Consider the following 72089-nt stretch of genomic DNA (forward strand, 5'->3'; position numbering starts at 1 on the left):
AGCAATCTCCCACATGTACTAAATGATTAACAAAATAACCTGCTTTGGTGGTGTTAGTTGATGCGAGAATATTGGCCAGGATACCTCAGATTTTGTTCAAATAGTGAAATGAGATCTTTTCCAACTTCCTGAGCAGGCAGAAGGTGCCTTGGTTTGATACCTCATCTTAAAAGCAGGACATTTGACAATGCAACACTCCCTCAGTAGTGCAATGTCTTCCAACATAGAGTGTAGGATGAAGACTGTGGGCAGAATATTATGGGGGTTGGTGGGGGTTGGTTGTGGATGGATCGCCACTGGTCCCCCTCAATCCCAGAAGTAAAGTTGGCATGAGACAACTTACTCCACATCAGGCTCCCCTGCAGCTATGAATCATTGTGGACAGGCTAAATTGGGCCATTGTGGAACTTCTTCCTTCACTGCGGAGGAAGTCCCTCCCTCAGGAGCTCCCGGCCAATCTGATTGGCTGGCAGCTCCATCAGTCCGAGCAGCACCAAAACAGTATTAGTGGATGCTGCCAGGACTGCAACCAGGAACAAGAAGAAGGCCCATGGATCCTGGTGCCAGGTAAGTCCGGGGTCTTGGGTTGGGAGAGTTTAGGTAGTTTATGGAGGGTGTTGGGGGCTGCTAGTGGAGGCAGTGTGTTTAATACAGCAGGTTTAGGAAGAAAGGAGGTTCTATATTACGTGGGCTACCCCCCAATCCACAAAGGGCACTCGCCTGAAGATGGTACTCCCCTTCCTTCCTGCCTCTCAAAAAATCTTTTCAAAAAGCCCACTCCAGGCCAACTGCCCGTGCAAATTGCTTTATGGTGTGGACAGCATTTTATCGGAGTCAATTGGCTTGTAACAAGCCCAATTGACCCTTGATAATTTATTTAAATATGGCAGGTGGTCTGCCCACCCCACGTATTATGTGAAGGAACAGCGATAAATTTCCAAGTCATGATGCTGTGTGCTTTGGAGGGGAACTTCTAGGTGGTGGTGTTCCCATTTGCCTGCTGCCCTTGGGGGTGGGCAGGAAGGTGATGGGGTGGGCACACGCCCTATTTCACGTGCCACCCCCAAAAAGGCAGCTGATAAGTGCATATAAAATGCAGCCCCAGAAGTGAGCATAAACCCACAACTTCTGCTGACTCAGAGGAAATACCAAATGAGCCTAGCAACACGTTCTATTTGGCTACTTGTAGGCAATGAAAATACTGCATGTGGAGGGGTGAATATCCTTGCAATGTCTTACTGACTTTAACCCTTGCTGGCCTTACATTGTGTATCATTTTAACAGTACCCATGCACGGGCTGACTCGTGAACATTTGCATCAGGCAGACACCAGCTTCACTGAAATTCAAAAGCCGTGATTTGATAGTTCAGTTACTGACTACGTTTTAACCTGGAATAGCTGTGTCTAACATCTGAACTTGAGTGCTGGGTGTGAACAAATACCAGGTCCAGAATTGGGCTGAAAAGATAAGTAATTCAGTTTTAAAAGATTTCCTTGTGGGCTTCAAGGAGTAGAGACATTCTTATGGGCCCTCAAGGAAACCTAGAACCCTGAGCTTCCCTTCCGTGACCATGGTTGCCTACAGTCACCATTCCCCCAAATGACTGCTGAAGGTTGTTTCCATGGGTCCCTAGAGGCAGCCTCCTGCTGCATTTGTCTAACTCACATCCATTGGCCCGTCATCATTCTAAAGGGTTAACATCAGAAGCATACATAATACTGATGTAATAATAATGTCACATCACATGACTGAGAAGTAAGAGATATCTGGAAGTAAGAGGAGGTCCAACTTCGTGTAGAGATCCAAATGTGTAAATACTAGTTGTAGATAAAGAGTAATGTTTTAAATAGACTACAGACTCAAGCAACATACTTAGGGAGAATAGTCAATCCTCAAAGCCCCTGCCATATCCCAACCACACAACAAAGCAATCCTTGAGGCTGGTTTGAGGTAGCAATTTGGCCTGGAGGATTTAAATGAGACCCGGGAGTTAAAATGACTTGGGTCTCACATTGGTGACCTGGCGATGGGTAGTGATGGGGATGGGGGTTGCGAGTATTTAACTTAAGCACCAACCTCTCATATCCCACTAGCCCCATTTAAGCCTGGGGCTTATCTGTTTCCAGAAAGGTGCATATGTAATTAATTATTCTGTGCAAGATGATAATGATTTTGACAATTTACTAACAATCAGGATGGGATGAATGTACAGATGAGAAATATGTCTAGAAAAGGCAAAAGCATCAATAAAAGGAAGGAGGGTTGGGGGAAAAATGGTTTTACTTCAGCTTCATTCATCAATCATTTCCAAGTGGTTGCAATGATTAAAAAAATTCTAGCATTGTTGCAATTTCTTTCTTCCATTAAACGCTCAGCCTACAGGAAAAGGTATTTCTTCAAGTGTGGTCTCAAACCCAACATATCCATGTCCTCGCCAAAGCTCAGGGCCATCTGCTGCACTCATGCTGTGGAGTGTACCAGACGGACTGAGTAATTTCAAGTCTAACTTCTTCTGTCTTTGGATCAGGGCCACCATTAGTTTTACTGAAAGGTTGAAATATTTCTGAGAACTGAAAAATAAAACAGGAATAATAATTCTAACATGTTTTTTTTTATTTTGCCCTGTTATTTCTTAATTATTTAAATTTGATATTGCAAAGGAAAAATGTTCATTCTGCTCAGACACATAATAATTGTTGATTTATCATTTGTCATGGCTAAGTTTAAATTTTATCACAAATTCTCTAGTAAAAGAAAGTTGGACTCCCAAACTAGTTTTATGCGTATTGAATGCTAGTCATTCTAATTTGCCTGCTTTTACTAGATTTTAGTTGGGATTTGAGTAACTCATCTTAAAGGTGAAGAAAAATCTCTCAGGACAAGTTCACCACTGAAAGCAAAGTGTTTTACAGGCCCTGCTCAGCTAATTTGGCCCAAATTCTGGATGAAGCAGGAAACATGGCCCCAAAAAAGGGAACAAGCACATTTTTAAAAATTGTGCAATGAAAACATGAATAATAACATGATGCAAGGAAAATCTGTTTTAGTTCTGCCAAATTCCCACAGTCAGATATTGTTCTTTCCAGTTTCTTTATTTTGAAGCACACTGAAACTAAGCACCAGGAATTTCTGTGGGGTACTCCTGATCTACTGCCATAACTTCACTGAAAGTTTGGTGGGACACTTAAAGAAACAGCTAAGAAATAGTCATTCATGCAGCTTCCCCCAGGGTTTCCACCAATATTCTTTCAAAGCCACAGAGGGAGATTGAAAATTCTCCCCCTTAATCTTTCCATAGTTATTTTTATATCTCTAACAGTGCTCTGGAACTTGGATTGGGGTGTGTCTAAATGTCAATACATCCTCTCCTTTTTATTTTTCCTTTAGGTAGAGAATACTATTAAAGTAGTATGAGCTGGATTGAAGAACCTCATTAGTGTGACTAGTAAGTTTGTGTAATGCTTGCCAAATCACTCACAAGGGTGGTCATTCAATAGCCTTGTTATTCCTCTCTGGCACCTATGCTTGGATGCACATTTGAGAATAAAAAAGGATATTGAGCCAGAATGGTAGTTCTACATCTGCTTTGCATTGCCTCCATGTTGCTCCAATTGTGTAGAGCATCACTGCTCCTCAAAGAAGCATTGCTATTAAAATCACATGCAAATACGGTTCTCTGGCTGCAAAGATCTTTGGCACATGCTGAGGTTGTGAAAGGTGTTATGAAATGCAAAACTTTTTTTCATGTAAGTGGTTTCAGAAGTGCGTGTGAAGAGCTTTTCTCATTTTCCGTAGTCAGGGGTCAAGTGAAAACTGAGCTCTCAGGTGACAAAGACTGCATGAAAACAGCACCAGCTGTTAAAGGGACAGGCAACAAGTTCTTTGGAAGACTATTGTACCTTAGCAAGTCTTTGGATCCTGGAGTTTGCTTGAGAAATCACAAGCCTTAAGCTTTTATTGGGCTAGGTCCCTGCAGTACTTGGGGTGACTAGTATCCTTATCTGCAATGTTTTGTATGTCCTTATATTTTGCATATGAGGAGAAAGAAAAGGAGAAGTAGCCAATGGGAACTGATTTGATTTTTGCTTTCCTATTTTGAGCAGAAACAGGGATACCTGCCAGAAGCTAGAGGAGTCCTTTTTAAACATGCTGATGATCTTCTTGAACCTGTCTTCAGCCTTTGACACAGTTGACCACTCCACCCTCCTCCAAAGCCTCTCCACTGTCAACCAGCTGAGAGGGAAAGTACTCACTTAGTTCCATTCTTATCTATCTAATCATAGCCAGAGAATGGTCCTGGAGAAAACATAAGAAATAGGAGCAGAAGTAGGCCATTCAGCCCCTCAAGCCTGCCCCATCACTCAATAAGATCATGGCTGATCTGCCCCAGACCTCAACTCCTCTTTCATGCCAGCTCTTCATAGCCCTTAACTCCCCAATATTTCAAAAATCTATCTACCTCTTCTTTAAATACTTCCAGTGATCTAGCCTCCACAACTCTCTGGGGTAGAGAATTCCAGACAGTCACTACCCTCTAAGAGAAGAAATTACTTTGCATCTCAGTTTTAAATGAGTGTCCCATTATTCTGTAACCATGTCCCCTAGTTCAAGATTCCCCCATTAGTGGAAACATCTTCTCAACATCTAATCTTTCAAACACCCTCAGAATCTTGTACGTTTCAATAAGATCACCCCTCATTCTTCTAAACTCTAATGAGTTATATATATAAATTTTTATAAAGGCCTAACGTGTTTAGCCATTCTTGATAAGTCAATCCCTTCACCCCAGGAATCAGCCTAGTGAAACTCTTTTGAACAGCCTCCAATGCCAGTATATCCTTTCTTAAATACAGGGGTCAAAACTGTACACAGTGAGCAGGATTTTGCCCTTGGTGGGGACAGTCGGGAAGCCAACTGTTGCCTGCGATTGGCTGCACAAAGCGATTTCATGCAGGTGGGACAATTAAGGCCCGCCCTGCTTGGATCATGCGCGGCAGCACTGAGCTCTACCTGTGAGAAAGAGAGTCTTTGTCTTCCTGAGGCACAGAGCTGCCTTAGGGAGATTGAAGCGCTGTGTAAAAAAATAATGCAGAGGATAAAAATTTAATAAAACAAGTCTCCTCATGTGACTCTGTCACATAAGCTGGGACATGTTTTTAATTCAAAAATGAAGTTTTTATTTAATATTTATTTGCTTTAGGAAATCTCATCCTGAGGTTTCCTAAAAAATGTAAAAGCCACTTGGCCTTTTCGCCTGCCCACCAACCATTAGGTTGGACTGGCAGTGTAAATTTGAATTTAATTAGATTGTTAATGGCTTTAATAGGCCTTTTAATTATTGGCAGGCAGGCAGTGACTCCAGCACGCCCGCCAAACGAAATATTGCAAGACTATGCGATGATATCGGGATGCACGCCCGAAGTCATTGCGCATCATTTTACGCTCAGGCGTGTCGGGCGCGTGCCCGCACGTCAAGGGTAATAATCTGCCCAGTACTCCAGTTGCGGCCTCACCAACTCCCTGTACAGTTGTAACAAGACTTCCCTACTTTTAAACTCAAACCCCTAAGCAATATAGACCAAAATTCCATTTGCCTTCTTAATTACATTCCTGCAACTGCACGCTAACTTTTCATGTTTCATGTACAAGAGCATCCAGATCCCTCTGTGCTGCACTTTTTTGGAGAGCGGGGTGCAGATGGTGCCAAACACAGGGACCCTTGGGCTAGGGGATCCTGGGATTGATGTTTAATAGTTGCGGTAGGATCACCTATAGGGTGCACACAAACTAATGTTGCATTATATTGTTGCTGCTCTTAATATTAATGACTCATACTGCATAAGAGAATAGGCACCAGAGCCTATGATTTCTCTCCCTCGCCCTGAGCCAGAGTATCACCTCTGGTGTCCCCCAAGGGTCTATCTTTGGCCTCTCCCTACTTCTCATCTACATGCTGTCCCTCAGCGACATCATCTGAAACTACTGCATTAATTTTCACATGTACGTTGATGAGACTCAGCTCTACCTCACTGTCGGCTTTTTCGACTCATCCACTATTGCTAAATTATCAGACCTGCTAATCCAACATCCAGTGCTGGACGGTAGCTTTTGTGACTTTCCTCCCCGGCCAACTTAGTGGGAAGAGGAGATGGGACCAGAAGGAACTGAAAAAAGGAAGTCTTTTTACCTTTTTAAATTTCTGTTTGGGACCAGGAGGAGTAAGATTACTCCACTGGGCTAAACACAGCAAGTTTATATCTACCCTGCCCCAGGCTTCCACTCTTCCCCTGCACAACTCCCAATCATAAGAAAAACAGAATTACCTGGAAAAACTCAGCAGGTCCGGCAGCACGGCGGAGAAGAAAAGAGTTGACGTTTTGAGTCCTCATGACCCAGGACTCGAAACGTCAACTCTTTCCTTCTCCGCCAATGCTGCCAGACCTGCTGAGCTTTTCCAGGTAATTCTGTTTTTGTTTTGGATTTCCAGCATCCGCAGTTTTTTGTTTTTATCCCAATCATAAGATCCTCCTTAATCCTGTCTCTGTGATTTATCTGAGAGGCAGAGTCTTTTGCTTCTGTTTCTGACAACAACCACCTGTCACCTGACAATCTATTGTTTCCTGTCAGCAAACTGCCACCTCCCACTCATTTTGGGCTGGAGACTGACTTCTGGCCAGGACTGAAAATTTCATGTTCCCAAGGTCAACATGGCTTTCTCGTTGCCTCAACCTCTGATCAGCCAGCTCCACATGTTCACTTCCTGAATTAAAATCAGAGCTTCTGTTACAGCATTTGACACTAAGACCACAAAATGGATGGAGTCTGAATAGACTGAAGGTGCTCCACGTCAATAACTTCTACGATGTATATTTTTTTTAACGTTTGGTATCATAAAGTAGCATTAATCATGTGAATTGTACTCCATTAAAATAAATAAATAATGCACAGAAGAAAGCTATCAGATAATAAAAATATTCAACAAGTGACTCATCAGCATAAACTCTTGCTTGTGTTTGAAAATTCAGGTCATTAGTGCAATGTCCTTGGCAGTCCTCCTACATATTCTGTTTATATTATCAAAATGCTGTTGGCATCATCACTTCAGATTATTTTTCCATTAAAGCAATTGAAAAAGCAGCTCATCCACGTCAAACCAGACTGTCGCCTATTTATCTACATCTCTTCATTCCCATAAGTGACCATTGGATCATGGCCATCCTGTGCTGCATTCTTTAATTGACAGTTCTTATTCCATCTGGTTAGGTGAGTCTCACGAGTCATCTTCCTCTCTTGCACTGTGTGACTGTGATACCAAGATTCAAATAATAGAGTTTGATATTAGGTACATCAAAATGCAATAGTATCTCCTATTAGATTGCAATTTTTCTTTCATACACATACACACAGCAACAACAAAAGCTTACATTTCTATAGTGCTCCTCCTATACAGAGACACATCTCAGAAAGCATCATTGTGTGGTGAATAGTAAATGACCACCGAAAAAGGGCAAGAGAGTCAAGAAGGGTGAGCGCTTAACCGTAAAAGTTTTTGAGTGTAGTGAAGGAAATGGAAAAGCAAAGATATTGAGAGAAGGAGTTCCATAGAATGAGATCAAGGTAGCTGGAGAGGTGGAATACAGGAAATGGACAACAAGTAATAGGTTGATGTTGGAGAGGATGAGCAAGGTGTGTGGAGCTGAGAAAATCACAGCGGCAGGGATTGGTGAGGCTGTAGATGATCTCAAGCTGAGAAGTACATTCTGAAAGTCAGTTGTCTGGAATATGGAAGCTTTTGGAACAGTGGTGAGGATAATGGGGATCAAAGCTTAATGCACATAAGGAAGCAAAGAATGGCATTATGACCACCTCTGTAGAGACGTGTGGTGGAGTAACCCCCGCTCAGGTCCCACTGCTCACTTATGTTTTGTATGTCTCCCTATGGATTACCCTTTACTTTGCTATCTATTGCCTTGCAAGGTGCTTGCCTTTGGGCTGGTATTTGGGCAGAAGAAGGAGAACGGAGACTTAGAAGAAATGCTGGCAGTCCTGAAACAAAAGGTTGAATTTTGCTGATAGGGTGATGATTCTGACTTCGGGACGATTTTGGGGTTGGGAACCTGTAAGTGCGTGAGGCAGGACAGTGGACCCGATTTTTCCAGAGAAGGCCAATTGAAAAGCCAAGAGCACTGTGCAATTAAGGATAGTGTGGACTACAGACTTGGGAGGAACAATCAGAGTGCCCTAAGTGAAGGGAAACAGCAGGCTTTACTGTGAAAAATATGTGCTATTGATGAGAATGGAGAAAGAGGAGGTGGCACAAGATGGAGGTGCAATACTGATGCTGGAACTGTCAGCCAAATCCTCACATCAGCAAAACAGCTTCAAGCTGAAAGCATTTGTCTGTGGATGTCCTGAGGATTGCCAATTTATTCCATATGCCAAGAAAGGTAGCATAGTGGTAATGTTACTAGTCTAATAACCCATAAATCCAGACTAATGCTTTAGAGACATACATTCAATTAAGTACTTATTCTGGAATAAAAAACTAACCTCAGTAGTAGTGACAATGAAACTATGGGATTGCCGTGGAAACACATCTGGTTCACTAATGCCCTTAAAGGAGAGAAATATGACATTCTCCCCTGGTCCAGCCTCTCTGCAATGTCTGGGAGGGTGGTGGAGGCGGGTTGCCTCATATCCTTTAAAAAGTACCTGGATGAGCACTTGGTACGTCATAACATTCAAGGCTACGGGCCAAGTGCTGGTAAATTAGGTTGGTAGGTCAGGTGTTTTTCACATGTCGGTACAGACTCGATGGGCCAAAGGGCCTCTTCTGCACTTTGTGATTCTGTGAATGTAACTGACTCTTAACCGCCCTCTGAAATGGCCTCACAAGCCATTCAGTTGTATCAAACTGTTACGAAAAATTTGAATAAGAACAAAACTGGATTGACCACCTGGCATCTACCTCAGGCTACAGACTAGTCAAGCAACAGAGTCACACTCCCCGCATCATACGTTACAGCCAGTTGTTCCACTCCTCCAACAGCATTCCTGGATATGTCCTGTCCCACTGGCAGGACAGAGCCACCAGAGTTGGTGGGAGAATGGTGTACAGTGGGGAGGGAGGTGCCCTGGGAGTCCTCAGCGTTGACTTAGGCCTCATGATGTTTCACAGCTGCAGGCCAAACAAGGTAATGGCCTGCTGATTACCGTTTAATAACCTCTATCAGCTGAAGTAACAGGACTTGTATTTTACACATTTATCTTTAAAAACTCAGGTAATTTTAGTAATTGTCAGATTTTATTAATAGTAGAAATAGTGAGGTTTATTCATGGTTGTAAATCCTATTAGATTAGCTGGTGAGTCTTTCTTACTTACCTTAAGTAGAGAATTTTAATTGGGGCAAGTAGAACATTTATCAAAATAATAAGAATATAAGCACAGGCAGGACTTTAGATATGAATTAAAATTTGATCAGTAAAATTATTAATTAATTAAGCACTATAAAGATAGCAGGGCAGTTGATGTGAGGCAGCTGCAGAATGTGGGGCCTCATGGACACCTGTATGATCCAGAGCAAACAGGTCTATAGTAATTGTCTCCAGCTGGAGGGGCTTTGGCTCAGAGCCATTGAGCTAGATGCCAAGCTGTAGACACTGCGACACATCGGGGAGGGGTAAAGTTTCCTGGACACTTTGTACCAGGAGGTGGTCACATCCCTTAGGATAGGGTCATCTGATTTGAACCATGATCCGGGACAGGAGGGTGAGACTGCGAGTGAGGCAGCTAAGTGATCTTCAGCCTTTGCAATTGTCCAACAGGTACGAGGTTCTTGCAGCTATATGGATGCATGTGGGGACTGCAGGGTGGATGAGGAAACTACAATGGCATTGTGGTACAGGAAGCCATTCAAGCAGGGGGATTTATTAGGAATGCCGTGGCAGTAAGGGGTAGTAGGGGAATAGACACAGTTTTCTGCTGCTGAGAGTGTGAGCCCGGAAGGTTGAGTTGACCTGCCCAGAGCCAAGGTTCAGGGCATGTGCTCTGCATTGGAGAGAAATTTGCAGTGGGAGGTCTACCTAGGTATCAATGACATAGATAGGACTAGGAAAGAGATTCTGCTTAGAGAATATAAGCAGCTAGGGGATAAATTAAAAAGCAGATCATCAAAGGTAATAATCTTTGGATTATTACCTGAGTCACGAGCAAATTGGAATCGGGTAAATAAGATTAGAGAATTAAATGTGTGGCTCAAAGTGTGGCATGTGAAAAATGGGATTCGATTCATGGGGCACTTGCACCAATACTGAGGAAAATGGGAGCTGTACCATTGGGATGGTCTTCACCTGAACGGTGCTGGAACTAGTGTTCTGGCAAGTCTTTTAATTTGGGCGGTAGAGGTTTAAACTAAAAGGTGGGGGAGAGGGATCAAGTGAGGGGAGCTGTGATAAATTAAAGAAAGAGAACAAGGCACTTAGGGAATTGGAAATTTTGGTGGGGCAGAAAAGGACAGAGCACTTAAACTTAAGAGCCCATGAGCAGATAAGTCTAGAGGTCGTGAAAGTAATAAAAAAGACACAATTGAAGATACTCTATCTGAATGCACATAGCATTTGCAAAAACTTAGATGAATTGACGGCACAAATGGAAGTAAGCAGGTATGATCTAATTGCAGTTATGGGGAGGCGGCTCCATGATGACCAAGGCTGGGAACTGAATGTGCAAGGGTATTCAGCATTTAGGAAGGATAAGCAAAAAACGACGAGGAGATGGGGTAGCACTGTTAATAAAGAATGAGATCAGTATATTAGTGAGAAAGGATCTTAGATCAGAAGATTAAGATGTGGAAACAGTTTGGGTGGAGCTAAAAAACAGCAAAGGGCAGCAAACTTTGGTGGAAGTTGCTTATAGGCCACCAGACAGTAGTGATAATGCAAGGCACAGTCGAAATCAGAAAATTAGAAATGCATGTAACAAGGGTAATACAGTAATCATGGGGGGCTTCAATTTATATACAGACTGGGCAAATCTAATTAGCACTAATCCTGTGCAGGTTTTCTAGAACAGTATGTTGAGGAACCAACCAGGCAATGGGCTATTTTAGATCTAGAAATTATATAAGGAGTAAGGACTAATTAATAATCTCATTGTAAAGGAATCTCTGGGGATGAATGGCCATGTTATGTTAGAATTTTACATAAGGTTTAAATGTAATGTTGCTCAATCCAAATCCTGGGTCTTAAATATAAATATAGGAAACTACAAAAGTATGAGGGGCAAGTGGCTGTCATAGATTGGGAAACTACATGAAAAGTATGATGGTAGACAGGCTGTGGCTAACACTTAGGAATTAATACATGGTTTACAGTAAATTTACATTCCTTTGATTCACAAAAACCCAGCAGGAAAAGCGATCTAACCATGGCTAACAAGAGAAATTGAAAATTGTATTAGATCATAGGAAGAGGCTTATAATATTGTGTCACAACAGTGGGCTACAGTCACCAACTACCTATGGGCACATTGAGCTTTTTTTAAGGAAGACCTGTGTTTTTAAAAGAAATACAAGGACATATTGAACAAAAGATGGCTGATAATGTAAAGTGACCACTTTCTGGAAAATTCCTATGTGGATTATACTGACAGGTCTGTCCTGAGGGGACATGAAATGTCGCACCTGAAGAAGTGTCAAGGCCTACTTCAAACAGAGACACTTGAAAGAAGGGTACAAAAAGTGCAAAAGACTGGACTTTAATCTCCTGTGGCTGTGAAGACAATGGGGATTGTTTCCTACCTTGTCAGACATCCAAAAATCCATCTCCTGTTGATTTATATCTCAGAATGAGTAAAATGGTCTGAGATGAAAGAAACACAGACTCCAGTTGCAAGAGATGACTATTTCCCCTCCCGGGAATATGCAAGAAAATGTGTTAAAAAGCAGGCTACAGACCAGCGTTGGTGAATGACAGAAATAAGAAGAAACACCAGACAGTCACCAGACAATCTCTCTCCCTTTCTCATGCTGGGGGTGGGCGGGGGGTGGTGGTGGTGGCAAGTGTGTTCTAGTGGAGACCACAAGTAAAAAGAAACAAGACAGACTCATCAGTTACCTTTCAGAGAAAACCAGGATCCATCCCCGGGACAAACCAACAAGTGTCTTCAACAGACTGCAAATCTGACAAAGTCAGCTCCACTGAAATCACCCAACTGAATGGACAGAACCTACCATCATCCATGCCTCATAGACAAACCAAGGACCGATATGTATATTTTAAAACTTTTATTTGGACTCCCAACTTCTCATTTCTGATTAAAGTGTGCATATGTGTGTCATGTCTTTATTATTTTTCCTTTGGCTTTAGTAACAAATAAACTTACTGTTTCTTTGACTAAAGAAAGCATGGTTAAGTTGGTCACTTATAAAATGTACATTCTTTTAAACAAGGAAAAGATATCCACAGGGAAAGGATTTTTAAACTAAACTTGTTGCAACCAACCAAGGGGTTGAATAAAGAGGCGAACCAGCTCATTCCTCCTCACCCAGGATCATAACAAAACTGGGGTCCCGGGCCGGTCAGAACAACTTGGGGATCTCGACCAGAAAATTAACAAACTGAGAACCTCATCTGGGACCGGTCGTGGCAGTTGCCAAAAAAAAAGTAGTAAGCCTGAGAACTGGGAGCATTTTAGAATTTAGCAAAGGGGGGCCAAGAAACTAATGAACAAGAGACAAATTAGAATATGAAAGTAAATTAGCAGGAAACATCAAAACGGAGTGTAAAAGCTTTTATAGGTATGTAAAAAGGCAAGGATTAGCAAAGGCAACTGTGGGCCCATTGCAGATAGAGGCAGGAGAATTTATAATGGGAAATAGAGAAAGAGCAGAGAGACCAAACAAATACTTTGGTGGAATTATCCATCAACAAAACTAAGTGTGGTGGTGGGCGGTTTCAGCGGCGCTCACCCCACTATCCGAAATGGCGGAAACTCACGCCCAATTCTGAACTTGAAGGGTCATTAATTATGCAAAGGTCTGTATAGGTCTGAATCACCTGGCAGGTCGGGAGCTGATTCGTCCGCCCACCATCAGATGGTGGGTTCAAATGTCCGGGCGCCATATTTAGATGCCAGTCCAACACATAATCTCACACTCTCCAGCCCACCAGAGATGTCTGAAACCCATAAGAGAAAGGCTAAGAGCCTCAAGAGGAAGGCGGCACCCTACATCACCCACAGGCCCTCTAGGCCTTGATCAGAGGGGTGCAGGTACACAGGCAAGTGCACTACCCCAGGGATGGCTGCAGGAAGCGCAGCAGCCTCACCTCTCTGGCCTGTGAGGCTATCGTGGAGCAAGTCCGTGGCTGGCAACCGCACCCGTAATGCCATCTGGTGCAGGAAAGGGATGAATTATCTCATCTGCTCTGCCAGGGTAAGTTATCCTTCAAAACCCTCTAATATCAAACTCTCATCATGGCATCATGCACTCAAACGGCTACTCCCTTCAGGGATCTCACACAACCATTAGCGGGGGACACATATCAACACTTATTCTCTCACCGAGACTTTCACATCACTACCATCCCATCTATCATGTTGCTCACACTCCATCCCTGGCCCTTCTGGAGAAGGCTCACCACACACAGGGGACATGCATCTCACCCAAACTCTGCTCCATCCCTTCTCATCACATGCCTTTCTTTCTTCTTCATACAGGCCAGGCTGGTGCACAACAGGCACGAGAGAGCACAGACTGGGGGAGGGATGGCCTACATCATTTCCCCCACTGAGTTTGAGGAGGCTGCAGCAAGCTGGCTGGGGAGGACAGGGATCAACTCCTGTGGGTAAGGGGAGATCGGCCTCTCCCACCAACCCAGTACAGATCACTGCTCCATCACTCCATCAAATCCTGACGTTCACAGTGAGTCACGTGTAGTCTTATCTAGCTCATGCTCATTTACTGAAACTCTATTTTTTATTTTCTAGGCACCAGCAGATTGAAGCCCCCAAAGCCAGTTGAGCACCAGTGGGAGCCGCCAGACTTCATCCGAGGACGAAGCTCTGGAAGAACCGTCACGGTGCTCACACGCACCCTCCACCAGCTCAGAGACACACACATCAGTGGGAAACAGCTGTGGATTATGCTAGGGCTCATTTTCTGGGGAACACCACACTGACACGTCCCAGCAGCAGTCAGAGGTAGGGACAGAGCAGGTCTCCGGTACTTGAAGGACTGCTTTAGTCCAGCAACCCACTCAGTTTGAGTCAGATGATGAGCGGCCACCAACTCAATACTGGAGATGCAATGATAGGCAGCAGAACATCAGGTAGAGATTCGACAGTCACTCAGCAGACTAGAGCGAACAATGGAGGTGATCATCTGTGTTCTGTCTGATGTCATGGCTCCAACATGCGAGCACCTCGAGGTCACTGTGGGAAGGCTGGCGACCACCTTGGAGACCTTGGTCCAACAGGTCTTGCAGGATTTGTGCTCGGCCCTGCACTCCACGGCCACACACCTTGGTGGGCACCATCTCCTAAAGGATTCAGAGTCGGGCCCTCAGGCACCCACAGGGAGGGTGAGCATCATCCAGGCACTCCTGGGGCCTCCTCTCAGGACAGTCCAATGGTTTGCAGCCACCCACAGCTCCTTCTGCATGTGACTCCCATCCACGCCAACTTCTCAGGCTGCCGTGGACACTTCTGCCACTGACCAGGTGGACATTTATCAGGCCAGGTCCCTCCAGGCCTTGGACTACCAGAAGATGTCTGCCAAGATCATCACAGACATCAGGACGTAGCAGTCAGCAGGCTGCCTCCACCTCTGCTACAGATGTCGGTGCTGCACCCAGGTATAACGCTAGAGTTAGGAAAGTGAAGAAAAATTGATGTCATTTTTGGGTCACAGGTGTGCTGGACATGTAAATAAATTACATTTTTGTTAATGCATTTGGTGGATATGCGAATGTTCTTGGCAAGTGAAGGTGTTGTGATTTTGTGCTTTGGAATCCTCTTATTTTGAGGTTTAGCCTTCCTCCTACTCAGTGACAGTGTCCCACTGTGAGATTCACATTCCTGTGATGTCAACCACAGTTGAACTAATCTCTGCACCCTTTGTGTGATGTCAGGGAGATATGTTTAAATCTTTACTGGAAATATGTGATGTAAGCGTTTCTAACCCTTCTTCCTCAAGGAACAGCATTGAGTGAGGGCAGCTCATCAGCATTGATATTCTAGCAGCATTTGTGTTTCCTCAGTGGTAGTGGCAGAAGAAAAGACATGCACAGGAGGAGGAGATCCCTAGGCATGTCCACATCTCAGTTGCAGCAGTGTTTGCATCATTAGATGGCGGTGAAGACTTCAAGGCTTCTTTCACATTCATCTTGTTTCTAAGTGGACTCTCAGTTCCCAGAGTCAGCTCACTCACAGGGCTCCACAAACCAAAGCAAAGATCATGGCCTGGTGATTCATGAGGCAAGTGTGAATGCGGGACTCGGTCTTGCTGCAAGTGGGTGGACATCCCCTGAGGTGAAAGACAATGGCATTAAGGGCTAGGAGAGACGTGGCCATATTCCCTCATTTAACTTTACTCTTCCTGGAAACTGTCAACAATTAATGAATCACTAGCATGTCTCCCATGTCTTCCTTGCTCCATGGTGAGATCGCGCTCATACTGACCCTTAGCAGCCTCCTGAGGTTCCTGGGCCTCTGGATCTTCATCCTCCAATGAGGTCTCATCCTTCTCCAGTTCACCCTCTGGCAGGGGTTCACTGAATCACCCATTCCTGGCGCGAGTGTATTGGAATGAGCCACTTGAGCGGTCCAAGAATCTGAAGTGCATCATCAGAATCCCTATGGCCTGCTCTATAAGGGAGCATGTGGAGCTGTGATCAGCGTTGTACCTCTCCTCAGAACGACTCTGCTGGTGACACACTGGTGTCATCAGCCAGCATTTCAGTGGGTATCCCTTATCCCCAAGCAACCTTCCCTGCAGACGTAATGGCCCCTCGAAAATCTTGGGCATCTGGGAGTGACTCAGAACGTAGGAATCATGGCAACTCCCAGAGTACCATGTTCAAACATGCAGTATGTGCTTCCGGTGATCACACACCAGTTGTAAATTGATGGAATGATAGCCAGATAGAATTGTTTCTGAAAGTGGAGGCCTGCATGAGTACCACAGCACAATGGTGTTCCTTGGAACAATGTAGATAAAGAACAGGAGCAGATCAGCCCTACAGCCCCAGCAGTGTGGCGTTCATTGCTACAACACTGGTGCAGTGCTATGGCATATAGTCTATATATATTCCACTCACCTCTAAATTGCCAGTGTTCTGAGGTCCAACTTGTTCACGCCTCCCCTTTTCAAATGGGCTTGAGGCTGATGTAATTTCCCACTGGCGTGAACCAAGATTGGAAGGCGTGATGAGATTCCGGCGAGCAGCTGTTTTAATGAGCATTCATTATGTTAATGAATGCAAATGGAATTCAAGCCACTAGTCAGCGGGATAATCGACCCGCAATAAACATTCCATTGGGAGAATTGCAAGCCAGCGGATTTTTGACTTTTTGCCTGCTGCTGGATTCTCCCGGCCACCAGGAAATCTGTTACGGGTGGGATGGAACAATCCCATCCTTTGTGTCTCTCTTCACAGAGAAAGATAAAAAAGGTCTCCTCGGAATGTTAGAGAACCAAAAGCTACCAAGAACGAGAATCTGAATGATAGAAATATTGGTAAAAAGGTAGAAATTAATTGGACTGAAAGTTAACAAATCCCTGGAACTGATGATCTACATCACAGTGTTGACAGAGATGGCTGTAGAGATAATGCATGGTGGTTATCTTCCAAATTTCTATAGATTCTGGAATGGCTCCTGCAGATTGGAAGGTAGCAAATGTAACCACACTATTTAAGAAAGGAGGGAAAGAGAAAACAGGGAACTACAGACCTGTTCATCTTGTCAGTTTTGGCAGGCTCCCACTGCATCCACAGACCTATTTTTTAACTTATCGGCTGTTTAACGCTGAAGAAAATGTTTAAAATAAGAGCCCTTAGCCCTCCAATGGATTTCTAAATCAGAGAAAAGTCAGTGGAAAGCAATTTTTTTTTAAACACGCTCTGTCATTTTTAAAAGCCTTTTTTCTTCACCCCAGTTCAGCTACCACATGTTATGGTACCGGCTGAGGGCCTGTTGCTGCAGCTTTCTTCCAGCTGCAATCTCGATGTGCTGATCCTGATTTGCTGCATATTTTAAAAGGAAATTTCAGTTTTTTGCTGCATTTTGCTCACCCTGCTAGTGAGTTAGAACCATAGAACCATAGAAAGGTTACGGTGCAGAAAGAGGCCATTCAGCCCATCATGTCTGTGTCGGCCAAAGAGATAAAAGAAACTAGCCGCTCATTTTATTTCTACTTTCCAGCATCTGGTCCATAGCCTTGTAGGAAACAACACCTCAGATGCAGATCCAGGTACCTTTTAAATAATTGATAAATTTCAGCCTCGACCACCAACCTAGGCAGTGAATTTCAGATGCCCACCACCCTCTGGGTAAAAAAACTTTTTCTCATGTTCCCTCTAATCCTTCTACCAGTCATCTTAAATCTATGCCTCCTGGTAATTGACCCCTCAGCTATGTCTTTCCTGTCTGCTCTATCTAGGCCCCTCACAATTTTGTACACCTCAATTATGTCACCCCTTAACCTCCTCTGTTCTAATGAAAGCTATCCTAGCCTATCCAATCTCTCCTCATAGCTGCAATTTTCAAGTCCTGGCAACGTTCTTGTAAATCTCCTCTGCACTCTCTCTGGAGCAATTATGTCCTTCCTGTAATGTGGTGACCAGAATTGTACACAAAATTCTGGCTGTGGCCTAACTAGTGTTTTATACAGTTCCATCATTACACCCCTGCTTTTGTATTCAATACCTTGTCCAATAAAGGAAAGCATTCCTTACGCTTTCTTTACCACCTTATCCACCTGTCCTGCCACCTTGAGGGACCTGTGGACATGCACTCCAAGATCTCTCACTTCCTCTACCTCTCTCAATAACTTTCCATTTACTGAGTATTCCCTTGCTTTGCTTGCCCTCCCCAAATGTGTTACCTCACATTTTTATGGATTGAATTCTATTTGCCACTTCTCCGCCCACTCAATCAATTGATATCATTCTAGAATCAGCAGTTATCCTCTTCACTATCAACTACATGGCAAATTTTTGTGTCATCTGCAAATTTCCCAATCACGCCTCCCACATTTAAGCCTAAATCATTAATATATACAATACACAGCAAGGTCCCCAACACTGATCCCTGTGGAACACCAATGGAAACTGTTTTCCATTCGCAAAAACATCCATTGACCATTACTTTGTTTCCTGTCACTGAGCCAATTTTGAATCCAATCTGCCACCTCTCCCTGTATCCCATGAGGTCTCACTTTCCTGACCTGTCTGCCAAGTGGGACCTTGTCAAATACCTTACTGAAATGAATGTATACAACATCCAGTACACTACTCTCATCAATCCTCCTTGTTACTTCCTCAAAAAATGCTATTAAGTTAGTACGTGACAGGACCTTCCCCTAACAAAACTATGCTGACTATCCCTGATCAATCCAAGCCTTTCTAAGTGATTGTTTATCCTGTCTTTCAGAATTGATTCCAATAATTTTCCCACCATCGAAGTCAGACAGAACAGCCTATAATTTTCTGGCCTATCCCATGCACTCTTTTTAAGTAATGGTGCAATGCTCGCAGACCTCCAATCCTCTGGGACCATGCCTGTATCCAGTGAGGATTGGAAAATGATCCTCGGAACATCCATTATTTCCTCCCTGGCTTCCTTCAACAGCCTGGGATACAATCCATCTGTCTCTGGTGATTTATCTTCCTTCAAGGATGCCAGCCCCTCCAGTACTTCCTCTCTCAATATCCTTATTGTATCTAGTAATTCGCACTCCTCCTCTTTAACTAGAATATCTGCATCATCCCTCTCCTTAGTGAAGAAAGACAAAGTACTTATTGAGAACCCTGCCCACACCTTTTGCATCAACCCACAAGTTACCATGTATATCTCTGATAAGCGCTACCTTTCCTTAGTTATTCTCTTGGTCTTAATGTATTGATAAAACATCTTAGGATTTTCTTTGATTTTACTTGCCAATATTTTTTCCTATCCTCTCTTTGCTTTCCTAATTTCCATTTTTGCTTCATCCCTGTACTTCCTATACTCCTCAAGGCTTTCTACAGTGATGAGTCTTGTGTGATTGTCATAAGCTTTCTTTTTCTAGATCCCTTAACTCTATCTCTGCGTTCACTCAGGTTCTTCTTTCCATCTGCACTGTGGATTATTCATTTTGTCAGCCTTTCTTCTTTTATTTTTGAAATTTGCTCAGCCTTTTTGTGATCTGATGGGTCTCTTGACTCCGCCTCTGCACCTGATCAGATCTGGCTTTTCATCTGCACAATGCATTCTTCTGCTGCATTTCAGCTTTTTTTCCCTTTATCTTTTGAATTTTGCTTGGCACTTTTCTCATCTAATTAGATCCCTTGACTGTGCCTTTGATCAGGTCTGGAAATGGACCTCTATGTGCCCTGATGGAGTCCTTTAGCCTTCAAGTGTACAATGGAGTTTTTTTTATTTAAGTGCTTTCCAACTGTGCCTTCAATTTACATGCACATCTCCCAGGCCAGGCTTTTGTTTTTTTAGTTTTTCATGCTTTGGGAATATAGATTCCTTCCCCATCTTCCCTGGGACTTTGGGGTCCATCCTTCACTGCCGCCATGTTGTAAGATTGTTTGGTGTCTCACGTGAAGGTCTGGAAGCTTGTGTGGTTGAACATAAACCATTTATTGTTAACCCATAACTATATACATATCCAAGGTACTGCCATGCACAGGGCGCTATTTCCATCCTGGCTCCTTCCAGTCTCTATTACACACACAGTCTACTATCATGTGACTGTTCTTCAGTCCCACATTAACTCTTGTTCTTTTGAACACCCTTATTCTACAATGGTATGCTGCTGTCCCTTAAAGATATATTACGATAATAGGGACCCTCTCAAGGAAAGTCAAGTGTTGCCTGTTAACCCCTTCTTTCCTATTTTATTAAAAGAATGAGTTACATGGATGGGGGCACATTTTGAGACTGAAGGTCACTTCATGTCATAATGCATCAAAGAGTTGGGCTCTCCTGTGATTGGAAGCTTGACAATTACCTGCCACACTACCTTAACCTGAAAGAAATATCAGGTGAGTTAGGAGGATCCAACCATGAGTTCTCAACCTGACCCAACCAACACTAGGAACAAGGCCTTTTATTTTGAACAGCAGGACCTCTTCTGTGGAAAGATTGTGGAAGTGAGCCTCTTTGCCTTGCGGGATTTTAGACTCACCTGTTGCCAGTAGAAACACAGTCACAAGGGATCCAAGCTTAGCCATTCAGCCCAACTACCAGCTGAAATATGGATTCAGAAAGGAAAACCACGAAAGAACTTTAGTGCCATGAATGACTCAAAAGTCAGACTGCTCCTTGCTCTGGTCACTGTTTCAGTTTAGCTATTTATGTAGGGCTCTGTATGTGTGATAAGAAGGTCAGTCACAGCTGTTTTCAGTTTGCATAATTTTTTTTTCAGGTTTTGGATATGGTAGTCAAGTGAACACAAGGATGAGGACTTGTAAGTTAAGGAACAATCTATGATGCAGCATTCTTGCAGTTATAATAATCAATGACTTTTATCTCCACCTATTATTATTGATAGTTTTGCTGGAAATAAGTCATACATATATACACATGTATATTATATAAATATATATAAATATATATATATATATATATATATGATTGGAATTGTTGCAACATTTAAGGTTATGAAGGCATCACTTGAATCCATAGCTGGGTGAAAGAATTATACATCTGTCAAGCTCAGATTTTTGTAGGGGGTATATATGTCAATTTTATTCTCAGCATTCATGGCTTTATTCACCAGCCCACCCTGCCAAAGCCCTGCAACTGTTTGCACAGCTGTGCTTCTGGCTGTGGGAGTCCTAGGAATCCCACGAGCCTTCAGTTCCTCTGACCCCTTCACCGTTACCAGTGCACACACGCACACTGAACTAAATTAAAGGGAAACTGTCTGACTAGCAGGTTAGTCCCGAGCAACCCGGGGACCTGTTTATTTTCTTTGCTGAATTCCCTCTTGTTACACTGAGTAAACTGGTCAATTTATGAGCGCTTCTGCATCATTCCTTTTTAAGCTTTGTCATTTTATGAATGGAAAGAAAAAAAAACCCGATTGAACTCATTTGTTTTTCTTTTTTTTTATTGCAAGTGTATACATTTGCTGAAGCTGGCATGCCAAAGAACAAAGCTAGCAATGCCAAATTCTGAAGTAATGCTGTGAAATTATTCATTTGGTTTCTACCAGAAGAACAGAGGACCCATTCAATACTCACACATTGACCTTCTAGTACTTGAGAAGTGCTTTCTCCTCCAACCACTGTAAAAGCACTCTAATAAAACATACATCAAATCAAACATTGTCAATTTCCTATGCTTAGGTCTAGCAAAAATATTTAGATTATAAGCTAAGGGATGGGGGTGGGGAGTGGGGAGTTTGAGAGCTGAGAAGGGAGCAAGGAAGGCTCGAGTGACTTGCACATCAGGTCCATAAAATGTTTTTACACCAGTTGAATCAGGCTTCAGCTATGTGCAATGTTAATATTGAGATTATGGCCAATTATGCATAACCTTGATTAGGAATTTTAGTGATTGAAGCAGAAATCTTGATAACACTTAAGAATAACCTATATAGATGGCTAAAAGAAAATGGAATAAGGGGAAATGGAAACAGGGAATACAAATGGAGTAGGACTATGTGGAGGATAAACATCAACATGGACTGCTTGAACTAACAACCTGCTTCCATGTTGTAGCTTCTATGGAAGTAATTAAAAGCATTGTTATACAATAGATACCAGTTTAAGATTGGTATCTGCTTGGAGCCACACAGCTAGCAGAGCAGAATTATAGGACTAGATCTTGCATTTCTTGTCCTAACAGGATTAGCGCTGGACTTATGTTCACCACCCCAAACCCATCATGATCCCAATGCTGTTTCCTGGGTTGGGGCATTGTCATTCATGTTGGATTCCTGGAAGGAAATCTCCCAGAAAAGGCCATGGCCCAAGCTGTGGTGGCTTGGGAATGTCACTGGAGCAGCATAAGAGACAAGAGTTGCATTAAAGCAGCAGAAAGATCTCAAGGACTGGAGCAAATGTTTCACTTAAAGCCTCAGCTGAGACCAAGGTCATCAGCAGCTAAGTGCAAGTTCAATGGGAGAGGCTTCAGAAAATACAATAGGAGGCAACCTCTAGAGAACCCTCTCCCACCATCAAGAGACTTTGGAAACTTCCTGTCACTACCCTTCACACTACTACCAGGCTTCATCTGGTGGTACCAAGGTACCAGAGGCAGAAGGGATGGAAAGCAAGAAACTATGTCAGGAGCCTGGGACTCACCTGCCCACCAGCTTTATATGTGGTAGACTGGGAAGAAGTGGGCACTGGTGATTTTGGGGATGGAGATGAGAGAAATTGAGGATGGGGCAGAGGTAGTTCTCAATGCTTGATTTCCTCTGAAACCCACCTGAATTGGGGCAGAGTAATGGAAGAGAAATCCAGGCCACACTGAACACTCCATGTCACTCTCTGACCAGCCTCTAATCAATGGGACCTGAATGCTAGCTAACTTTCTACATCACTTCTGCTTTGTCCTGAGAGGGGAATTACAACTCGTTAATGGAGGGATGAGTTAGATGAATTGAAAAGTTTCCCTCACTTTATGGTGTATGTGTGTATGGATTTGAATGTGGATGGGATTGAGCTTGGCTATGATATCTGTGTTGTTTGAGTAGCCTCCCAACTGTCACTATGAAGGCACAAAGTGTTGTGGGGTGCTAGGTTAATGACCTCCTTCTGGCTCGCTGGCTCCTCTTTCTCTTCCTCTTTGGCAACTAGCGGGGAAAAAGAAGAAAATGCACCACAATATGTGCAGCAAGATCCCCTTTGAAAAACAGCTGGCAAACGATTGCATTGCAGTGCTTGTGAAGCTGCCAATGCTCCTCACTGAAAATCTCATCTGTCCTGAAGCAGATAAAAAAAGAAATATATGTTAGAAGGAAAAGGTTGTTAAACAAAAAAATTGCTCTATCAAAGAGTCTTGGACACGATACAACTTATAAGCTTGTGTGATCATGTAGCTATGAGGAACACTGTGCTGACATTCTCCTGGATGCCTTATACTTGATCAATTTAATAGCCTACATGGGCAGCAATGTGATATGCAGCATGGCAGTGGAGCAGAGTAAAATGAGCTTGTCTGCATATTAAGCAAGATCAGTGGTTGGAAAGGTTCCCCAGATTTTCCATCTGTGATGGTGAGCAGCATTGAAGAAGCTTGCTACATATTGTATATCTACCTTGGCAGCCTTGCGCAGGCCAAGAAAAAACTTATTTCACCTGGTCCCATATCTGGGTCATAGCTAAGATTACATTAACTTGATCCATTATCTCTAGCTATGCTGTCTGTCCATGCTCCTTATTGTTGGATAGCTTTCTCCAGCTAATAGAGTAACACATTGTGGCTGAACTTCCTGCTACAAGGCCTCTTATGTCTAGTCACTAATTGGGATTAAAAGCAAAACACAGTCAGTGCTTGAAATCTGGAATAAATTCAGAAAATGTTCAAAAAACTCAATGGGTTCAGCAGCATTTCTGGAGAGAAGAAGGTACGGTTAACTTGTCGTGTCAATGGAACATTAACCCTTGCATCCTTTCACCACAGAGGCTGCATAACCTGATGAGTATTTACAGTATATCCTGCCTTTATCACTGAGCATGGTTGCTCTACTACAAACCATCTTTAGCAAGAAGAACAAATGCACCCTTAAATTAGCTGGGAGATCTTTAAGAGTTTCTGGAACAGAGCATCCCATCTCCTATCTTGGTTTGTTTTCAGTGAAATACTGGGAACACCAATAAAACATGCTGCTGAGCTGACCTTACCAAACATGGGAGGTCAGCCGCTTATGCGTTGGTATGATTAGTTTTCCTGTATTCAATATTGTGATGAAATCTCCGGCTTATGACGCCAGTGCGGAAGCATATGTGAGCAGTTGTATTCACTTACTTTGTTTTCAAAACCTGTGTTTTTTTGAGACAGCACCTAACTGAAAGAGAAACTAAAACTTTAGGTGAAGAATTTTCCCCCTGTTGAGGAGGGACGTTCGGGAGCTGTCCCGTGTGGACGCGCCTCCAATCGGTGTCCCCGATCAAGGCCGCACCACCATTTTAAGTGGGCGAGCCATTTAAGGCCCGCCCAGCGTGACGTCCGCCAGGAAGTGCTGTGTGCCCCCTGTGCGGATGGGGGGTGATTCCCTAAGCTGGGAGTCCGCTCTTTCGTGCATGCACGCAAAAGAGTGCACTCATCTCCCTGAGGCTAGGTGCTGCCTCAGGGAGATTGGCGGTAAATTTAAAAATGGAACACATAGAGAAATGAAATTTCCCTGACATGTCCCCTCATGTGACAGTGTCACATGAGTTGGGACATGTCCTTCACTTTTAAGTAAACTTTTATTAAATTTTCCAAAACCTACATGAAACATCATCCCACTCATGGATGAGGTTTCATGCTTTTTCTGAAGTCCATCAGGGCTCTAATTACTTTTTAAATGGCCTCAATTGGCCGTTGACAGGTCGGCAGGTGCACAGCTGATTTGGCTGCGCCCCCATCGACCTGAAAATTGAAATGATGCGGGATGACATCGGGAGTTCTGCCGACATCATCCCGCATCACTTTACGCGTCGGCAAGTGGGCCCTGCACCCCCTGCTCGCCGACCTCAATATCCTGCCCTAGGTTTCTAGGAAAAAAGTGGTTGTGACTTTGGGTCCATGGCTGTGACAGCAGACTTCTGGGAAATCAGACTGTGACCTCGGGTTGCTAAGGAAACGGAGGCTGGTTGAAGCCAAAAGGAAATACAGAACACTTGAGATCGGATTTTAGCAGGATCAGTGCAGGGGTCTGTGGAAAGTTGTGTGTGTGAGACAGCTGAAAGAATGGAAACCTGAAAGCTGGACTTAGCAGCATGATAGTGAAATAAAATCACTGCTGCTGCTTCAGTTGTTTTACTGAACTAGCCATACAGTGCACCAGGATATTACAGAGTAGTCAGAAGGAGGTGACTCTGGGGAATCCACACCATCAAGGCTGTTTTGAACTGAGTTAAGGAGTTTCTGCAGACATGTGCCATTTTATTGAAGACCATGCCTGTGGGTGCTGCTGTTGGCTGGGGATTAGGCTAAATCTGTGAAGAAAAGAAACAGAATTTGATCGGAGAATGTTCAGAGCTTTGAAGGAAGCTAATGCCATATATGCTAAGTGCACTGCCAGTAAACCTGTGTAGTCTATCTTTGTTGTACCTGTTATTTAAAGTGTAATTTATTGTTTCTATTAAATGCAATTTGCATGTTAACTCGTGTTTATTTTTTGTTGACTTTGGCTTGATTGTTAAAGTAGAAGTTAAAAAAGTGAAATCTTGTCTATTGGATTTCTTGTTGGTATCATTTGGTAAATTCAGTTCTTTCGGTTTGTTGGTCTCCATGAGGATTATAACAAAAGTGGGGGCTCATTCTGCATCTGAACTAAATTTAGCTGGAATTACTGGAACTTCCAGAATGTAAAGAAACAAGATTTCACATTTACTTTTGCTGTATTCTTTGAGAAATCAAAGCCTTTTATGCTTAGGGCTTTTTGGAGAGAAGGATTTGTCTTTTAGTGCTTTGGAATAGTTGACTAAAGATAATTTGAAGGCTGTAGCAGATGAAATGGGGGTTATTTTAAAAGTAGGAGCTAAGAAAGCAGAGATCATTGCAGAATTGGCTCATCACTTGAAGCTTAAGGAGGAAAAGGACATTCCTGCTGGTGATCAGCTGCCATGGTGGGATTGAACTTGCATCTGCAGAGCATTAATCAGGGCCTCTGGATCACTATTCCAGTAACATTACCACATTTACCAGACTCAGGAAGGTTGTGGAAGTATGTGTATTTGCATTTGGTATGCTTTAGGTATTATCGGGCTGAAATTCTGGGAGTCCCATTCAATCGTCAAACATACAAGGGAATGAAAACCTTGACTATCCATGGAGATAGCCATTGATCCCATTCCAAATTGTTTGGATGTGGTCATTTTCATATTTGGGGCAGCCGACCCCATCTGCTAGGCGCTTCAGAAACCCCTGTCTCAGTTTGCTGATGTAACTTGGAGCAATACATATTCCTACAAGAGCTGGGATCATGGTAGGATATTATTTTCTTCGAGGAACCAATATCACTGTTTAAAAGGTAATCCCTGTGGAAACAATTGCCTTTGGCTTATTGTTGATTGTGATTTTGTAAAGTTCTAGAATGAACTCACTGTGAGCCCTCTGCTGACAAGAGTTCTGTTGGCCTTATAGATAAGCCATAATAATTCATAAATAGATGAATTTCCAGAAAAGATGGGCTCGCCCAAATTATGCTGCTCCCTTGATACATGAAGGTGGACAGAATTTTCAATTGCAGTGGTTAACTCTTTCACTTACTCTCGATCTGGACAAGAAAACAGTCTACAGAAGTTCAAATTTGGGAACAAACGAAGACAGAGGGAGAACTCTGTTTCTACAGTTTGGGCCAGCTAGTGTTCAGGAATTTGCTAGTATGTAAAGTGAATTTAACCTTACAACAAGGATTATGCGGCATGGTTCGTTATTTTCTCTGTTAAGGGGAATGTTTCAAACTGGATTAAAATGCACTGAAAATTATAATCTGTTAATATGTATTTATAGAATAAATCAGTTTAGCGATTCCAATTAGCCTAGTTTCACTAGAGTGTTTGTCAAACTGCTAATATCAGCTGTGGCTCCGTTGATAGCACTTCTCCTTCTGAGGCAAAAGATTATGGCCAGAATTTTACATTCGGCATGCGGGCTCAGCAGAAGCAAGCAGCGGCGGTTGGGGAGCTGATCGCGATCAGCTCTGCACCTTGATTTCACACGGGTGGGCCAATTAAGGCCCACCCTGCGTGGATCGCAAGCGGTAGTGCTGAGTGCAGGCTTGTGGGGGGGGTGGTGAAGAGAAAATCAGGTCTACCGTGCAGTTCGCGCATGCGTTTAATCTCCCTGAGGCACAGAGCTGCCTCACGGAGATTGAAGCTCTTTTTAAAAGAAGTAATAATGACATTAAAAATTTAATGAAACATGTCCCCTCATGTGGCTGTGTCACACGAGATGGGACATGGTTTTAATGGCAAAAGAAAGTTTTTATTTAATTTGTATGTGCTTTAGGAAACCTCGTCCCACTCAGGGATGAGGTGTCCTAAAAAATGTAAAGGCCATTTGGCCTTTTCGCCTGCCCGCCAACCCGTAAGGTTGGATGCGCAGCACAAAATTCAAGTTAATTAGGTCTTTAATGGCCTTAAAAGGCCTTTCAATTATCGTTGGACACGCAGCTGACACCAGGGTGTGCCCACCGAATGAAATATCATGACGGTGCGTGGTGACGTCAGGATGCCAGCCCGACGTCATCACGTGTCATTTAACACTCTGGTGTGTCGGGCACATGCCCACATGCCGAATGTAAAATTCTTGTCTATGAGTTTAAATCCTGCTCTAGGAATCGAGCACAAAAATATAGCTGACATATAGACAACACCTGACAATCCAGTAACTAAGGGAGTTCTGCACTGTTAGGCATGCTGTATTTTGATGAGATATTAAACCGAGTCACCATCTGCCCTCTCAGGTGAACATGAAGGATCCCATTGTGCTATTTCAAAGAAGAGCACAAGAGTTACTCCAGGTGTCCTGACCAATAATTAACCCCAATCAACATCGCATATCTGGTTCACATTGCTGTTTGTCAAAGCTTGCTATATGCAAATTGCTGCCAGGTTTCCTACTTTACAATGTGACGACACTTCAAAAGTACTTCATTGGCTGTAAAGTGCTTTGGTACGTTCTGAGGTTGTGAAAGGCTATATAAGTGCAATCCTGTTTTGTTCTAGAACTGTGGAAACACACGTGGAGGTATGTGTGAGATTCCAGGACACAAATTGAGGAATTTCATTGCTATGATTCCAAGTCACATGATCCTATGACGACACACTGGAAAGTAAAAGTAGACAAGCATTTGTAATGAATGTGTGGTCTGCTCACAGAAGAGACCCCGATGTTTGATCTGAGCAAATGTTTAGTCTAGACCTGAAACTTGTAACAATTCTCTTCTGCCATTGGATGTGATTGGGTCTCCTCATCTCCCTACTCCATGGTAATGTTTCTTTGGATGGTGGAACTATTCAAGGGGCAACTGATCAAAAATGATGTGGGAGATCTTTGCCATACTATAATGCAATAACTTTCAAAGCAACAAAACTTTTGCCTTAAGATCCTAATAGACCTCCAGGATACTGAAGGTGGCCTGCACCTCATATATTTAATGACTGTTTTCAGCCTTTAAAAATACTGAAATAATTTTTTACCCTTCAGGCAACCACTTAACAGGGACAGTCAACATTCCCTCCAAGCTGCGCAGGTATGTGGCCATGCAACAGTCGGGAATATGCCACATGGGGCAACTGAGCCATGCACAAGCAGTGTTCCCTTTAAGATGTCACGCAGCAATCTTAAAGGGACTATGCAGTACAACAAACAGGCCATGCAGTGCAGGGAAATTACAGGGAACATTGGTGACTGTGTATCTTTAAGTGTTCCCAGACATCTGTTCAGAGCTTGAATCTGAATTGGTTCTTTGTTGCTGATTATGCAGGAATTTACTCATGATAATTTTTTTGCTTCACTGTATCAAATGACTTTTGCAGGTCTGTATAGGGTATGCTGATATCATATGAATTGCTTGTAATTCATTTTGACAAGTCTTAACTGTACTTGACAAAGCTGTATAAGCAGACCAGACTTGTTACGGCATACTGGAATGTTGAATATTTTTATTGAACATTTTTGGGGAAAGGTTCGCAAAAGTTATTGGTATCCAGTCTTGAATTCTTTTGCATCTTTCTGTCTTTTGAAAATTCAATATATCCAATTTAAGATGTGATGATGCAGTTGGGTTCTCAGACTTGGCACAAAAGTCATGCACATTTTATTTTTGAATTCCATACAGAGTTTGCTCTTCTACCAAACTTTCCTACTTTAGCAATGTTTCCACATATTTAATTTATCTTACTTCTTCCCCCTTTAAATCTCATAGTTACTCAACATTCACCAACCAAAAAGACTGGCAAGAAGCCTTCAAACTTTGGACTTGTGCTGGAAATTGCTTTAAAGTAGCCTATACAGGTGAGTCACCTTCTGATTCCTACACCCTCATCTGAACTCAATCCATGTGCAACTGTGAACATAAACCTATATCCTACTAATCTGTTCCTCAGGCACTTGAGTATAAATGCTGCCAGACCTCTGCCAATTCCACTGTGAAACGAGAAGCTGGAAAGTGCACGAGAACAGTCTGGGATGGTCTGTTTCTGATATTTCCTTCCTTCCCATAAATAGAAGATTCTTCCTCAGCATTGCTCCAACATTGCATCAAGTGAGATTGGTGAACAAGGATATGGAAGATGGCAAGCATAAACCAGCCTCCACCAGCACTTTCCATTTTCATGACTTGTTCCATGCAAAATAAATTTAAACTAATTGCAAGTTATTTATTCTGTGAATTTTGTATAACTCAGTCAATAGAGAAAAAATTCAAAAAGAAATTATAATTTTTGAAGAAAAACTGTCAAAAGAAGTAATGCAGGTAGCTTGTTCTCTGAATCTGTTTCACTCACTATATCATCCATATGCTGTGCTTTTTAAATTTACATAAGATATAACAGATACAAAGGTTTAGACACACAACCACATTCTGTTGTGCCTATTTGCATCCATACTCATCTTTGTGGATAAATTATGTAATATTATTGATAGCAAAAAGATTCTATTTTTGTTAAGGGTGGAAGATATGTGCTTGTATGGCTCAGAGTGGTGGAAACCACATAAATTCACAAATTACTGGAAATAATATTCCTGCGTGAGTTCAAGCTGTTTTCCTTAAAATATCTCTTCATATCCACTTTGCTAAGATTGATTCCAATCTGTCATTGTAGAGAGAACTAGGCTTTAGCAAGAAATGTTGTTTTTGGAACAATACACAGCAAATACTGCCATTTCACTGTCAGTTGATAGAAATTATTAGTGATCGTTTGTGTGTAGCAATTTATCAACAGTCACATGCATTCACGCTTTCTGCAAACCTCATATCACTAGACTAACAAATAGCTACCAGTCTATCCCCTTTTAAACTGTTAACGAAAGGCAGGATTTTGCACAGCTCTTCTCTGGGGAACAGCTGATTTTAACCACAAAGTTTGGTTTTGCTCCTACAGACTTTGTCCTAAAAAGAGCTGACAGAGTCCAGAGCAGGCCCCCTGACTGATGCAGAGAGTATGTAAACACAGATGCAGTGAGCACACAGACTCAGCATTCAATTGAATGTCCCAAATATATCGCAATTAGCACATTGTCAATGGAAAGTGCTAACATTGCCCCACTGAGCAGTCAAAATACCCCAGCTTACTTATCTCCCGTAAGCCTCTTGAAGACAACCAATTGCAATTTTTATATGCTCGACTAAGTAGACGGTAAGACCCAACAACAATCACAACAATTTGCATTTATGTAGCACCCTCAATATATTAAAATGTACAATGGTGCTTCAGAGAAGTGTTATCTAGCAAAGTTTGACATTAAACCACATAAGGAGTATGATTAGGATAGATGACCAAAGTCAAAGCCAAAGAAGGAGGTTTCAAAGAGCATTTTAAAGGAAGAAAATGGGGAGAAGGTAGAGAGGCGGAGAGCTTTAGAAATGGGATTCTAGATTTAAGACATAGACAGCTGAGGGCAGAGTTACCAATGCTGGAGAAATTAAAATCAGGAATGTATAAGAGGCCCGAATTAGGAACACAGATATCTTGGAGGGCTGTAGTACTGGGGGACATTACAGATGTAGGAAGGGACAAAACCATAGAGGAGTTTGAAAATAAGGGTGAGAATTTTAAAATGGAGATGTTGCTTAAACAGGAGCCAGTGTAGGCCAATGAGCACAGTGGTAATCAAGACTTGGTGCAAGTTAGGATACAGGCAACCAGACAACCTTCAGTTTATGGAGACTAGAAAAATGAAACCAACCAGGAATGCATTGGAATAGTCAAGTTTCGAGGTAACGAAGGCATGGATGAGAGTTTCAGCAGCAAATGAACTGAGGCAAAGGCCGAATAGACAATGTTACAGAGGTGGAAATAGGCAATATTAGTGATGTACAGATAAGTGGTGGGAACTCATTTCAGAGACAAAAATGACACCAAGATGATGGACAATCTTGTTCAGCCTCAGACAGTTGCCATGGAGAGAGAGATGGAGTCTGTGGCTAGGGACTGGATTTGTGGTAGTGGCAGTGGCTTTGGTGTTCCCAATATTTAGTTGAGGGAAATTGCTGCGCATACAGAATTGGATGTTGGACAAGCAGTGTAAGACAGTGGAGGAGTCAGAAGAGGGGTGATGAGGTACAGCTGGACGTCATCAATGTACATGTGAAACTTGATATTGCAGTTTTGAATGCTGTTGCTGAAGTACAGTATTCAGATGAGAAATAGATGGGGGTGGCCAAGGATAGATCCTTGGTGGACACCAGAGGTAACTGTTTGATACCAGGAAGAGAACCCATTGCAAGTGATTATCTGGCTATGATTGGATAGTAAATAATGGAATCAGGTGATTGTAGTGCCATCCAGCTGGATAACAGGAGAGGCGAAGGAGGGAGATGGTGAGGTCAATTCTGCTGGCCCTGACCCATAAGGAGCGCAGAGGCAGGCAACATTTTAAAATGTACCTGGGCCTTTCATGGCTGCAGGACATCCACTGTGTTGAAGTAAGCATTGCATTGTGGTACCAATGGCGTCAGCCTCAAGTGAGTTCCTGCCTGCTTTTAATGAGAGCTTCGCCCATGGACTGAGTCATGCTGTGAATATCATTATAAATTTTAGCTGGGGTGGGGTTACAGTTGCCAGGTTGGCCTGGAGTCTCCAGGAATTGAAAATCAATCTCCAGGACCTCCTCCCCCCTATCCATTTGCTTTACATTTTTCTGATGTAACTTTATATGTAAAACTTTAGGTTATATGGGACTATGTGGCACAATCGGTTACAATATTCGGGGGATAGGAGTAATGAGTACGTTGCATGGGAGATCACCACCTTCTTTAGTGGGAAACTCACGGCTAAGGCTGCAAGCAGGTTGAGAAGGATGAGGAAGGACATATTTAACTTTAACATGGTTGCAAACATATAGGATGTCATTTGTGATATGTTAAGATCCATTTTGGTACTGTGGCAGGGGCAGAAACCTGACTGAAGGGATTCAAGCATGGAGTTCCAGGAAAGGCAGGTACCCAAAACCAGAAAAAAGTTAGGGAGTGGGGTGATGTTTGTCTGTTTTAACAGGTGCAATTTAAATCTGTGGCCCATGTTGGAAATAGCAGTGAGTTTCCCACTAGGGCAAACCAATGAAGAAGCAGATCAGGCTGGAAGGGGCCCAAAAAGGTAAGTTCTCCTCCGGGCCCCATAAGGAAGGTGTTGATTTCCCATGCAGCACACTCATTACTCCTATCCCCTGAACATTGTAACCTATTGTGCCACATAGTCCCTAACAACTTAAAGTATTACATATAAAGTTACATCAGAAAAATGTAAAGCAAATGGATAGGGGGAGGGGGTCCTGGAGATTGATTTTCAATTCCTGGAGTCTCCAGGCCAACCCTGGAGGGTTAGCAAACCTAACCCCACCCCAGCTAATATTTATAATGATACTCACAGCATGACTCAGTCCCTGGGCAAAGCTCTCATTAAAAGCAGGCAGGAACCCACTTGAGACTGATACCATTGGTACCACAATGCAATGCTTACTTCAACACAGTGGATGTCCTGCAGCCATGAAAAAGCCCAGGTACATTTTAAAATGCTACCTGTCTCTGCACTCCTTATGGGTCAGGGCCAGCAGAATTGCTCCTCCAATCTTCTCACAAGGGCTTCTCCAACCCAAGGCTCAACCCTCCCAATTGCAGCCACAGCCTACCTTCAGCCTATCATCACCCCAGAGTTTTCCTGGTTGACCAAATTCTGCACGGATCAGGAGGCTCAGGGCTGTGGCCAATCTCCCCATCCATGCAACAAAGATTTCTCTCTACTCTTGCTTCTAAATTCCCACTCCTGCCCACCAACCAGGCAGCTAATATGGCCAGGTGTTGGGCTGGAAACTAGGATGGTTTACCTACATTATTGGACTCCTGATCCCTGTCAAAATTGGGGCTGAGAGTTCTAAACACAGATAATAATTTTGAAATTTTGTATACTGATGTTCATAGTATGTGCATTAAACAGAATTATCTGGTCAGGTTTGACCTGGTCATCTTGCCTTGTTAGTTTGTTAATGTAGATAATAGAAGTATCTATTAATCAAACAGCAAAAATAAAATGATAATTATTGATCATTCATTGAAAGTTTCCAATAAATATAAGCAAACCATGAACAATGATTATTAAACACTGCATTGTATCTCCAAGACATTTGATATTAAGTAGAACTAGCTTCTTGGAAATATCTATAAATCATTAGTAAGACCATAATTTTATATTGTGCTCTGAGTTCAGAAAGGTTCATACTTGGATCACATATCATGAATTCAGGCACATCCCAGACATGGGCCTCACAAAGTTCCACTGAATAATTTTAATGGACAGAAAATCACGGGAAACATAAATCAAGTGAATGCCCAGATTTCATCAAAAGGACATTAATCTACTGAAGAGGATTCAGAGACAAGTGAAAGGAATGATTTGGGGTCATAAGCCAGTAAATATGGTTAAGAATCCAAGTTATAGTTGCCCCTTGTTTTTGTCTGAATTGCACAGCAACTTTTCCTCCTGCTTCCCCACATTTGCAGTGTTTTCGCCAAATTTTTGCTATAGATGTGTCCTGGTTTTTCTCCACTTCAAATCCCAGAATTACCCCAGTGTCTTCCCTCCCCATTCCTAGCAGTTTTTCAATACGGGGTTTTGTCCATAATGTGTAGAACATATTTCTGTGGAAAAGAAAGCACTTGTATTTATATTCATGCCCTTAGGACATCACAAAGTGTTTTATAGTTAATTACTTTTTGAAGCCAAGTCAATATTGTAATGTAGGCAAACATGGCAGCTAATTTTCACAACACAAAAACAGAATTACCTGGAAAAACTCAGCTACTAGCAAGTCTGTTTTGGTGGTTTTGTTTGAAGAATGAATGTTAGCCAGGGCCAACATTTCCCTGCTCTTCTTCAAGTTGTGCCATGGAATCATTTATGTCCACTTGAGCAAGACTCAGTTTAACTTTTCATGCAAAAGACAACGGGCTGAATTTTTTGGACCCTTTGGGGTTGGACTAGGAGGTGGCAGGGCTGGCAAACTGCTGAGGGAAGGCATAGGTGTAGAGCCCAATGTCTTCCTATCATGACACCATGTCACAAGTAGCTGAAAGCTGATGGCTCGGAAACCTATCAGGAGGCCAATGAAGCCACTTAAGTGGTCAGTTAAGGGCACCTTCTGGCAAGCATTTTCCCCTTGGTGGGAAGGCCTGCCACTGCATTGGAAGACCGCTGGGGTGGGGGAGTCCTCCATGGCCAAAAGAGGGCCTCCCTAGTGACAATGGCCGCCCTCGTGATAACTATGTTGCCAGTGCTCAATGAATCCCTTCCCTAAACACTTGGGATTAGTCTGTCTGGTCCCATGTGCACCAGCCTTCTTGACCCTTGGCCTCTCTTTGAGGGTGCTTTGCCATTGAAGTGCCCTCTCCCTGTAGCTGGGCACTGGCGTGGCTGCTGTATGACTGGGCCAGCAGCTCTTGGAGGTGGGCTACCATCCTTAATTGGCAGCCAGCAACAATATGCCACCTCAGGCCCCGTCACAAGCCAAAATGAGGATAGCCTCCTGCTTTTAGCCCAGGTGATGGGGTTTCACCATGACTGGCAAAATTCAGTCCAATATCTCTGCCAGTTTAGCATTCCCTGAGTTCTGTACAGAAGGGGCAGATTATGGGCTCACACCTGCAATGTGGCTTAAACCCACAAATTTCTGCTTCAGAGGTGCGAATGTACCAGTAAGCCAAGACTGACCCTGCAAGGAATATCAGGCTTGATGGTCCTTGATTTTCTTTCTTCCATTTTCTGATAGCCTGTCAGTTTATGATCTGTCATTTTCCTTATTGCAGCTCAACTATGTTGGGGGTGAAATTGATCTTGAACAGCCATGTAAAACATGTTGCAAATCAGCCGCCAGTTTTACACCTTGTCTGGTTTTCTTTTCCATTGAAAGTTGTCAGGCAGAGTGTAAGGCTAGCTGCTGCTTCATTATTGCTTGCTTTGAGCTACTTCCCATGAGAAATTTTATCCTTAATTTCCCTCAGGGATCAGGATCATATGTCCACTTTGTAATTCCACAGGATTTTCCAGTTGTCAGGCGGGCTTGGTGGGAGCGGACGGGGGCTGTTGTGGAGCCGACCACCCCCCATGATCGGCTCCGCACTGCGGTTTCATGCGTGCGGGCCAATTAAGGCTCACGTGGAATTAAGGCATGTGCGTGAAAGAGCGTTTCAATCTCCCTGAGGCATGGAGCTGCCTCAGGGAGAGTGAAGCGCTTTTTAAAAAAATATAAAAGGACATTAAAAATTTATTGAAACATGTCCCCTCATGTCACAGTGTCACATGAGATGGGACATGTTATTATTTTCAAAATAAAGCATGAGTCTCATCCCGCTCATGGATGAGGTTTCCTAAAAAACATAAAAGCCTCTTGGCCTTTTCAGCTGCCCACCAACTGGCACATGCCTGCCAAATGAAATATCGCGCGAATTTGCGATGACGTTGAGACGCACACCTAATGCCATAGCATGTCATTTAGCATTCCGGCATGTCAGGCGCGTGCCTGCATGCTGAATGTAAAATTCTGCCCCATGTAGTGCTCTATCTTGACTTGGACAAGCACATCAGATAGATAGGAACACCACCGCTTGGAAGTTTCCCTCCAAGTCATTCACCATTCTGACTTGGAAATATATCGCCGTTCCTTCACTATCGCTGAGCCAAAATCCTGGAACTCCCTTCCTAACAGCATTGTGGGTGTACCTACACTACATGGACTGCAGCGGTTCAAGAAGGCAGCTCATTACCACCTTCTCAAGGGCAACTAGGGATCGGCAATAAATGCTGGCCCAGCCAGCAAAGCCCATGAATGAATGAAAAAAAGGAAGCGATTGAACAACTATCAAACTGAACTTTAAAACTACCTATTTGCACCTGGCTAAAAGCATCAAAAAATGGGCTTACAGGTCTGCTAAGACACAATCTACCTTTTAAAATGGGTTCTGATTTCTGCCCGATAGCCATGTGATCTGTGTTATACAATGTGAAACTAGTTGTAGGATGAGGCAGTCAGGATAAAGCAAACACAAATATTTGGCACACACTGTCAGGAAGATATAATGATTCTCATAATGTTGCTGGAATGTATTGTAAAATAATGATTTATGTGACTCTGTGTGTGTGTGTGTGTGTGTGTGTGTGTGTGTGTGTGTGTGTGTGTGTGTGTGTGAGTGTGTGTGAGAGACTTAATTGAATTAAAGACAGCTGGTCTAAAGGTTTTGATGTGTTAAAGATAAGCTAGGTTTGAAATGTTAAGTAGATACATGTAAGAAGTAAAGAGAACATTTGCATTTTTAAATAAACCAGGCTAGATTGTTTTAAAAAAAAGTGAAATGTGTCACCTAGCCAGGTGAAATTCAGAAACAATGTGCATATTTTTCCCAAAGATTACTAGTAAAACTTAGTACTATGGGAGATTTTTATTATCAGAATGGTTAAGTCTAAAGACATAGTGAAACAATGGGAATTTGCATTCAAAGGGGAAAATATATATAAAGGAGTGAAGGCTGTGTGTAAGGGTAGGCACTTTAGGATCTAAAAAATGTTAAAAGCCTTTAGCATCTATGTCTCAAGCTGCTGAACTGAAGTTAAGGAAACTCACTTTGAAATAAATTGTCAGGGTATTGTGTGTCACCTTGCCTGGGTCTTTTAAAAAATCTATGTATCTTATTGTTGCCTTAATGAAAGTGTAAGTGGGAGTCAGATTAAGTAGGGTATTTAGAAGTTATTATAGTAGTAATGTTTAGACATGCATGTGTTTAAAAATCACTGTTCTTGTTAATAAATGTTTATTTTAGTTTTGTAAAACCTGTAAGACTTGGTGGTCTTAATACTACTGAAGGCACGCATCTCGAAATTTATACAAATTGCAAAACAAGTTGTGGCAGTTGTTTCAAGTTTCCCTTTGGGATTTGAACAACTCAGCACTTACCATCGGCTATGGCATAACGCACACAGAAATAAAACCGGTGTGGTATAATCATGCATCTTACTTTATCTTCCTCTCCCAAAGTTGGGTGGATGCCGTTAGGCAACATGCCCAGAAGAAATAGGTTTTATTCTTGGTGATTGTTCCTTCCCTATCAGATCAGAGGAGTTGAAAGGAACATGGAGGAAGCCCATGGAGGATTCAAAAAGCTAAGTGCCCTTTTATTTTTCAGGTCTCACATTCAATCTTAGAACCTAGAAGCCTCTTAGGGTATTGTTCAAAAACAGTATCCACAAAGTCAAGGGTTGGGCCTACATTGGATTACCTAGGGCCCTGAGTCATGATATGAATTTGCAAACATGGCCAGGTCAGATTAGGCAAAGTGCATTTGATGCAGTCTGCATGATTTGTGCCTGGAGGAAGGGAGGGTGAAGGAAAAATTTAGCCCTGTGGTGCCAACTCTGAGAATTTGTGTTGTTGCTGAAAATGAAGTGAATGCAGTGTGATCCTATAACTTAAATTGAAATCAATTGCCCTCTTACACAGTAACAGAAACCACCAGAGGTGCACCAATAACATTTATTTAAGAACCAGATCCAAGGAATGCACAAAACACACCCAACAGCAGAGGAACAAAGTTAATCCTTAATTTCCCCAAATGTAAGATATGGGGTTATGACAGAATTAAATTGAAGGACTATCCAACCTATTAGTAGATTGCTTCAGATAACTTCTGGGAGGGAAAACAGCATTGATTTCACAAAATATTTTCAGTAATGACTATTTATCTTTCTATGAGCTTGTTTTGGATCAAATAGACAAGAGTAAGAAATTTCACTGACAGTATCAATGAACTGATGACTCATATTCTTGGTTTCGAATGGAAATGGAAGGTAATAATAATTTAACGAACTGTTTACTTTGGCCATGATTGTACCTGTATTCTTACTTATAGGGAATTAGATATTTTAACTTCTAGGTCTCTCTCTTTATCCATATTCTTCTGTGCATTCCCCTAGAGTATGTATTCCCACTCTTTGTTTTTCTTCCAAAAATTTATTGCCTCAAATTAAATTTCACCTCTCTGTCCATTCTGCTCCCCTGTTTATGGGTAAAATCGTAACTCTCAAAACAGAGGTCATGTCAGAGGCTAAAGTGCAAAAAATCTGGAATAGGCATTGAACCCACTCACTTCTGGTTTTAGCATAGGCGGGAAGCAGGTTGGACATTTAAATACTGCAATGAGGTTGTGTGCCTTCTGTTTAACAGTTATTCTATTTTCAACAATATGTGGCCATGTTTCCTAGTCTTGGGAAAATTGGCAGCTTAAAGAAGGCAAGGGGGCTGAATCCATGAGGTAAATGCCTTTAGAGCACTCATTGTGGAACATGAGAAACAGATGTGCTTCCACAAAGCCAAACAAGCTTACCTAAAAACCCCACACCCACCCATGACCTGTCTGTTCCCAAGTCAACCACCATCTCCTCCCCTTCAACAACATCTGCTCCCCTCACTACCCTTTGCTCCTTTCACTACCATTTGCTCCCCCCACCACCAAGAACACAAGAAATAGGATCAGGAATAGGCCATTCGGCCCCCCGAGCTTGCTCGGGCTTTCAATAAGATCATGGCCGATCTGATTGTGGCCTCAAATCCACTTTCCTGTCTGCCCCCTATAATCCTTGACTCCCTTGTTGATCAAAAATCTATCTAACTCAGCCTTGAATATAGTCAATGACCCAGCTTCCACTGCTTTCTGGGAAAGTGATTCCACATACTAACAACACTCTGAGAGAAAAGAAATCCTCCTTATCAAAGTCTTAAATGAGAGACCACTAATTGTCAAGCTGCGCCCCCAGTTTGAGATTCCCCCACAAGAGGAAACTTCTTCCCAGTATCCACCCCATCAAGTCCCCTCAAAATTGTATGTGTTTCAATAAGACCACCTCTCATTCTTCTAAACTCCAGTGGGTATAAGCCCAACCTGTTCAACCTTTCTTCATAAAATAATCCCTCCATCCCAGGAATCAGCTGAATGAACCTTCTCTGACTGCTTCTAATGCAATTATTTCCTTTCTTAAGTCAGGAGACCAAAACTGTATATAGTACCCCACATGTGGTCTAACTAACACCCTGTACACCTACAGCAAGACTTCCCTTCTTTTATACTTGAATCCCCTTGCAACAAATGCCAAAATTCCATTTGTGGTATTTGCATTACAAATTTTTGTGATTCATGTACCAGGACACCCAGATCCCTCTGTACCTTAAAGTTCTGCAATCTCTCTCCATTCAAATAATATACTGCTTTGCTATTTTTCCTGCCAAAGTGGGCAAATTCACATTTTCCCACATTATACTCCCTCTGACAATTTTTTGCTAACTCACTTAACCTATCTAAATCTCTTTGTAGACTCCAAGGGCAGAATTTTGCCCTTGGTAGGCATGCTGGCCCCACCGGCGCTGCAGCGGGCGGACAACTGACCCCCGCCGCTGAAACGGGGCCCGCTGCCATTTTGAGTGGGCTGGCTAATTAAGGCCCACCCAGCGGCCTTCCCAACAGAAAGCGCTATTCGCTTCCTGTGCAGGGGTTGGGGGGGGGGGTGGTGGGAAACTCCAGCTGTCAAAGTGCGCTGTTTCACACATGTGTGCAAAAGAGGTGGGACATGTTAATAAAAATGACATAAACTTTATTAAACTTTTAAAAAATGGACATCAAATCTCATCCCGCCAGTGGATGAGGTTTCATGTATTATCAGGAGCCCACTGGGGCTCCCGGTCTGCCCGCCAGCCTTAAGGTTGAACAGGCAAGTCTTTAATGATCTTAATTAGCCTGCCAATAGCCTTAATTGGCCATTGACAGGTCGGCGGGCGGACAGCTGATTTCGCTGTCCGCCTACCTTCCTAAAAAACTAAAGGAACCGGGATGACATTGGGGGTTCCTCCTGATGTCATTCCATATCATTTTCCCATCGGCGAGCGGGCCCCGCCCCCAATTTGCCGATGGGAAAATTCTGGCCTACATGTCCTCTTGACAACTTACTTTCCTACCTACCATGAGCAAATTTAGCCACCATACATTTGGTCCCTTCACCTAAGTTATTGAAATTGACTGCAAATAGCTGAGCCCCAGCACTGATCCCCGTGGCACTCCACTAGTAACAGCCAGCCAACTCAAAAATAACCCTTTTATCTGTATTCTTTGCTTCCTGTTGGTTAACCAATCCTCTATCCATGCAAATATATTACCTCCTACACCATGAGCTCTTACTTTTTGTGGTAACCTTTAACGTGGCATCTTGTTGAATGCCTTTTGGATATTCAAATACACCACACCTACGGGTTTCCTTTTATTCACCTTGCTTGTTATTTCATCAAAGAACATTTGATTTGTCAAACTTGTTAAATTGTCAAACACGATTTCCCTTTCACAAAACCATATTGACTCTGCCTGATTGATTTTCTAAATGTCCTGCTATTACTCCTTAATAATGGTTTCCAGCATTTTTCCTATGACAGAGATTAGGCTAATTGGCCTATAGTTTCTATCTTCTTCTTTCCTTACATAGTGGTGTTACATTAGTGATTTTCCAACGAATTGGGAACTTTCCAGAAACAAGGAAATTTTGGAAGATCACACCAGCATCTACTATCTCAACAGCCATTTCTTTAAAGAGCCTAGGGTGAAAGTCATCAGGTCCAGGAGGCTTATTGGCCTTTAATTCTAATAATTTTTCCGGTACCTTTTCCCTAGTGATTCTGATTGCTTTAAATTCCTCCCTCCCTTTCACCTTTTGATTTTTAAATATTCTTGGTAAAGTTTTTTTTGTGTCTTCTACAGTGAAGACAGACATAAGATACCTGTTCAACACTTCTGCCATTGCCATGTTTATTATTATGTATTTCCAATTCTCACCCTCAAAGGGATCAACACTTAATTTAGTTATTCTTTTCCTTTTAAATGCTTATAGAAACTCTTAGTATCTGATTTTATGTTTCTAGGTAGCTTTCTCTCATACTCGAATTTCTCCCTCATTTTTTTCATCATTCTTAGCTGATTGCTAAAAGCTGTGCAACCTTCTGACCTACTACCAACCTTCACAGTATTGTATGCTTTTTCTTTCAGTTTGATACTATCCTTAACTTTCTTAGTTAACCAGGGATCATGCATCCTTCTCATAGTCTTCTTTCTCAATGAAATATACCTTTGCTGATAGTTATGCCCCAGCTTTCAACCTACTTTCCCAGTTCACTTTAGCCAACTCTGCCCTCATATCCTTATGATGGCTTTTATTTAAGTTTAAGATGCTAGTTTAGACCCACACTTCTCACCCACAAACTGAATGTGAAATTCTATCATGCTATAGTTACTGTTGCCCAGAGGCTCCTTTACTATGAGTTCATCAATTAATCCTGTCTCATTGCACATTACCAGGTTTAGAATAGCCTGCTCTCTGGTTGGCATGAGAACACACTGTTCTTAGAAATTGTTCCGAACACATTCTATGAGCTCATCTTCCAAGCTACCTTTGCCTATCTGATTCATCCAATCTACATAAAGATTAAAATCACCCATCATTGTTGCAGTACTCTTTGTACAAGCCTCCATTATTTCTTCCTGTATATTCTATTCAGTGGTGTGGTTACTGTTAGGAGAGCCTGTAAACTACTTCCACAAGTAATTTCTTATCTTTGCTATTTCTTACCTCTACTAAAACTGATTCAACCTCTTGATTTTCTGAACTAGGGTAATCTCTTGCTACTGTACTAACGTCATCCTTAATTAACAGAGCTACCCCGTAACCTTTTCCTAGTTTCCTATCCTTCTGAAATATCAAATAGCCTTGAATAGGTCCCAGCCTTGGACATCTTGTAACCACATCTCTAAAATGGCTATTAGGTCACACATACCTATCTCTATTGGTGCTATATATTCATCCATTTTGTTATGAATGCTGCATGCATTCAGATACAGAGCCTTTAATTCTGGCTTTGTACCATTCTTGCAAACTCTGGCCTTAGCTGCTGATGCACTCTTAAGAGTATCTGCCTAACTGTATACATTTGCTCCAGCATCCCTTAACCACCATCTGATCCCCCACCATATTTGACCTCACAAGATCACCATGCAACTCTCCCTGTGCCCCAGCGATCAAGAGCCCTCGTGTTTTGGAAGCCAGCCCCTGCAATCCAGAACACTCTGCAATCAGGACCCCCCCCCATAACATCATCAGAGCCTCCCCCAGTGATTAAGCCCAAGACACACCCTGTGGCCAGGACCACCACCTCTCCCCCACAATCCAGAACACCAAGCCCTATGGTCCTGGAATTCCTTCCATGACACAGGTCCACCTCCTGCCACAAACCCCCCCTCCATGATCCAACCACCTTTTCAATCTGGAACCTCCTCCATCATCAAAACCATAATGAGTTCTTAAACACAGAAAAAGAGATAAAGGAAGTGGAGACATTTAGGGAGGAATTTCCAGAGATTAGGCCTAAACACCTGAAGGTACAGCCATCAATGATGGAGCAATTAAAATTGGGGATGCTTGAGAGGCCAGAATTTGAAGATCAAAAGTATCTTGGATGGTTGAATTCCTGAAGTCTTCTATCGTCCTCAATAGTTGTCAAGTTATTGTGTCATCAGCAAGTTTTGAAATTGCACTTCCATAGCCCAAATCTAAATCAGAACTAAAGTGATTTCAGCACTGGCTATGGGCTGTAGCACTGACAACCTTCCCCCAATCTAGAATCATTGCCCATTTGCACCCAATCTTTGTTTTCCTGTCCATTAGCAAACTTCCTTTCTATACTGCTACATTTCATTTTATATCATGCACTGAATTGTAACAAGCTTTTTATAGCACATTTTTTCTGGAGACTTCTGAAAATCATATACATGTATTGAAACCTATCAATTCAATGAGTCACAAAAAATGTTGTTTTAATCACAGGTTTCCTGTAAAGACCCGTTATGGCAAGCCTTTTTTTATTAATGCATGCATTTCTAAATTTTCATCAATTTTATTATTAATTGCAGGTTAAAATATTTGTGCATAACTAACGTGAGTCTGAATGGCCTACAGTTACCTTCTTTCTTTCTTGCACCAAGGTGCTACATCTACAGCTTTCCAGTCACTGGCACAATTTGTACATTGCAAACTGTGACCAAAGCGTCTGTTGTTTTCTCATTGGGCAGAATTTTCCACTGAGCAGGTGGGCGCATGCCTAACCCACTTGAGCGTGAAATAATGCGTGATATTTCAGTCGGCAGTCGCTCATGGGAGTCAGAGCCGCACCTGCAATCAATTACCAGGCCAGTTAAAGCCATTAAAAAGGCAATTAAGTTGGATTTTACGTTGCCTGTGCGATATTGCGCTCGTTGCACGGGCACAATGGGCAGGCGAGTTGCTGACAATTTGCTAAGCCTCATCCAAGTGTGGGACAAAAATGGTGGGCAGCATTGCCAGTGTGAGCAGTGAGGAGTTTGGAGATAGTTTGCTGCTGGTTGCTTATTGGCGTTTGGCAGCTTCATCTATGTTCAGGATTTCATCCTTAACATTTGCAGGCTTCATTTCAGGACTTTTTTATGTCTCCAAGGTCTCCAAAGGATTCAGACTGTGTGGACCCTTGCAGGTATCAGACAGCCTTCCGTTACCCTGGTAATGGGAATTGTGGTCACCACTGCTGGCACCTCCTCTGAGGAGGAAGAGAGGGGCAGAAGGGAGAGGAGGTCAGGTGTCGCAATGCAGCTTCCAGAGGAGTGACCTGTGGGAGGAGAGGCACAGGCACAAGGGGCGCAGGACCAACAGGAAGTCCAAGGTGGAAAGCACCACAAAAGACACCACTATCCTGCTGCCAGGATTTACAGGCAGTGATGCAGCTGCCTCCATATGTCTGAGGCGCAATACCGAAGGAGGCTATGCCTCTCAAGGGAGACCATGACCTCCATTTGTCAGATGATTGGGCCTGAGATCAGCTCCAAGTGCCTGTGTGTACACCCCTTGCCAGTGGCTCTGAAGATCACAGCGGCCTCCAACTTAGATGCCTTCATCTCTTTCTTGGGGTCAGTGGGTGTTCTGTGTGGAGTCTTCCAATCAGCTGTCCACAACTGCGTCAAGCTGGGGACAGAGGCTCTGTTCAGGCAAGAACTATACTTTATTCTTTACTGTACAGGCAGGGCCAGCCAGGTTGAGCGAGCCAGAGACTTTGCAGTGATTGCTGGCTTCCCTCGCGTCCAGGGTCCCCTGCTCAAACCTGGCCAGCAGCAGCAGGTTGGGCAGGCAACCACAGTACGTGACTTCTCTACCTGGTTATGGCTTTTCTTCTCCTGAAACAACAGAGGGGCATTGATTAGTCCACTCTCTACCTGCAGCACCATTGCAACTTGGCTAACCCTAGCTGAGGAGGACCTTGCAGGGCACATCCAAGTCATGGCCCTTGAGCCACAAGGCACTCAGTCTAAGCAGTCAGGGCTCACCCCCTTGGCCAGTTCCAGTGTCATTCACAGTTGGCACTCAGACTATAGCAGCCCTGAGGTCCACTGGGGGACGGCCACACCTTAACACTTCTGCACACTGGCCCATGCCAACACAATATTCACCCTTCCTAAGCGCAGCAGGTCATTGAAACTCTTGCAGCACTAAACCCATGTGCACCGCACCACGTCATGGCTGCTCACCATGTAACTTCCTCCCATGGCCTCTTTGTGAGGTGCGGTGGCCTCCTCCCATCTCTGGGGACAAGGGTGTCCCTCCTGGCAGCCACCTCCTCCAGGAGGAAGGCGAGGCGCTCATCCAAAAAGCAGGGGACCGAGTGCCCACACGACCTGTCCTCCTTCCTGCCACGTCCAGCCGCACTCAGCTCCATAACTTGAATTTTGACAACGCAAAGGAGACGTTCTTTCATGGCAGCCTTCAAGGGGTTGCCTGAGCCATTTTTAAACCAGCTGTCAGGTGGTGGTTGGACCCAGCGGCCGACAGGCCCCTGCCCTGCTAGGCCTTTCCCCACCAGTGGGGAGCCACGTTTCATGTTGGACAGGCCTTAGTTGGCCCGCCAGCATGAAATTGTGGTCAGGACTTGATCACGGGTTGTGGCCTGTTTCCCGGCCGATCCTGGGCCCGCTGACTGCGCCCATCCGCTGAACACAAAATTCTGCCCATTGACCTCTTTCAACAGTCTGAAGTACACATCATCAGAGCCCTGTGACTTCTCCACCTTCAGTTCAGCTGTTTACTTTTAAAACTAATTTCTTTCCACAGTTAACTATAACCATTGCTCTATTTGCCTTCTTGATCCACCTTCTTTCTCACTTCCACCATCATTTTATCAAAATAGGCGCAATGAAATTTCCTTGATTATTCCCGATTGATCTGACCCTCCCTTTAAAGATTTCTTTACCTTTTAGATGGCTTACAAATACTTTATTATTCCTTTTCCATTATATTTTAGCCTTTTCATATTTTCAGTGATCACTTTTAATGTCTCTGTTCATCTACTCATTTCTCACAAAATGTCTTCAGTATTTCAGCCAAAAGATTATCATATGCCTCAATTTAGCTTTAATCTCTATCTACATAACTCTATTTTTAATGCATCCCGTAACTACTTATGGGAATAGGATTTTTTATGGACAAAGTGAGAGACAGCTCAGTGAAATGCCTGTTCCCTTCCAAACTGTCCATAAGCAGTAAGCTTTTAGGAGGAAGATATGTATGTTTTTAATCTCTGAGTGTGTAGACAATTTGAATAACCAGCAGCAAGTTTTTTGTGGGTTTAATTAAGGAGGATTGTTTATTTACATCATCACCCCAAAATCTAATGCTACAGTGTTCCACCCACACAAATGAACACAGTCAAGCAAAGTACAGTTGAAGAGGATAGCTCACATGCACAGGTTATAAGTAAAAGAACCAATTCATAATTCATGTGATCGTCTTGTTCTGGAAAACACATGTTGCAGGTCTGATGGAAAAGACTTCACTCCTGAAGGGTAGTTTAGGTGAATTCAGCAGCCAAAGTCTTATAACCAAAGTTGTTTCAGGATTCTCTCAAAGGGACTTTCTGAAGGTTACAAAGTTAGTTGCCTGTAGTCATATTACCAGGAGGTCAATCTGCTATACGGGTGGACCCAAAAATAATGGGCTTGGAGACCTTATGATGTTACAGCTTGCAGTTCTTAAAGCATAGTTGTATTGCCTTTTCTGCTGCTGTGTCTTTCTATAGACAGCACTTAAATATTACAAGGGACAAACATGGCTGCCTTACCTTGTGACTCCTAACAATGGCTGCTCCTTTTTCAAATATGGTGGTGGTCTGGGGTTGATTAGACAAATCCTGGTTTATTATTTGAAGACATTAATCCTGAGGGTGTTAAGACAATCATTTTTGCTTCAGAAAAAATCCATTTAGTTCAATTCAGATGGACTCTGACCGGGTGTAGTTGATAGCTCTTGGTCTGGAATGTATCCCTTTGTCTTTGTGAGACAGTGAAGCAGTCTTTAAATGCACAAGCCAGGTCATCTGACCTTCGGCAACCATCTTTGCGGTACATTGTCCACTTTTTAATGTATAAGTCAATTTCAATTAAATAAGGTTTGCATCTTAAAAGTTAAGAATATGATATGCCATTATCAGTTGTAATGGAATGTATTTCTTTTGTACTCTATCATATATTATTGGTTACTGTTTTGCTAGGCAATTTGTTCACTTTTTTTACCCAGTTAATTTGTGCCAAATTCCCTCTTATTTAATGGAACGTTTTTCCCAGACAGCATCCTTGGAATGAATATTCCCAGACAAAAGGAAACGAAGTTGGGTGTGTGGGCGCAGTTGAATATCCTGAGATTTACCTTGGGTCAGGATCCTGATATCATCCTGCCCTCTTCCAGGTTTTTGTGGGGTGGGATTGAAGGTGAGTGCGGCACACCCTTTAATCTGTCGGGTATATTATTAAGATAGTTAAGAAGCCAATTAAGTCTAAATTCTGTTTTTCTCAGCCAGGGCAATTGTTGCCTGACCCTGTCAGCAACTTTTCAGGGTCACTGAGGTAAGTGCACAGTGGGAAGAGCTTCTTTAGTGAACTGACAAGCTTGGGGGCTTTTTGCAGTGAAATTGCAGAGTTCCAGCCATGGCCAGATGATAGGCTGTTGTGCATAACACTACTTCTCTCAGAGAGTGCTACCACATCTTGACAGGTGATTGACGACTTCTTGCAAGGCACTTCATCTATCTTGCACTCATTCATCTTCAACTGCACTTCCCTGCTGCCAGTCTTCACCATGGCACGGGAGCACCTTATACAGCTCCACTTTGCATTTCTGATGAGGGGCAAGAGCAAAAGCAATACTACCACAACAGCACTAGAACTAGCTGGCACAACACTAGCACCAGCTGTCTTCTCCTCAGCTGCACGCCATTCCACAGGGCAGGGGGAGGGACACAGATCCAGTTGGAAGGAGGCAAGACCCCAACATGATCTCTCTCAACATGGCTGGGCACCAGAGTCCCAGAGGGCACAGACTCTCAAGACAGGCCATTACTGACTTCTGCAGTCACCTGGAACAAGACCACCTTCCAAGTAGGCCAGATGGGCACACATTGCCAGGGTTAATAATGTGCCTATCTCTAGAGGGCCACATCCTACCCCACCCCACTTCAGACCTCTGCCTGTCATCAAGTCGTGTGCACTCTTCTCCTGCAAGGAGAAAAAGCAGAGAAGATGTGAGTGCTCGTATCAATTTTTCTGGAGAGGGGGATGGACAAGATTTTGTGGATGATGACTGAGAAGCATAGTTGTAGGAGGGTAACAGAGTGAGGGTGCAGGAGAGTTTTGGCTGCTCAGATGGGGATATGAGGTGCCTGCAGAGAGAATAATGAGTGATGCTGCTAGATGTGTTGAGCTGAAGCAAACTCTTCTGGAGAATGTTGTGCAAGTCAGAGTGTTGTGTTTGCCACCTGAACATGTTATGCTACTCACCTTTCCTGCCTTCCTGAAGTCATGGACCCTCTTGGTGCACTGTCTCCATATTGGAGGAACCACACTCAAGCTGCTCACTTTCTCTGTCACTTCCATCCACACTTGCTTGGTTGTCCTCTTCCTTATGTCCTTGAGGAGAGCTCACCTCACTGCAGTCCGTCAGATTCCACAGCCTAATTTAGGTAAGAGCGATCATCCTTCCCAGGCCTCCTCTCCTTTGATGTGGTTGCTGCAGCCTCAAAACTAAGTGGCTCCTGAGCCCATGTAACCCAAGTTGTGGTCCTTTTAATTCAAAATCCTTTCTGTGACATAATGGATGCCTCATCCCACCTGTCCACCCAGATTGGGTGGAGAACCCAGAGGTGGGATGATAATGCCATTGCTCTGGGAAAGAGGCTCAGCAAAGCTTGTTAATTATTGAATCGGGTACCTGAACCAGAAGCGGTCCCATTGTTCTGACAGGGCTGAGTGCAGAAAATGTTAACCTTTTTCTTTGATTCTTCATTTTGTTTTCTATTCTTACATTGGACCAGTTGTTTTTCTTATTTTCCAGTTTTTCTCCTGCTCATGCTTCTGCTATCTTCTCACTTCATTTCCCAGAGATAAAACAAGTTTTTGTTTATTGTATTATTATGAACATACCCATTTAGGAAGCAGCATTGCATGTAGGAATATAGGAACAGGAGTGCACTATTCAGTCCCTTAAGCCTGTTCGCAATTCAATTAGATCATGGCTGATCTGTACCTTGACTCCATTCAGCTGCCTTTGAACCATACTCCTTTTAACCCTTAACTAATAAGACACTGTTGATCTCAATCTTGAAGTTTTCAATTGACCAAGCATCCAGAGCCTCTTAATAGAAAGAAATCTGTGCTTGTGCTACACTTGGTGAAGAAGAGCTTCTTGCTTTCACTGCTGAATGGTCTTGCACTAATTTCATATTGGATTCCCCCATCAGAGGAAATAGCTATTGAACCCTTTTAACATTTTAAACAGCTGAATTATATCACTGCTCAATCTTCCGAGCTCAAGAAAATATAACTGGGGTTTATGCATCTGTCCTCATAATTTAACTCTCTAAACTCTGGTGTCATTTTGGTAAATTTGCACTGTACACATCCTAAAGCAAATATAGAATTCCTGAGGTGCAGTGGTCAGAAGTGAATGCAATGCTCCAGATGGGATCTGACCAAGAATCTGTACAACCGAAGCATAACTTCCTGTCCCTTTGTGATCCAACGCCCTGTGAGTTAAAGGACAACATTCCATTAAACTTTTTCATTACTTTTTGTACTATTTTTGTGCATTAGCTTTTGGTGAATTGTGTACTGGACACCAGAAGCTCTTTGTTGACTGTAATGTACAGCAAGGCATGTCATATTCATAACTTTACACATGTACTGATCTCATACAGCAACTTCTGGAACTATCTTTTACTTATTTAAAATCAACACTGATAAATTGTTATGATAGCTGCCAAGGGGTCAGATGACCTTTGTTTATTAAATCAAGTTTCCGGAAAGTTCTGAATTGGATAACAATGGTTGGGAGCCTCTTCCTGGAACGTACATACCAAGACAAATGTTATTTATAGAATTTACACCTGCCATTGTTCAAAGCTTACTCGAAACACAGAGTCAATGGATTCTTAACCTAATGCTTCCAGGTTTGCAGTTCAACAAAGGAAAGCTGACGAGACCAATTACCCAATAGCTAAGTGAGAATGACCACCATCTATCTCCTATTATATATATGCCCTTTTAGCTTTAAGTTGTTGGCTGTTGACCATGCAACTGAAACTAACTTCTGATAATGAGATTGTTTATTATTCCAAGACACAGAAAGGACTGGGCAGACTGCAGAAGAACACTGAGAAGACAACAGTTGCAGAGAAAGGCTGCGTCATCTTTGCTTTTTAAGAACCATCAGTCATCAGCCAGTCTGAGAAACAGACTCTGAAACTAGCTGCAAGTTATCAAGCAGCCAAAGTGCTTAACCTGTACCAGTTTCAAAGATCACCTGAGAACCAACTGCTTAGTTATTCGACTACAAGAAACCTCACACTTGCTGTGAATCCTTCGCTTTACAAGGCACTTCACTTCAACTTTAAATCATTGAATCCATTCAAGAAACTACAAACCTGCCACCAGGGAGGCCAGAAATTGTAAATCAGAGATTGAATTAAGTGTAACCTGTAAAAGTATACTATCGTTATCTGTATTGAACCTTTGTATCTGTGTGTATGTGTGTGTGTATTTGAGTGTGCTTGTGCACATGTGTGTGCGTGTCTAAGTCTAAGACCAAGTGTATGAGACTGAGTTACTTCAAGGTAAATGGGTGGAATTCTCTCGAAAGGAAACTAAGTGCAGTGGCAGGTGGTTTTGGCAATGCCCAGCCTGCCATCGGTAATGGCAGCAACTCATGCCCAATTCTGTGCTTGGAACCTCATTAATTATGCAGAGATGCCTTTCACTCTGAATCACTTGATTCATCCAGCCGCTGTCAGCTGGTGGGTTTGAAAGTCCGGGTGCTATATTTAAACGCCAGTCCAACACACAACCTCAATCTCACCAGCCCACCAGAGATGTCTGCAACCCATAAGAGAAAAGCCGAGAGCCTCAAGATGAAGCCTGCACCCGGCTTCACCCACCAGGCCCTCCAGGCCTTGGGCAGAGGGGTGCAAGAAATCTGCATGTGCTCTACCCCACAGATGGCTGCAGGAAGTACAGCAGCCTCACCTCTCTGGCCTGGGACACCATAGCAGAGCAGTTCAGTGTGGCTGATACTCATGCCCGAAGTGCCACCCAGCGCAGGAAGAGGATGAATGATCTCATCCGCTCCACCAGGGTAAGTCATCCTTCAACTCCCTCCAATATCAAACTCTCATCATGGCATCATGCACTCAAATGGCCACTCTCTTCAGGGATCTCACACAACCATTAGTGGGAGACACATATCAACACTTATTCTCTCACCGAGACTTTCACATCACCGCCATCCCATCTATCATGCCGTTCACACTCCATCCTCTGGCCCTTCTGAGGAGGGCTCACAACACACAGGGGACATGTATCCCATCAACCTCTGTTCCATCCCTTCTCATCACATACCTTTCTTCTTCATAGAGGCCAAGCTGGCGCACAACAGGTGTGAGAGAGCGTCGACCGGGGGAGGGACAGCCGACCTCATTTCCCTCACTGAGTTTGGGGAAGCTGCAGCCGAGCTATCTGGGGAGGACAGGGATCACTCCTGTGGGGAAGGGGAGATCAGCCTCTCCCACCAACCCAGTACAGATCACAGCTCCAACACTTCATCAAATCCTAACACTCACAGTGAGTCACGTGCAGTCTTATCTAACTCATACTCATTAACTGAAACTCTCTTTAATATTTTCTAGGCACCAGCAGGTCAAGGCCCCCGAGCCATTCCAGCACCACCGGTATGAGCCTCTGGATCTCTTCTGAGGACAAAGCTCTGGAAGAGCCATCACGGTGCGCACCCTCCACCAGCTCAGCGACGCTCACGTCGGTGGGGCATAGCTGTAGATTAGGCTCGAGCTCACTTTCTGGAAAACACCTCACTGACACCCTCCCGCAGCAGTCGGAGGCAGGGACAGCACAGGCCTCCAGCACACAGAGGGCTGCTGGAGACCAGACACCTACTTGGTCCGAGTCAGATATTGACCCTCTGGAAGTGGCCACCAACTCTAAGCTGGAGATGCAACGACGGAACATCAGGCAGAGATTCAACAGTCACTCAGCAGACTAGAGCAAATGATGGAGGAGCCCATCCACATTCTGTCTGGTATCGTGGCTCTGACATGCGAGTGCCTTGGGGTCACTATGGGAAGACTGGCAACCACCATGGAGAATGTGGTCCAGCAGTTCTTGCAGACTTGCGCTCGGCCCTGCACTCCATGGCCACACACCCTGGTGGGCACCATCAGGATGTAGGCAACATGGGGATGAGGCACCTTGACCTCCCTCCTGGTATACCATCTCCTGCAGGAGTCAGGGCGGGGCCCTTGAGAACCCACAGAGAGGGTGAATGTCAGCCAGACACCCTGGGGGCCTCCTCTCAGGTCACTCCAAGGGTGTGCAGCCTTACACAGTCCCCCCTGCCTGTGACCTGATCCACTCCAGTTACTCAGGCTACTGAGGCCGCTTGTAGAAAGGAGCTGTTCCAGTGGGATGGGCTCCGCTTGAACCGTGCTGGGCCCTGTGTCCTGGTGAACAAAAAACTAGGGCTGTAGAGAGGGCTTTAAACTAAATGGAGGGGGTAGGGTTCTGGAGAGGGGATAGGTAGGCTTACAAAGCAAAAGGATACGACGGCATTGCAGGGCAACTACTTAGGTATTGATAGCCAGAGTGTGACAGGAAGGGATAGAGTGTACAAACATTAAAAAACAGCAGCAAATAGGATCAAAGGGGGAAGAAATAGTAAAAAAGCACAATTAGTGGCTCTTTACTTAAATGTATGGAGTATTCAGAAGAAAATAAATTAATTAATGGCACACATAGAGATTAATTGGTATGATCTTATTGCCATTATGGAGACATGGTTACAAGGAGATCAAAGCTGGGAACTAAATATTCCGGGGTATGTGACTTTTCAAAAGGACAGGCAGGAAGGAAAGGGTGGTGTGTAGCTTTGTTAGTATGAGATGGAATAAGTATGATTGCAAGAAATGATCTTGGATCGGAAGACTTGGGATCCATATGGGTGGAGGTCAGAAATAACAAGGGGAAGAAGACACTGGTGGGAGTAGTCTATAGGCCCCCTAACTGTAGCTATGCTGTCGGACAGAGAATACATCAGGAAATATCCAACCAGGAATCAGGCTATTTTTGATCTGGTAATGTGTAATGAGGCAGGTTTAATAAATGATCTCAGAGTAAATGATCCCCTAGGAAACAGTGACCATAACATGGTGGGATTTAGCATTCAGTTTGAGTGTGAGAAACTTGGTTTGGAAACATTTATGCTAAAATTAAATAAGGGTAAGTACAAAGAAATGAGGGCAGAGTTAGCTGAAGTGGACTGGGAAAGGAGTTTAGCAGAAAAGATGGTTGATGAAGAATGGCAGACATTTAAAAAAATTGTTCATGACTCACAACAAAGGTATATCTCAGTGAGGAAGAAGGATTGTAGGAAGGGAATAACCATGGTTAGTCAAGGAAGTTAAGGATAGTATCAAAGTGAAAGAAAATCATACAATGTGGCAAAGATTAGTAGTAAGCCAGAGGATTGGGAAAGTTTTAAAAACCAACAGAAGATGACCAAAAAAATAACAAAGAGAGAGAAAGTAAACTTTGAGGGTAAACTAGCAAGTAATATAAAAATGGTCAGCAAGTGCTTCTTTAAATATATAATAAGGAAGAGGGAGGCCAAAGTCAGTATCGGCCCCTTAGAGAATGAGGCTGGGGAAATAATAATGGGGAACCAAGAAGTGGCAGAGGAGTTGAATAAATACTTTGCATCAGTCTTCATGGTAGAAGACACTAATAGCATGCCAAAAATGCTAAATAATCATGGGGCAAAAGCAGGGGTGGAAATAAATATAATAACCACCACTAGCGAAAAAGCACTAGGGAAACTAATGGGACTAAAGACCGATAAGTCATCTGGACCTGATGGGCTGCTTCCTAGGATATTAAAGGAAATAGCTGCAGAGATAGTGGATGCACTGGTAGTAATCTCCCAAAAGTCCTTAGATTCTGGAAAAGTCCCAGAGGATTGGAAAACTGCCAATGTAACACCCTTATTCAAAAAGGGAGGGGGACAAAAAATAGATAACTATAGGCCAGTTAGCTTAACATCTGTCATTGGGAAAATGTTGGAGTCTATTATAAAAGATGTAATAGCAGATCATTTAGAAATGCATAATCTAATTAAGCAGAATCAGCATGGCTTCATGAAGGGGAAATCATGCCTGACAAAATTTATTAGAATTCTTTGAGGAGGTAACAAGCAGGATAAAGGGGAACCCGTAGATGTAATATATTTGGATTTCCAAAAGTCGTTCGATAAGGTACCACACATAAGGCTACTTAATAAGATAAGAGCCAATGGTGTTGGGGGTAGTATATTAGCATGGATAGAGGACTGGCTAACTAATAGAAGACAGAGAGTTGGGATACAGGGGGACATTTTCAGGATGGCAACCTGTAACTAGTGGAGTGCCACAGGGATCAGTGCTGGGGCCACAATTATTTACTATATATATTAATGACTTGGATGAGGGAAATGAATGTACTATCGCCAAGTTTGCGGATGACACAAAAATAGTTGGGAAGGGAAATGGTAAGGGTGACACAAAGAGTCTACAGAGGATAGAGACAGGTTAAGTGAGTAGGCAAAAATGTGGCAGATGGAATATAATGTGGGAAAGTGTGAGGTTATGCATTTTGGCAGGAAGAATAGAGGAGCTAAATATTACTTAAATGCAGAAAAACTGAAGAAAGCTGCACCACAGAGGGAATTTGGGGGTCCTCATGCATGAATCCCAAAAAGCTAGCTTACAAGTTCAGCAGGTATTGGGTAAGACAAATGGAATGTTGGCCTTTATTTCAAAGGATGCAGTATAAACATAGGGAAGCCTTGCTAAAACTATACAAGGCACTAGTTAGACTACACCCTAGAATACTGTGAACAGTTTTGGCCCCCTTATCTAAAGAAAGATATACTAGCATTGGAGGCAGTCTAAAGAAGGTTCACTAGGTTGATCCCGTGGATGGAGGGAGTTTCTTATGAAAGAGGTTGAGTTGGCTGGGCCTGTACTCATTAGAGTTTAGAAGAATGAGAGGTGACAGGGTAGATGCTGAGAGGTTGTTTCCCCTTGTGGGAGAGTCTAGGACCAGAGGGCATAATCTCAGAGTAAGGGGTCGCCAATTTAAAACATAGATGAGGAGGAATTTCTTCTCTCAGAGGGTAGTTGATCTGTGGAACTCTTTACCGCAGTGGGCTCTAGAGGCTGGGTTGTTAAGTATATTCAAGGCTAAGATAGATGGATTTTTAATCAGTAAGGGAATCAAGGGTTTTGGATAAAAGGCAGGAAGGTGAAGTTAAGGATTATCAGATCAGCCATGATCTCATTTAATGTCAGAGCAGATTCAATGGGCCGAAAAGCCTACCTCTGCTCCTACGTCTTTTGGTCTTATGCCCCTGCGCATATCACTATCAGACCGGGGCCCTCCAGGCCTTGGGCCACCAGAGGATGTCCACCAAGGTAATCACAGACATCAGGACGTAGCAGTTAGTGGCTGCCTCCAACTCTGCTGCGGATGTCAGGGCTGCACCCAGGCGTAGCACTAGAGTTAGGAAAGTTAAGAAAAATTCATGTCACTTTTGGGTCATGGATGTGCAAGACATGTAAATAAATTGCATTTTTGTTAATACATTTGATGTGAATGTTCCTGTAAACTGAAGGTGTTAAGATTTTGTACTTTGGAATCCTCTTATTTCAAGGTTTAGCCTTCTTCCCCCTCAGTGACAGTGTCCCACTGTGAGATTCACATTCCTGTGATGTCAACCACAGTTGAACTAATCTCTGCACCCTTTGTGTGATGTCAGGGGGATATGTTTAAATCTTTATTGGAAATGTGTGATGTAAGCGTTTCTAATCCTTCTTCCTCAAGGAACATCATTGAGTGAGGGCAGCTCATTAGCATTGATATTCTAGCAGCATTTGTGTCTCCTCAGTGGTAGTGGCAGAAGAAAAGACATGCACAGGAGGAGATCGCCAGGCATGTCCACATCTCAGTCAGTTTGCATCATTAGATGGTGGTGAAGGCTTCAAGCCTTCTCTCGCATTGATCTTGTTTCTAAGTGAGCTCTCAGTTCTGAGTGAGCTCACTCAGAGGTCTCCACGGACCAAAGCAAAGATCATGGCCTGGTGGTTCATGAGGCAATGTGAATTCGGGACTCGTTCTCACTGCAAGTGGGTGGATATCCCCTGAGTTGAAAGGAAATAGCATTGAGGGCTAGGAGAGATGTGGCCATATTCCTTCATTTAACTTTACTCTTCCTGGAACCTGTCAGAAATTAACGTAACCCAGGCCCGTCTCCCATCTCTTCCTTCCTCCATAGCGAAATCACGCTCATACTGACCCTCAGCAGCCTCCTGTTGTTCCTAGACTTCCAGATCTTCATCCTCCGATGAGCCCTCATCCTCCTCTAGTTCATCCTCGGGCAGGGGTTCACCTCTTTGCATTGCCAGATTGTGAAGGGCACAAAACATTGCGATGATGCAGGAAACCCTATTGGGAGTGTATTGGAGTGAGCCACCTGAGCAGTCCAAGCATCTGAATTGCATCTTCAAAAGCCCAATAGTCCGCTCGATAAGAGAGCGTGTGGAGTTGTGAGCAGTGTTGTTCCTCTCCTCGGAACAACTCTGAGGGTGACACACCAATGTCAACAGCCAGCATTTCAGTCGTACCCCTAATCCCCAAGCAGTCACACCTGCAGACATAATGGCCCCTCAAAAATCTCAGGCACCTGGGAGTGACTCAGGATGTAGGAGTCATGGCAACTCCCAGGGTACCGTGCCCAAATGTGCAGTATGTGCTTCCAGTGATCACACACCAGTTGTGATGGAATGATAATTCTTGTGGTTTATAAATATTAGGAGCTGCTGCTATGGAACCCATATAGCCACATGGGCGCAATCTATTGCACCCTGCACTTTAGGGAAGTCTGAGACGGTGGCAAGTCCAGTGCATCTCGCAGCCTGGCTATCTTTGTCCAGAGCAAACCTGACATAATGAAGGGTCTTCCTGTGAAGGGCATCTGTGGCCTCCTTTATGCATCAATGTGTTCTGGACTGAGAGATGCCGCACAGGTCGCCTGTTGATCCTTGGAAAGAACCAGAGGCTAAGAAATTGAGTGCTGCAGTCACCTTCAAAGCCACTGTCAGGGGAAACCCTCCAACTCCATGTGGGATCATGTCTTCAGGAAGAATGTGACATTTGTGATATACCAGATCTTGGGACAAGCGCAGACGTGCACAACATTGCCCATCGCTCATTTGTAAATAGGAGACTCTTGGACGATGAACCCTCTGTCTGGCGAGTCACCCCCATTGTCTGGGTCACTCCTCCTGACTCTCCTGTTCATGCTGTAGCTTCACTTGACCATGACCCTCCTGCAGGGGCTGTGTGCTGAGTTGCCCGTCCCTCCTTCACCTCCTCCATTGCATTAGGACCCTGACAAAGGCAGCATTGAGCCCTGGATCCATATGTGTTTTTACCTTCTCTCTGAAAGAAAACATTGAAGACATTAATGATTCAAGAGGCAAGAGAGCAAAGCTCAGAGGATGACATGTTTGGAGACTGTAAGGGTCTATTGTTTTTCTTGCCCTTCTTGTATGGTGGCTGATAGCATACGGATCGAGGTGACCAAGATAGCATGGCAGATATGTAACATTTTGAGATATGTGTGGTACGCTAAAGTTTAAGTGAGATGAGTGACCCGACCTAGCTCGGTGCTCCAATCTCTTCAGAGTCACATGGACTTGAAATGTTAACTCTGTTTCTCCCTCCACAGATGCTGCCAGACCTCTTGGCCAGGATTTTTCCTATGGCGGGAGGGCTGGGTGGGAGCGAGCGGGGATCGCCACCCACGATCAGCTCCGTGTCGTCATTTTACACAGGCGGGCCAATTAAGACCTGCCCAATATAATACATGGCTGCCAACGCTCAGTGCAACCTGTGCGGGCGGGGGGAGGAGGGAGAGTTGGGGCCAGAGCTCTTTCGCGCACGTGCAGCAATCTCCCTGAGGCACGGAACTGCCTCAGGGAGATTGAATGGATATTAAAATAATTGAAGAATTGATTTAAAAATTTATTTCAACATGTCACATGAGTGGAGGCATGTTTTTATATTTATGAAAATTACTTTTTAAAAATTAATTTAATAAAGGCTTCAAAGGCTTGAAAAACGTGAAGGCCGCTTGGGCTTTCGCCTGCCCACCAATATTAAGGTTGGACGGGCAGCATCAAGTGGTTCAACTGATTTCTTAATGGCGCATGCCCCTTGAACAAAATATTGCGATGGCGAGCGATGACATCAGGATGCATGCCCAATGACATCACGCATCATTTTATGCGTTGGCGTATCGGGCCCGCCCCTGCACACCAACCGGAAAATTCTGCCCCTTGAGCTTTTCCAGCATTTTCTATTTTTATTTCAAACTTCCAGCATCTGCAGCATTTTGCTTTCATCCCCTCACAGATATTACTGTTTTCACAATCCAGATTAGTTTGGAATGCATTACAAATATTTTGTATACACTACTCAATATTGACTCAAATTTCTTTGAACTTTAAACCTCATTTTCTTTCCTGTTTTTCTCATTTCAGTTGTAGACATCCTTTCATCCTTCTATAACACCATTTCTCACTAGGAATTTCCACTGGGGTTTACCTAATCGGCTGCCATACTTTGAGCAGGAACTCCAGATATACCACATAGATAGGTACAGCGGTCGAGCAGGAGAGCCCTTGAGGAAATTCTTATTGTTTATCTTTAACTACCTCATGGCCTCTGTCTTTTCTGAAAATATGTTCTCACTGTCTGGCTCTCATAGTCTGTTTAAGATAAGCTTTTTGCTTCAAATTCAACAGCTTGATTAATCCTGCTCTACTTCTCCAGTTTCAAACCTAGACTTTCTCCACCCCTTGCCATATAAATTTCATTCCCCCCACCCACTACCCCATTACTCTACTTATCCTCTCCTCAAGGGCACTGGTGAACGCTGGGCCTTCAGTATAGCCTTTCCCTGTTCCATAACTTGTTCCAAAGCCCCATGAATTTGAGCCCTTCCTTCCTGTACCAATCCCCAGCCAAGCATTGATCTTCTTAATCTCAATTTCCATAACCTGTGTTTAGGAAGTTTATAGCTTTGTCAACCAGGCCACTCAACATTTTAACAAATTCTGTTATGTTCTATTTTGGATTTCTTTTCTCTAATTTAGATAATTTTAATACAGCAAGCCTTGGCTGAATTAGGTGGCTTACTTGGCTACTAATTCATGAATAGCTATGTTGGACTAATTTTCTAAGAAGAAGCTTGGTGCAGATTGGAAAATCGGACATTGAGGCCCATTTCTGATACATTTGCACCCTTATAATTCTGCGCTGTCAAGAGAAGTTGAATTTGGAACCCAAATTTGTTTTAATGGCCAGGTTAAGCCAATTGCATATTAAAATAGCCAATTGACAAAAATTTTCTACAAGCTAGTTAACTTGGGCTCAAACAAAACATAGTAAACACCTAATAAATATAAAGGTTTAAACGATGCCACTGTCTGTAGATGAAATTTGGCAGTAAGTTGGCTATAGCTAATATGCTGAAATTTAGAAACTGGATAATTGTGGAACATTTTATGCTTGGATCAGGATTTTGCATTCAAATGTTTTGCTTGGGTCAGGAATCCTAAGCAATGGGAATGAATAGGAAATGGTTTAATACAATGGAATTTAATGCTTGGATCAAATTAATATTTGGATTTTATATGTATTTACATAGAGTTAAATATAAATCGAGAAAGCCTTACAGTTGTGCTCTATGAAATGAAACACTAATATGGACAGAGTTAAATGCAGGTACACTAAATATACGTTAACTATTGCTTTGTGTGACAGGTAGGAGAAATTTATGTTACAACTTATCTTAGCCTTCAACGAGAAATGTATTAAGTGCTCCAACAGGATAGATTTTTAAAAGATAGGATTAAACACTTTAATAGGACAAGCACGCAGCAACAACCCCCTAGTTTACTTTCATTTCAACTCCTCTTGCCTACTGCCACTTTTTGCTTTGCTCTTACCATTGTAACAGCATTAGACTCTGAGCTGTGACCCTCTGAACTCCCTTTACTTGAGCGTAAACAGCAAAAGATATTGCTTGTTTGAATGAATGAACTATCCCATGGAGGAAAATAATAGCTGTATCCTAGCACTGAAGTCTGAGGGAAGAATAGAAGGAGTCCTAATGTTTAAAAGACTAACAGAAGACGATGAAACTTGATTACCTTAAGGATTAAAACTGTTGCTATAGCAAAGCCAGCAAAATACTGTTTCTATGTACTGTTTCAAGTGTAATTTGTACAAAGCCACTCAATGTTAACGTTCTTAGGTCCAAAGGTAAGAACTTATTTAATTATTTTTCTAGAAGCACTTCAGTTGTTAAAAAATTATATTCACACTTTTACTGCCATTACACACCAGTGAAAGTATTGACCACAAGCAGAAGAGTTACCATTGACCACAAACTGAAGTGGACTAACCATATAAATACCGTGGCTACAAGAGCAGGTCAGAGGCTAGGAATTCTGCAGAGAGTAACTCACCTCCTGACTCCCCAAAGCCTGTACACAAACTGCAAGGCACAAGTCAGGAAAGCGATAGAATATTCTCCACTTGCCTGGATGAGTGCAACTCCAACAACACTCAAGAAACTCAACATCAGCCAGAACATAGCAGTCCACTTGATTGACACCTTCAATATTCACTCCCTCCACCACCAATGCACATTGGCAGCAGTGTGTACCATCTGAGCGATGCTTTGCAGCAACTCACCAAGGCTCCTTCTAAACCCATTACCATTACCACCTAGAAGGACAGGGGCAGCAGATACATAGGAACACCACTGCCTGCAAATTCCCCTCCAAGCTATATACTGTCCTGACCTGGAATATATCACCGTTCCTTCATTGTTGTGGGTCAAATTCCTGGAACTCCCTTCCTAACAGCATAGTGAGTGTTCCTACAGCACATGGACTGCAGCGGTTCAAGAAGGCAGCTCACCACCACTTTCTCAAGGGCAATGAGGGATGGATGATAAATGCTGGCCCAGCCAGCGAAGCCCACATTCTGTGAATGAATTGAAAAAAAGATAATAATGTTTTACTGAGTATAAGATACTTTCAATAATACCTCCATGAAATTACTAAAATGATCCACATTTTATAAAAAAGCCCATAAGATTGAAGACATTGCCAGGTAAACTCTTTAAATGTAAGAAACTGACAGCAGAGTCTGGATCACTTACAATCATCCATCTAAGAGGCTGACGTGAAATGTAACACCGTATATTTCAACAAGAAGCTTGCTGTAAAGAAAGAAATAATACATTCTCAAAGCAACTATCAACACCTAGGACGTCCTCAAATATTTTTCACAAAAATGAAGTCCTTTTTGAAGTGTAGCTTTGTATGGAAACATGTCAGCCAATTAACACACAAGGTCCCTCAAACAGTAATGAGATGTGACTAAATTATCTGTGTTGGTGATGTTGGTGGAGGGGTAAATGTTGACACTGACATCAGAAGAACTCCATGTATTTTCTTTGAAAGGTGTGGGCAGAATTTTTAGGTCCGTGGGGTGGGAGTGGGGGCAGATGTGATTGGCAGGCCCGGGATCAGCCAGGGAATGGACCGCCAACCGCGATTGTTCCCCTCAGCGCTGCCGGGGTGGGGGCGGGAAGAGGGCGGGCGCTGATGTCAACGCGGGTGTGGGCCAGCGCTGAGACAAAGCTCCTTGAAGGCAGAGAGCCTCTTCAGGGAGCTGAAGACCTGAAAAATCAGAAATAAAGTTTTGAAAAGAAAAAAGAAAATGTCCAAGCACCCCAAACAGGCACCTGAAAATATACATGACGAAAATGCTGTCCACCGATTTATATTTTTAACAAAAACAAAAACAGAATTACCTGGAAAAACTCAGCAGGTCTGGCAGCATCGGCGGAGAAGAAAAGAGTTGACGTTTCGGGTCCTCATGACCCTTCGACAGAACTTGAGTTCGAGTCCAGGAAAGAGCTGAAATATAAGCTGGTTTAAGGTGTGTGTGTGGGGGGCGGAGAGATAGAGAGACAGAGAGGTGGAGGGGGTTGGTGTGGTTGTAGGGACAAACAAGCAGTGATAGAAGCAGATCATCAAAAGATGTCAACGACAATAGTACAATAGAACACATAGGTGTTAAAGTTAAAGTTGGTGATATTATCTAAACGAATGTGCTAATTAAGAATGGATGGTAGGGCACTCAAGGTATAGCTCTAGTGGGTTCTTTTTTAATAATGGAAATAGGTGGGAAAAGGAAAATCTTTATAATTTATTGGAAAAAAAAAGAAGGGGGAAACAGAAAGGGGGTGGGGATGGGGGAGGGAGCTCACGACCTAAAGTTGTTGAATTCAATATTCAGTCCGGAAGGCTGTAAAGTCCCTAGTCGGAAGATGAGGTGTTGTTCCTCCAGTTTGCGTTGGGCTTCACTGGAACAATGCAGCAAGCCAAGGACAGACATGTGGGCAAGAGAGCAGGGTGGAGTGTTAAAATGGCAAGCGACAGGGAGGTTTGGGTCATTCTTGCGGACAGACCGCAGGTGTTCTGCAAAGCGGTCGCCCAACTTACGTTTGGTCTCTCCAATGTAGAGGAGACCACATTGGGAGCAACGAATGCAGTAGACTAAGTTGGGGGAAATGCAAGTGAAATGCTGCTTCACTTGAAAGGAGTGTTTGGGTCCTTGGACGGTGAGGAGAGAGGAAGTGAAGGGGCAGGTGTTGCATCTTTTGTGTGGGCATGGGGTTGTGCCATAGGAGGGGGTTGAGGAGTAGGGGGTGATGGAGGAGTGGACCAGGGTGTCCCGGAGGGAGCGATCCCTACGGAATGCCGATAAGTGGGGTGAAGGGAAGATGTGTTTGGTGGTGGCATCATGCTGGAGTTGGCGGAAATGGCGGAGGATGATCCTTTGAATGCGGAGGCTGGTGGGGTGATAAGTGAGGACAAGGGGGACCCTATCATGTTTCTGGGAGGGAGGAGAAGGAGTGAGGGCGGATGCGCGGGAGATGGGCCGGACACGGTTGAGGGCCCTGTCAACGACCGTGGGTGGAAAACCTCGGTTAAGGAAGAAGGAGGACATGTCAGAAGAACTGTTTTTGAGTGTAGCATCATCGGAACAGATGCGACAGAGGCGAAGGAACTGAGAGAATGGGATGGAGTCCTTACAGGAAGTGGGGTGTGAGGAGCTGTAGTCGAGATAGCTGTGGGAGTCGGTGGGTTTGTAATGGATATTGGTGGACAGTCTATCACCAGAGATTGAGACAGAGAGGTCAAGGAAGGGAAGGGAAGGGTTTATATTTTTATTTTATTTCATCATGGAAACATCATCTCACCCTTGGATGAGGTTTCATGAAAAATGCAAAGGCCGCCTGGCTGATTTGCCCATCCGCCAACTGCAAGGTTGGATGGGCAATGTAAAATTAAACACAGTTGTGCCATCAATGACCTTAATAGGCCTCTTAATTGTCGGTGGGCACCCTTCCAATTTTTGCGCCCACCTCCCAGGGCACTGTTTTAAAATTAGGGGTCGCCCTTTTAGCACAGAGGTGAGGAGATTTTTTTTTCTCTCAGAGGGTTGCTTGACTTTGGAATTCTCAGCCTCAGAAGGCAGTGGAGGCGGAGTCATTGAATATTTTTAAGGCAGAGGTAGATAGGTTCTTATTAGGCAAGTGAATCAAAGGTTATCGGTGTTAGATGGGAATGTGGAAATCAAAACACAGGAAGATCAGCCATGATCTTATTGAATGGTGGAGCAGACTCAAGGGGCCAAATGGTCTACTCCTGTTCCTATTCTTATGTTCTTATGAAAAATCATGCCAGCACAGGATGACATCAGGATGCTCGCCTGATGTCATCTCACATAATTTCATGCCAGGTGGGGTCACGCATGCATCTGCCCAATCAGCGTAAAATTCTGCCCTATATTTACATCCACTTCATTCTCAGTTTAGTATCTAACCTAAAGAGGCTGGCATGAAATGTAACACAATATATTTCAACAAGAAGCCTGCTGTAAAGAAAGAAAAAATACATTCTCAAAGTAACTTTCAAGACCTAGGACGTCCTCAAACATTTTTCAAAAAAATGAAATCCTTTTTGAAGTGTAGTTTTGTATGGAAACATGTCAGCCAATTAACACACCGGCTTTTGACAGTGCAAACAGTGACTTGTTTAGCATTGTACTGAAGTGCCAGTCTAAGTTGTGTGTTGAAGCCCAGTAGGGCTTGAATCAATGGGTTTCTAGCTGAGAGGCAAAATTGCTGCCACAGGTCCATGGCCAAGCTATGATCATGTGCTTCACAGATCTGTTAAGTTCTGACCTATTTAGTTGAGTAACACACACGAGGACAACAATTCTCAAACTGTTGGTTACCACCTACTGGAGATCATAATCACCTATTAAAAAGGTCACATATATACTTTTATATTTCTTCTATATTCTTTAACATTTGCCATAGAGGGAGTACAATGAAGGTTCACCAGGCTGATCTCTGGGATGGAGGGCAATGTTCTCCAGCATTTAGAAGAATGAGAGGTGATGTCACTGAAGCATGCAAAATTCTTACAGGGCTCAACAGGGTAAATGCAGGAAAGATGTTTCCCCTGGCTTGGGTGGGTGGGGGGTGGGGTGGTGGTTCTGAAAGTAAGAGACATAGTCTCAGAATAAGAGGTAGGCTCTTTAGAACTGAGATGAGAAGGAATTTCTTCACTTACTGGATCTTAGTGGATCTTTTGAATTCACTACCTTAGAAGGATGTTGAGACTCAGTCATTTAGTATATTCAAGATTGATAGATTTTTAGACATTAAAGATATGAAGGGATATGGCCATAGTGCAGGAAAATGGCATTAAGATAGAAGACCAGCCATGATCAATTTAAATGGCGGAGCAGGCTCTAGAATGTGAATGACCTCCTCCTGCTCCTATTTCCTGTTCCTATGACATCCCCTGAATTGTGCCCAGTGTCCCAACTCCACAAAGGCTCCTGGTCACCATTTCATGCTCCTTAATTGTTTCTGGCTACCAATGCTGTCTCCTTTTCCTGATTTTGCCATAGTTTTGTACCATATCAGGAACCAACCACTGTGCAGAGTCTACTCACATAATAGCCCAACAACTTCAGCCATTAGGCACTTTCTCACAAACTTGCATCTTTCACTTGCTAAAGTCAGCATGCTAGTTGATTTGATATATGTTTTCAGTGGTGACCTGGGAAAATTCTGTAGTATAGAAGATTAATACAGTGTGCTATTCATACCAGTGAAATGAGGTTTTAGCTAGTTTCATTATTATAGATGCTATTGCCCAGTTGTGTACTAGCCTTTGTCTACACTAATGCAGTTGAATTTTCAGAAACTATATTTATCTGCACACAAAGCAGTAAGTTGAAAACTGCACAAAGACAAATTTCACTGCACAGACGTTTGTTCTTTCAATCTGAAGGGCCTATCCCTAGAGGTATCTAAATGGCTAAAATGATGTATACAATGGACTGTATTTGTAAACTATGTGGCTGATTGTGTTGTCCAGTTGTAATCTAGCACACGCAGATCACCATGTGGAATTTCCATGATTAAAATAATAGAATGTTACAGTACAGGAGGCCATTTGGCCCATTATGTCTATACTGACTCTTTGGTAGAGCAATCCAATTCACCCTACTCACCTGCAAATTCCTCAAAGCCCAGTAATGTTTTTATTTCCCTTCAAACTTATCCAATTCTCTGTTGAATCTGCTTCGATTACATTTTCAGGCAGTGCACTCCAGACCACAACAACTTACTGGGTGAAAATATGTTGCTGTTGCTTCTTTTGCTAATCATCTTAAATCTGTGTACTTTGGTTACTGACCCTTCAGCCACTGAAAGGTTTCTCTTTACTTACTCTATCAAAATCATTCAAAATTTTGAGCACCTCTATCAAATCCTTCTTGTTACATTCTCTGCTCTAAGGAGAACAACCCCACCTGAAGTTCTTCAGCTGCCCCTTCCCCAGAATGTGCCCATTATGAACTGATTCAGGGGAATAAATGAGAATGAAGCTACTTCTTTCTCCATTTGTCGTATTTGTTTAATTACTATTGAGGAATACAGGCATAATTAAAGTTAGTCAGCGTGTTCAGTTTTCAATCCATTAATTTTAATGAACAAATCTTGTGTAGGCCATGAATTGGGCATGACCTCAATCCCTGTATTCCCAATAAGCACTACCATAACATTTAAAGTCTACATTGAGAGAGCTAAATTATAAAAGTTATCCATATTTATATATACTGGATGTATATAATTTTTTTTATTTGTTTACAGGATGTGGACATTGCTAGCTAGGCCAGCATTTATTGCCCATCCCTAATTGCCCTTGAGGAGGCGGTGGTGAGCTGCCTTCTCAAATTGCCGCAATCCATGTGGTGCAGGTACATCCACAAAGGTGTTAGGGATGGAGTTCCAGGAATTTGACCCAGCGACAATGAAGAAATGTTTATAAAATCCTTATGCAAATTTGAACTTCAATTATTTTGGATGTGCGTATGATAAAAGCAAACTGTAAGTGAAATATGAAAGGACAGTTCATAAATTTTTAACACAATAAAGTTTAAATTTCTAGACTTCAACATACATCACCATCTTTTGTGACCACTCTAAGCATGGCTGCCAACTTAGTAATTATTCGTTATTGTCTAAGTGCCATGCTGAGTGGCGTAGGCAACCATGGTCTCCCAAACTTTACCATCATAGCAACAGGGATAATCTCGTTGTTAGAGTTCTGGTTAAGCCAGTCTTTAATGTTGCCTAACTGCTTCCTGCGCTGTCAGCCTCTTGCTCTTCTGGTAGTGATTAAGGCACTGCACAGGCAATATGTCCGAAGAGCTGCATTTGTCTTCTTTTTATATTATTAAGAGTTCTCTTGTTTTTCTGGCCTCATTCAGCACTTCTCCGTTAGGTCTTTTCTCCACCCAGCTTACTCTTAGGATCCTTCTTAGGCACCGCATTTTGAAATTGTTGATTTTCTTTTCTTCCTCTTTCTCAAAGCTCCAAGCTTCACATCCATAATTCATTACATTGATGAGAAAGATCTTCAATTCATCAGGAATACTGGACTTTATTGGAAACAGATAACAACAATCAGAAATGAGAACAAACTCGGTGATTGGAAAGTAATCAATAGAAAAAATAGACAAAACTGTATTCTCTCAGTAGACGGTTTCTTCCTGTACAGTGATGCATTCTCAGAGGAACTGAAGTGATGGATAGTATATGGGTAGGAGGGAGAGTCATCAACAACATCCGCTATGCTGACGACACTACTTGTGTGGCAACAAATGAAGAAGACTTAAAAAAATTAATCGATGCAGTTGTACAGTGGTAGAAACGGGTAAGTAAACTGCAAGAAAATGAACACTATGGCAATGACAAAGAAAATGCACATTCCAGTATACAATATCACAGTGAATGGAAACAACTGAGAACAGGCCAATCAATTCAACTATCTAGGGAGCACAGTAACATCCTATGTCAAAAGCAGGACTGAAATCTGAAAAAGGATTGGACAAGCCAAAAGTGTATTTAAAAACTAAACAACATTCCAAGAAATGTCAGCTTGACCCTTGAAACAAGAATCCATGTACTAAAATATTCTGCCTAGTCTAACTACTAGTGCCATTAATACGATAAGTTCTGTGATTCCATTCTAATTGTTTGAAGGGGAAAAAAGTTGTATTCATATCATGTCTTATTACACCCAAAATCATGCCATAAATAATTTCACATTCATTGAATTGCATTTTGAATTGCAGCCATTATTGTAAAGGGGGGCAGCTAATCTGCGCACAGCAAGATGCCACTAACAGTAAATGAGATGAAAGAATAGTTAATCTGTTTCTGGTGATGTTGACTGAGGGAGGAATTCATTTGCCTACAAAACAGTAGTGATTACACTTCAAAGTAATTCACCAGCTGTGAAGTGCTTTCGGATATTCTAAGGATGTTATAACTCACTGCATAAATGCAAGATCATTTTTACATTATGAACTCATCATAAAGATAAAATAAAGAATTGTAACCTATACATTATCACTGATGATATTGGCAGATGAATGATTTGCACATTGCTCTGTTCTTTATTTATTAAGGCAACAACAAGAACAACTTGTAATTATATAGCACCTTTAATGTAATAAAATGTTTCAAGGTGCTTAACAGGAGCAATCTAAAACAAAATATGACACCAAGCTACATTAGGAGATATTGGGGCAGATGATCAAAAGCTTAGGAAAATGGATATGTAGGTTTTAAGAAGCATCATAAAGGAGGAAAGCGAGATAGAGAGGCAGAGAGACTCAGGGAATGAATTCGAGAGCTTAGGGCCAAAGCAGTTGAAGACTGGGCCATCAATGGTGGTGCGATTAATATTGGGGATGTCCAAGAGGCCCGAATTAGAGGAGTGCAGATAGCTTGGAGGGCTGTGGGCCTAGAGGAGGTTGCAGGCATAGGGAGGGATTAGGCCATAAAGGGATTTGAAATCAAGGCTGAGAATTTTAAAATTTCCTTATGTGACTGGGTGTCAATTTAAAATAAAGGTGTTGCTTAACTAGGAGCCAATCTACATCAGTGTGTATGATGGCTGTACAGGACATGGTGCGAATAGGACATGTGCAGTAGAGTTTTGGAAGATCTCAAATTTATGGAGGGTAGAATGTCAAAGGCCAGCCAGGACTGTGTTAGAATAGTTAAGTCTAAAGGTAAGAAGGACAAAAATTACAGTTACAACAGCTGATGAGTTTAGGCAGGGGCAAAACTGGACAATGTTACTGAGGTGGAAATAGGCAGCCTTAGTGATAGTGTGAATGTGTGGTTGGAAGCTTATTTTGACACCATATGACATCAATGTTGCGATAATCTTGTTCAGCCTTAGACATTTGCCAGTGAGAGCAATAAAGTCAGTGGTTAGAGAAAGGAGTTTGTATTGGGGACCAAAGAACATGGGAATCAAAGGTGTCAGGTGGAAAAATGAAGGTGCCAGGGAGGTGAGGTTGTGGGGAGAAATGAGAGTGTCGGAGGTCAGGTTAGAAGGGGGGGGCAAAACAAAGGTGTCGGGGGGTGAGGTTGGGAGGGGAAAGATGGAGCACAGGGGAGGACAGTGTAACAGGGGAGAATGCTGCAAGTGGGAAAGTCAGTGTAAGGGGTGGGGAAGGTGTAAGGGAGGGAGTTCAGCGGGGGGCAAGGTATTCATGGGGGAGGAGAGACTTCAGAGGGGGGAAGGATTTCAGTGGGGAGGAGAGATTTTGAGGGGAGAAGGTGTTCGGGGAGGAGGGAATTCGGAGTGGGTAAGGTGTTCGTGGAATGAGAGAGTAAGGGTGGAGGAGGGAGTAAGACGGTGGTGATGTCCAGGTTAATATGCAAAGGTGTGATCTGTCGAGTCAATGACTTCCTTCTGGGGAGCGACCTCAGAGTGGGCGCAGTAGGAGGGGATGGTGAGTGTGAGGGGGGCAGAGGGAGCCAATAGGGTGGGAGGGTAAGGGAAGTAGATAGGATGGCGAAAGTGGTTAGTGGGGACTTGGAGGCAGACACCGTCCCTAGGGGTGGGAAGGAGAAGGTCGGGGGGATCGGTGTGGATGGTAGTGGGATTTTTATGAAGGTAGGGAATGTGCACATTCACCTGGTCATCCTAAATGACAAGGGTTCGGGTTGGTAGATGACGGTGGGGAAGTGGAAGGTGACGTTGGGAGGTTGACAGTGATGGGGGAAAGGACATTGGTGACTGGGGGAGGAAAAGGACTGGGGAGCTGACAAGATTCTTGACCACTACTATGGTTGTCAAAATCAAAAGTGAGCTGAGCCTCATGTTGGACGGGCACAGGGGCTGCATGGGAGTGCTATCAGCGGGTGGGCAGAGATGCAGCTCAGCTCAGATGGACAACTGAAAGAAAACCTCAGCAGACAGCATTGAAAATGCTCGGGACAGTAAGATTAAGTGTGATGGACGAAGGATCTGCGTGCATGGGAGAGTGCTTGCATGAGGCTACAAAAGGCCCTGACCCACACACACACTTCTTCCAGAATCACTTGTGGTCCAGCTGCGTGCAGCTGAACTGCAAGTGGGGGAGGATAAAGTGGGTGGACTCGCGAAGCCTGTCAATGAAGCTGAAAGATATTACACATTATTCAATGAAAGTTAATACATTTTCAGATTATAAAGTGACAAAATGTGTTCACCTGTGCAACCATTGGTGATCAGAATTTCTAAACTTTTCTAAGCCTACCATTTTTTCTAGGTACTGCCCTGACATTTGCAGCAGAGTTCGAGACAGCCTGTGCAAATGCTGACCCCATTGCCTCTGATGACTTTGGCATGTGTCCTCTGGGGAGCTGAGGTCTTGAGGGCCCTGGCTTGCTTTGGCTGCCCTCCTGTGGGCCAGCTGTTCCCTCTGTGGTCAAAGGACGAGGTTGAGGGGGCTACAGGCAAAGGGGACTGAAGGAACAGACAACCTCTGAGGTTTCTGAGTGGATAACCCAGGAGTGCGCAGCTGCTGCTCCTTCTCCCTTCGGGTGCCCCAGGGTCCCAGCCTGACTCCATGAGGAGAAGGAGCACTTGGAGGGATGCCGAGGTGCCCCTTTTCCCTCTAGCGTTGTCACTGCAAGATCTCACCCATGGCTTCTGCAACGGTGTGCATGCCTGCTCTGTTGGACCAGGATCTTCATGGCACCTGCCATCCTTCCCATGGAGACCTCTATACGTGCACATGTGGGCATCATTTCATCAGGGAGCAGGCAGATGCACTCCTCCAGCTCACATGCCACTCTGTCGAGAGCTTCCAACAGTTCTGCATGATGTTCCCACACCTTCTGCTGACCCTCCGTGGTGAAGGCTGAATCCAGAGGCTTGTCATCTGACTCAGACCTCACAGATACCTCTTGCCTAGCAGTTCTCCGAATGCTGGAGAGCTCGGCTGAACCTGCCTCCTTCTGCTACAGATACATGTCCACGCGGTGACAACCAGAATGTGAACCTGAATCTGCTCGAGATCTAGGTCCAACCGAGGTGAGTGCCTCTGCGCTGGTGGAGAGTATGGCTAAGTATTGTGTGGGGTCATCCGGGCTGCTTATTTCCAGCTCTTCAATGGACCAATATACTCCACAGAAATATTATTAAATAAAATCTGACGTATAAGAAGATATTAGGACAGACAACTGAAACACTGGTCAAAGAGGCATGTTTTAAGGAGTGTCTTAAAAGAGCAAAGAAAGGTAGCTATGGAAAGGTTTAGTGAGGGAATTTCAGTGCTTACAACCATGACAACTAAAGGCATGGCCATCACTGATGGGACAAATAAAATTGGAGCTGCATAAGAGGCCAGAATTGCAGGAGCACAGGAAACTCAGCAGATTATAGCACTGGAGGAAGTTACAGAAATAGGGAGGGGTGAGGCCATGGAGAGACTTGAAAAAAAAGAGAATTTGAAAATCAATGCATTGCTTAACCAGGAGCCAATGCAGCTCAGTGAGCACAGGGACTTGGTACAAGCAGAGATTAGATGACTTCAAGTTTCCTGAGGGCAGAAGATGAGAGGCTGAGCAAGCACTGTTCAACCTCACACAGAATACACTGAGAAGGAGACAGTTATTGGTGTAATTTTATTAGCACACACACTCCAACAATGTTGTTTTTGCAAAGAAGTATCATGTGTATCTGTAACTAATATATAATTGGGGCCTAATTATTTGAATGGTGAAGGGGACAAGTGC

General features: G+C 43.3%; 1 long non-coding RNA gene across 1 annotated transcript; it reads left to right on the plus strand.

Moving 5' to 3' along the window:
• The first annotated feature begins 7199 nt into the window (after positions 1-7199).
• On the plus strand, positions 7200-29528 carry LOC121275708. The gene is made up of 3 exons (XR_005942552.1): positions 7200-7265; positions 29306-29394; positions 29487-29528. It is a non-coding gene; the product is annotated as an uncharacterized LOC121275708 (long non-coding RNA).
• Positions 29529-72089: the final 42561 nt, after the last annotated feature.

This window comes from Carcharodon carcharias, chromosome 3 (genome assembly GCF_017639515.1).
Source record: "Carcharodon carcharias isolate sCarCar2 chromosome 3, sCarCar2.pri, whole genome shotgun sequence".
Taxonomy (NCBI): Eukaryota; Metazoa; Chordata; class Chondrichthyes; order Lamniformes; family Lamnidae; genus Carcharodon; species Carcharodon carcharias.